Source organism: Rhipicephalus sanguineus, chromosome 6 (genome assembly GCF_013339695.2).
Source record: "Rhipicephalus sanguineus isolate Rsan-2018 chromosome 6, BIME_Rsan_1.4, whole genome shotgun sequence".
In the NCBI taxonomy this organism is placed as follows: domain Eukaryota; kingdom Metazoa; phylum Arthropoda; class Arachnida; order Ixodida; family Ixodidae; genus Rhipicephalus; species Rhipicephalus sanguineus.
This window is the reverse complement of record NC_051181.1, coordinates 86054836-86126924: the sequence shown is the minus strand read 5'-3', so window position 1 is coordinate 86126924 and position 72089 is coordinate 86054836. Positions and strand designations below refer to the sequence as shown.

General features: G+C 46.8%; 2 long non-coding RNA genes across 2 annotated transcripts; one reads left to right on the top strand and one right to left on the bottom strand.

The window, feature by feature from the left end:
• Positions 1-1858: 1858 nt before the first annotated feature.
• LOC125758997 (uncharacterized) lies at positions 1859-4918 on the bottom strand. Its single transcript, XR_007416547.1, has 2 exons — positions 4744-4918; positions 1859-2383 (listed from the first exon to the last, which is right to left on the bottom strand). It is a non-coding gene; the product is annotated as an uncharacterized LOC125758997 (long non-coding RNA).
• A 20716-nt stretch (positions 4919-25634) lies between these two features.
• LOC119397948 (uncharacterized) lies at positions 25635-59491 on the top strand. Its single transcript, XR_005184687.2, has 5 exons — positions 25635-25718; positions 49130-49317; positions 51834-51910; positions 53032-53103; positions 59310-59491. It is a non-coding gene; the product is annotated as an uncharacterized LOC119397948 (long non-coding RNA).
• Positions 59492-72089: the final 12598 nt, after the last annotated feature.

Sequence of the window (72089 nt, the reverse complement as noted above, 5' to 3'; positions counted from 1 at the left end):
TTCCGAGTGCAGCTTTCAGGCGGCGGCCGTTACTGCGTTGTAGCTAAAATCTTTACGACTATGAACTTGTTAAAGATTTTATCGCATCAATCATGGATAGCACTTACGTGTTGTTTCATATCACCTTTCAGAAATTCTATTTTGTAAAGAATACATTATGATTTTATGGTATATCAGTCAACTTCTAATTGAACGCTCAAGCTTGCGGACCCTGTATACCACTTAGGCGTCCACCTAGTGATTGGTGCCTTCTGTACCAGTCCTATGGCTCAGATCCGTGGCCACTGGATTAACAGCATACCCATATAGGAGTCTCTTATTGTAGCGTTAGCTCCACTGGCCTAGCTGAGCCAGTTTCGCGTGCCTCCCCAAGAGCTGTGCTGGGAATGCGCGAGGATCAGTGACGTTACACAGCTGGCACACCGGAGCCGGCACCTCTCGCGCACTCCGCCGCCGCCGCGCGTGACTCGCCGCCACCGGTCTGCGTTTTCCAGACGAGTGACGTCGTAGCCGTGGCAGACGTACTGGCGCCAGTGCGCGCGCAGCTATTCCCCTTCGCTGTGCAGTCGCAGTCTGACAATGCGTTGGAGCGGCTTGATAGGCTCCCCAAGAAACGCTTAGTGGCGCTGCTGCTCTTGACAGACAGCACCATCTCTGGCATAAAAATACAAGCTGGGTGCAGGCAACGCGGGTTTTGCCTTCTCTTCAACGCGCTGCCGCTCTCTTCTGTGCACGTGCAGAGCTCCCGCGGTGCACTTGCGGCGCCTCACAATGTACCGCCTGCAGTGCGGCTTCAAAAAGATCATCGAGCTGGACAGGCACTTCCGAAAAGCGAACTCGTTAAAATGAGAAAGGCTCGTCAATCACGTTTACGCTGAAGAGCAGACGATCGGCGACAACGACTCCCGACTCAAAGCGAAGTGCATTTCCCAAGTCGCGATTACTGTGTAGGACGTGTACCTCGAGGGTCTTATTCTGTCATGGTAAAGATGAATAATGGTCCAAATGCACTCCGAAATGAAGCCGTACACGCTATCGATGTTCTGCGGTGTGGACTACGAATCACACGATTGTTGTATTGATATGGCATGCTTACAGTAGTAGCCGTGTACTTTCGTGAACAAACGTTTGCGGTGTGCGAAAAAAAGAAATTATACGGCCATTGCACTGTTTCCTGAGACGGTTAGAGTCAAGTCCTCCGTGCCGCTGGAGAATCACCCAGCGATTAAGACGCGAGGCAGCTAGCTGAGATTTAACCACTCTGAAGCAAGATGAACTGCTCGCCTCGTTTTTCCGGCTCTCGCGTCATGCTTGCACTCTCTTTTTATGAGCATATCGATTGACAGGCATATAAAACCTGCTGCGCGAACGCGGCTAGAAAATCGCCTAAAGTCAAACGGTGGTTACTTCAAGGTTGGAAATGCAAAGCATGTATTAAGTGCCAGTTATATTTAGCGGCTCAAATATATTTCACCCTAATAAAGTGAAAAAACAAAGCAAACCTGCAGAACGATGTCAAAGCTTGCTGAAAATGCACAGACGTCCATTCCGGCGTGATAAAGCAGCCTTCACGACGCGTGAATTGTAGGCACCGAACTTCTGACAATGTGCCGATTCAGTTGCATTCAACCAACCGCGCAATGCTAACGGTATAACGTGAGTGTGAGCGTTCAACAACGACGGGCAGGTCTCATGAGCACGGGGAATCAAAACACAAATTTGCTTCACCTACAACCTTAACTGGACTTTCACAATGCGAGAAGAGAGCGGTAATCAATACTGTAGTCGCTGCGTGCATGAGCCGCGTTACGAACGAAACGAGTCGAAACGAACGAAAGCGATGAACTCAGACAGCCAAAATAGAAAGCGAGATAGCGCTGTCAGCTATCCACGCTTGCCGCCTTTATTTCTCGTGCAACACGTCCGGGAACCGATACAGTTTTACAGGCGGATCGCGTGCCTTGGTGTTGTATGAACTGTTGTGGCAGCCCACTACACAGCAATACTTCCGACCTCGCGTCCACTTCCGTGAGGTCGCTTCTGCCATCGTGGAAGTGCGCAGCTTCGCACAGCAAGCCTCTTGGTTCAACGTGCCGAGCTGACTGCCCCCCAGTTACCCACACCGACAGAACGCGTGCGCACGTGCGCTACCGCTACCGTGAAAGGGGCTGAGTCGGCCGCGCATGCACTCGGTAGCTCCAGAGCTTTCCGTCAGAGCCTCAGCGCGGGCGTTGTCGTCGCTCCTCAAACTTGAGCTTGGGTTCCATATAGCGCCTCTGACTGGCGTTTGCCACTGTGGTATACCCATGGAGAAGGAGATCGCAAATGCTGCTCAAAGGCGCAGAAGAGTGGAGAAGCTTAACTCCTCGGATCCCGAAGTTGCCTGGAAAAATAAATATACATATCCCTGCTGAAAGCGTTCCGTATGCCAGTACCATAATTCCATATGTTTCGTACGGAATCCATATGTTTTCCGTATATTTTGCATATATTTTCCGTACATTTCCGTAAGAATCATACGGAAACATACTGAATTATGGTACTGACTTACGGAACGTTTTCAGTAGGGATATGTGCCACATAATACGTAAACCGCGTGTGTGTCATTCGAGGAGCAGTAAGCATGATAATCAAGGTAATCCTAGACAATCAGGAAAGCTAAGAATAATCAGCTGAACCTTTGCTAACGCTACGTTATCCTGGCATAGCCGAGCTAAGCCACTGCAACATATTAAATTAGAATTAATGTTCTAAAGCGGCATCTATAGACGCTTTTCAGTGATGTGTCCGAAATGAGAGAAACCAGCTGTCAGTCGTCCCATTCTTCCATTTCACAATAAAATTGATTGCGGAAAATCTTTGAACTCCTCTCACAGATGTAGAGATGACACTGACTGCACTAAGATCATTCTGCCTTGGAAGCAGCGTCTGGTCGCCTGTGACTGGCCCTTTATTACACTAAAGAAAACATGTCCGAATGTGCTGTTTTGGTAGCATTTCACGGACCTTGACCACAAATATTTGAGCACCTTTTTTGCTAATTATTGGAAGTCTACCACAAGTGTATCATGTGCAACCGATAGCCTCAGCTTCTCTAGTACACATACCTTGCGGCACCTAGCAACACGTTAAAGCAGCTTAAGGTGCACCACCGCCGCACCTTAACGGTGGAAGGATACAATGCTGTGATTAATACTGAGAACCTTCTACAACACAAAAAAAGGTCTGGTGGACAAGGAGGATGCTGCGGAATTTTGAGAGACAGAGATGGAAAGGAAGAAGATGAAAAGCAGGGAGGTTAACCATACAGGGAGGTTTCCTACCCTACATTGGGCGCAAGGAAGTGGACTAGAAAAATAAAGAAGAAAGAGAAGGGGAGGACTGCACGTACAGAATATTACAAGCGGTCACTGAAGCACTGAATTTCTCCGACATATGCGAAGTCAGCGCTTTGGAATGCGACAATGAAATCGCGGCCTTTCTGACATCAGAACAAATATAGGGCCGTGGACAAGCCACGTTGCATACTGAAGAGCTGAAAGTATTCGATGAAAAACATCTAACAACTGCATTCAGCTCCAGCTACCTCAGTATTCAGCTTATTCAAAAGCATGCGTATATGGTCCATAAGAGACCAAAGCATCGCCACAATATTGTGATCTTCCTCGGGCAAGACGTGAAAAACCTGTGCTATGGTTGACTCGGCCAATGTCTCCTGCGTTCCTTGTATTAGCTGTGGGATTTGAGAGTGCAGTAGCATGCGCTCATCTGGGAAACATGCACTTCGTTAACTGTGGCATTGTCTTGCAGGAGGCGGTTGCCTTGTGTCGTGATGCCTCAAAGAATATCATGGTGCCTCAGCACGCATTGAAAACACCTCTAACATTGTTTCCTTAAAAAGCCTTTTTCGCTTCGATATCGAGGGCGCGTTATCACAGTGACGCGAAAACACAGCGTTACGTAGGTCTAAGTCACGTGGGGACACCTACCCTTGATATCCTAGCGGCGCTCTGCAGCCCGCTGTGAGTTGTAAGCGTTGAATATATACAAATTGGTGAGAACTGCAGTCCAGCGGCTCCGACAGCAGTTTCGGCCTTAACAAGAGCGCAGAGTTTCCAAATCTAGCGCACTTCGGTGACTCCTCCTGATTGTGTCCATTGAGATAGAGTTGGCTTGCAGATGTTGGGCGATGAGCACGTTATAATCCAACTAAAATATTGCGTTGGTGTATTCATGGGGGAGGTAGCGGCAATGTACTTCGCCAGGGTGGGTAATCCTTCTTTGGTCTCGCGCTGGAAGTCGCAAACGAATACGTCTATTTAGAACAAACCGCAAAGCCGAAGCATTAGTCTGAAGGAACATTAGAATGATTCGACTGCGGGGAAGGGTATTTGGCAGGCATTCTCAGATCTTGAATGGTTGTTTACCACTAACCCTCAAGAAAAAGGTATATGAGCTGTATCTTACCAGCGCCTACCTACGGAGCAGAAACCGTTTTTGTGGAGGGTACAACTTAAATTGAGGACGATACAGCGCGCCGTGGAAAGTAAAATGATAGGTTTAATCTTAAGGGACAAGAAGAGAGCAGAATGGGTCAGGGAATAAAGAGGTGCTAAGGACAGCTTAGTCGAAATCAAAATGAAGGAATAGGTATGGGCAGGTGTTTTAGCGCGAAGGTAAAAGAACCGTTGGTCATTAGGAGGGCCATTAAGTTAGATGGGCAGATGATATTAATGAACTTACGGGGGTAAGATGGCCGCAGCAAGCACAGGACCAGGTGATTGGCGGAACATGGCAAAGGCGTTTGCCTCGCAGTGGGCGTAGTAAGGCTGATGATGACGACGATGAAAATGTTTTGTGCGTATTTCCTGCCTCCAGTATGCAGAGAGCATTAACACTGCATGACAAGTAAGCAATATATGTCGCCTTATAAATGCCTGAACATTCTAAGTACTTCGTTAATTGTGACTTTTTGGAGCCTGCCACTCCAATCGGTGGGCTACTAATCGTCTTCGCAATGACGTTAGCGAAGCCTTCGGGCGATGGCCCCGCCTGCAGGTCACGAAGCACGTCATGCGTTGTAGTCCTGTCTTTAGCTCTTTTTTTCCTTTTCTGATCTTCACGCAAACAATCAGTCTTCACGCTCACCCCACAAGCTTGCCATACTCAAGTTGTTCATCTCTTTTACGTCAATATAGCTGTGATTCTTCGTCGTGAACCATAAAAATGTCATAAAGAGGTTGACGTGCTCTGCGGCACGCAAAAGCTCTTTACAGGCTTTTTTTACAATGCCATGTACTACGTTCATTCAAACATTCGTGGAAATAACCACAAAACAAGGTGCTTTGGATTCGAAAATGAGATGTATATCTCATCTTTGCTATACCGAGTACTGCTCAGTTAATTATATTTCATATAAGTACTCGTTTTTTGAAAGCGCTGCAATTCTGCTATAAGCTAAAGTACTAAAAACATCGCGTTATATAAAGCATTGTGACAGCAGATCATTTCAACGAGTAAATCTCGTAGAACACCTGCTAAGGCAACTGAAAGCCCCATAAAATAAATACATCCAGACCCGTGCATATGTAGCGCGAATTACAATGGCGGAAGTAAAGTAACTACTACGTTCCTCTAGTTAAGTTCTGCTGCCCACGTTAATGATAGATTCAATTTATTGTATTTTGATATTTTTCTCTATTTCTTCCGTCGTTTCAACATGACGCATTACATAGTGATATCTGAACTATATGGTACTTACAAGGTTTCTATTTCACACAGCGGAAACACCGCGTTTCTGAAATACAGCCTTCTGTAATAGAGAGATGCTTGTGTTCTTGAGGCCAGTACCAACTAGCACAGTAGAGATATAGTAATTCATTGTATTTAAATCATGTCATCTTGGAATCATGTCAGGGCGGTCTTCCTGATAGCTACCGTGTCCCGACTCTTCTTAAATCCTTTAGAAATGGGCTTTGAGAGAAGAAACAATATAATTAACACGACGCGAAACTTGGCGGTGTTGCCAGATGTCATATAAAGGGTGAAGTGGCAATGGCGGCACTCACGAAGTAGCCTACTGGAATGCATGACGCAAACTTAGAAAGACGACTGCACTTCTCTCGGGATTATTTCGCCTCATGTGTGCAGCGGAGTCATCCATGCCTCAAGAAAGCCGCGGTTCACAACTATCATACTGGGTATTCCAGCCCATTGTTGCTTGTATACAAAGAAAAATTATCTACGACGGAATCAGATATCGTCACCGATTCAAGTCCCTCATGGGATAGACCTCGTACAGCTTTTTGAGCGGGCGACAGCTGTTTACTTCGAGAAGTACGCACGCGTCATACAAACTATTGCTGGTATCGGTCATGTTATAATCCGTTGGAGAGTAGGCGCCTGAGCTGTGGCCACTGGCAGAGGTGTATAGAAGGAGAAAAGGAAAAAAAAAACGGAAGGGCAATGAGATCAGCCAGTTCTCAGACCGGCTGGCTACCCTGTGCGGGGAAATAGGGTAAGGGGAATAAAAGATGATAGAAAAGAGACGTACAAAAAAGGACAATAATACGATAAAAGACACTGCTTAAAGTCTGTCTCTGAGACTAGTTGTCCGCAAGAAACGCAGCAACGCTCTCAAAGCTTTCCGTGCCGAGGACGGTTTCGGCCAGGGTCCGAAGACCTTTTCCTCCGATAATGACCGATTGTCAAGTCTACCTAAATTATCATGGTGCCTAAGACGCGTATGTATGTTTGCGAACTACGTTCGGTGCTTATTACAAATTCTGCAAAATTAAAGATGAAGCCTATTTGCTGATGGCAGCTCGTGTGAGTTTAGAGTTGGAAGCTGCAATCTTTTCGAGTAAGCTGTTAGCTTCAATTTCTCAATGCCCCGCCATGGTGGTCTAGTGGTTATGGCATTCGACTGCTGACCTGAAGGTCGCGGGATCGAATCCCGGCCGTGGCGGCTGCATTTTCTATGGAGGCGAAAATATTTGAGGCACGTGTACTTAGATTTAGGTGCACGTTGAAGAAACCCAGGTGGTCGAAAATTCCGGAGTCGTCCATTGCGGCACTACGACATCCCTCATAATCATATCATGCTTTTGGGACGTTAAACCCAAGATATTATTATCAATTTCTCTATGCTTGTGACAAGCGTCTTGTTCTGACGTATTTAATCGCAGTGATTTTACGGGAACTCGAGAAGTTATTGAACGCGAGCTCTCGCTGTGTTACGGCATGCGTGCGAATATTGTATAGACCACCGATGAATTTTTTCAAGCCAAATACGATGTTTTCATTTGTTTTGCTGTATAACTGCAGTTCATGTAACGAAAACGAACACGCCGAATACAATGATAGGTCAGGCTAAATAAATCGATTATTATGTGTGAATATAATTGCAACGAAGAATAACCAATTCATAGTTAATATCTAGGGTCTGACGTGTCAAACGCACGATATGGTTTTGAGAGACGCCGCAGTGGAGGGATCCGGAAATTTCGACCACCTGGGTTTCTTTAACGTGCACCTAAATCTAAGTACACGTGCCTCAAATATTTTCGCCTCAAACCAAATCATATTTACGACAAACATATCGTTGCTGACGAGTAAGAGGAAGTGTACGAAAGACATCGTAGACTTTTAAAATGTTTACGTAACGTTGTTTCAAAATAATAAAAAAGGTAATTTTGGTCTTCGTCAGTCTGTTGAATGTTTGCTAAGAAAAAAGCAGGATGTATTTATTCAATATGTTATTTGCACAAATTTTGCGCTTATCAAAGACACGGACGGAGCTCGTAAAATTTGCAGAAAGGCACAGATTTCCGCCTCAATATTCACGTATCTAGGAAAGTGCTTCGGGCATAGTACTTGGTATTAAAAATCTGTCGCAATTAACTATAATTAACCGTTAAAATATCGAGCAATCGTAAATTATATTTGGTGACTTTATATTGGAATATAATATACTCCTAAAATGCATTTAAATTTTAGCTGTGGTAATACATATGACATCGAGTTATTCGTATGAGTGTGTGCGTGTGGGTGTATCTCAGGTGTGTGCATGATAGCCGCCGATATGCGCTGCTACAGAAAACTTGTGGCTCTAGAAAGCACGAGGTTAGGTAACTATGGCAACATGGAAATGCTGCGTTTCAGAAACGTCACCATCCACTTCGAGTGCAGTTAGGAAAAACAAAGCGGTTTGCATTGCAGGAGGCAAAGCAGACTAGCGAAGGAGGTAGATAAAGAAACTTAACGAAAATGGGCTACGTAAATGATTTCCGTCATTGGTGCACTTCTTTTTACTGCGTCAGCGCCGACGTGAACATGATAAATATGACTGTGTTATTCTTCGTGATGTTTATGGTGACACATAATAACATATTTATTCATTTAGGCTGACCTGTCGTTGGATTCGGCCTGTCTTCTAATTGGTAGAAGCAGAAAATTAAGTCCGCGTCAAGGGATGTTGCCATTTAGTTGTATTTCACGATTCACTTCGGCGATGTCCGTACTTGCTCGAGGAGATAAAAAGAAATGTTTCTACGAAGGAACCCCGGCTACAAGTATAAGCGAAATAAAATCGTTATTGCAGTGAGGAAAATTGAGCTCAAAGAAAATGAAAATGCTCCCATTCTGTTTCGTTGAGTGCATGTGCGGTATTTACAGCTCAGGCTGCATATACGTACAGTATATGAAATTAGGGAGTTAAGATAGCTGAGTCTCAATTATCAGGTAATAAACAAAGCAAGGCGCCTTGCACGGCATCTTTTTAAATTGTACTGATGTGCTATGCAGGATGGCCGAGCTTCTAGGGAACACGACTTTATTCCGAGCTCGTATTACGGCGGACGTGATAGGAACACAGTGCGAAGCGCGCGATAGGAGCGTTGATAAAAGAGAGTTTTATTGCTGGGTTCCCACGGGCTTGGGGGTGCGTGGCGTTGCGCACCCAAGAGTTCCCCAACGGGATTGGCTTAAAGTGGCGCATACCCAACCGCAAGCCGCACGAGGTCTCACGCGCTCGCAGCGCCATAGCGTCTAGTCGCGTATAGATTGATTTGTGTTCTTTTATAATTAAAAATGTCAAAGTAAGCATAGATAACGGCGTGAAATGAATTGCTTCCAATAAAATATTCTTAATTAATGTGGCAAACTTATAAACCCGAGGAAAAAAGTTTTTTTGCGCGTGTCGGAGTTGCGACTGCAGCCGGTGCCGTAGCCCGACAACGACATACACGTGGAGAACTTGTGGCGGGTGATCAGCGTCGTCTTTTCCCGTGTACCGTTCATTTTCATGAACTGTGCGGGTTCATTAGCGTCTTATAGTCTGTCCGGTATTCCGCTATCGCAAAGGCGTAGCATGTGCCATAGCTGCTGCCACGTCAATTGGCGCCAGCTATGGACAAAAAAAGAACTAACAAACACGCAGTCTATGTCCTCCGAGATTGCGGGAGCGACCATCCTCTCGCTAAGCCTACAGCATCGATTATTTGAGTATGGATCTCGAAAATGGTGGCGAGTCGATACCAATACTTTGCTGTGGAAGCTTAAGGACATTAATCTAAAGCAAGTAAGATCATTGGTTCGGAGCTGACGGACTACAGAGCGCCCGACGGCCACTTAATATATTCAGGGCAGATGTGTCCTGCTAGGGACAGCTGATCTCCGCTAGGAGACCAGTGGTGGCAGCGTTGTTTATGGCCGCGCGCACGCACGGCTCCGGCGACCCGGATACGCATGTTCTTGGGGCTTCGCGCATGCGCAGTACCACCGCCCCAACGTCTTGAGCACGCAAGCCGATTGAGTACCCAGCACTAAAACTCTCTAAAAATGGCTACAAGAACGAGCATGGCGTCACAAACGCATGTGCGGCATTTGCGGCGGTTTTCAAACAAACACCGCGTGCGAACTCGTCAGCGCCGCCACTCACTGAATATTTCAATAGTACAGCGATGTCAGCGTGACTGTCACGCTATATTTTTGCCAACTGATCATCGCGCCTCCCACGGCGTGTTCGTGCGCGTTTTTCCTCTTTCGGAGAGTTCTTTCATTCCAGCTGCTCCATGGAAATTTCCACTCTCGAAGGCAACAAGGGCGCACACGCAGCACTCTCGTGCAGCTCGTTTCGCTTCTCTCGAATATCACAGATAATTAAATGGACAGGTTAATCCTACTTACATTCAACATCTGAAGATTTTTCTGCAGTAACGAATCGGTAGAAACAATGTCTCCAAAACAAGTAAACAGTAACATTTTTCGCCGAAAATGCCACCAGTGGCGCTTGCTCCATGGCTGTGAGTGGTACGTCGTGAGTGCGGTGAAATTGAATGCGAGACATCGTAGCCATGTGATGATATAACCTTTAGTTTTTTGTGCGTGTGTGCATAGTCTGTGCGATTAAGTTCGTAGATTAATCGCGCCGCACGCTGGCGTTGCGGCGTGAGCACTGCTCTTCGGCAAGAGCAAACGCGGTGGGCGGACACGGTCTTCGCCGCTGGCGTCTGTCAATCAAACTGATTGAGGCGCAAACTCGGGTACGAGCTCGTTGACTCGGGCCCCAAATCAACTTGTGACTGTCATAGTGCCAGTTTGCCTGTCAAGTCTTTCATGGGGTGGACACTAAAGAACAGCTTCGTTGCATATAAAATAATTTGGTCAGCTTGCACTACTTGTGCAAGGCTGGAGCCATCGGAGGAGCGTGTGATCACATAGCTTTTTCCAGCTTTTTACATACCTCACTACTCAGTCTGCTCGGCCTTCTCTGGAGTGAATGCCACGTATGGTCGGCCTCAATTTTGATGGTATTAATTGCCTAGGTCTTAATTGACATCACACTGAATGGTTCCGTCTTGTGTGGTAACGTTTTAGTCAACACGACATTAAATAGTCAGGTGTAATTAGCAAGGCATTAGTTAGCGTGGGGCTAATTAGCATAATGCTAACCATTACGATCATAATTAGCATTACATCAGTTAGTAAGGCCCTAATTAGCTTGTTTTATGAGCGCCCCTAATTAGTGCCGTGCTAATTAGCATGACGTTAATTAGCTACGTCTTAGATTTTCGTGGCTTCATTATCATGGCCTTAGTAAGGTGCGGCTTAATTAGCTCGGTCTTAGCATGAATTAGCTTAATCAGCTTGGTAATATCTTGTCCTGGTTTAATTAGCTAGGTATACCACCCAGCCAATTAGCGAATCAGCCGTGAGCACCTGCTCGGGGAGCGAGCAGACGATTAATAAGAGGACGAAGAGTTCGCGCGCTGGGCCGAGCAACGCGCTAGAATGTGCAGGCCGACTATGATAATTACACGCGTGGCTTCGGCGATTAGCTCCGGCCACGGCGTTGTAAGGCGCTCGGCCGGAGCTAATCTCGGAGGCTGCGGTGCTGATTATTATGAAGGATACTTAGTGCAGATATTAAATGCTTTCAAAGAAATTTAAACAGCCCGTACCTCTATAAAATATTGTTAGTAAAAGTTTCTGACACTTTTCTTGCATAGATGCACTTCTGCACTCAGTGAAACGACAAACAAATGAAAGAAGGTGCCTCTGGTTTGAAGACACCACCCACCTTTGTGGACCGCCCTTGACGTGACGCCACGTTCCATCGTAACCGATGGAACGCAGCGCGCGCTGAGGGATGGAATCGGCCTTTCGTTCTGATTGCCCGCTCAAAAGGGTGTCGCGAAAGCTAGGAAAGATTCCGAGTTTCGTTAAACTCGGGCCATCCTGCATAGCACCCCTAGTAGAAATTTTTACACAGGTCTGCATGTAGGCATTCCGAGGTGTGGGCTTTGTCAGTAGGAATGCCAACGTTCTACGAAAAAATAATATTTCGTACCATACATTAGATGCCACCCAAACGCTTCGAGCTTTCCACTCAGTGCAGTCTGCGCAGGCCATACAACAGTGCTGCTGCCGCATGCGTCTCACGAAGGCAGAGCTAAACAATCAGCAAGAAAAAAATTTAGGACGCGTGAAAAGTAGAGGACCTTCAATAGTTGTGCACATGAAATGAGCTGCGCGAAAAAGAAGGTCTCTGCGCGTAAATTGGCCGTTTGAAACTCTCCTTGAATGAATCCCTACTGCAACTGCAGCAGTGTAGGTCTACAGCGCCATAATTCATCACATTGCAAATCAATGAAATAACCATTATGCGTCCGTAAGGCAATACATGGCGCTGGATACTTAGTTGATAGTTTTCGTGCTGATGATGAATAATTGTGCATGATCGATTCGTGATTGGTGAGCCTTTAAACTACCTACTCGCTGCATACTTCAGTTCGTGGAATTCACGCCTGGTGCAACTCTAGACTTCTGCCACCTAAACTGCCACTTGCTCTAGCTGGAATGCCGGCACTACATGACTCCTGTATATTTTTTTTTCTTTTTTCAAAGCAGTTTTATGCACTGGCGTGGCTCTGTGAGAAAACGCCTGACCGCCACGCGGAAGACCTGGGTTCAAGTGCCCGCTAGAATCGAAGATTTGTATTGCTTATTCATTTGCATCTATCTCGATTCTTCGCTCACAACCGACGACGCGGACGCCAATACCGACACCGGAATTCCTGCGACAGGGGCTATTTTCCATTAAATCGCGTAGGTACACTTGACTGTGGCGCAAAATACATTTTATGAAATAGGGGGGCGTAAACACGAGAAGAAAGTGAGTCGTTTTGGAATACCATTACATCGTTGACTTAATTTGCCGAAGAAAAAAAAAAGTAAGGAAGCCTCGCACTAGTGGTGAGAAGCCTAAAGAGCGGAGCTGGACGTCCTTCCTTCCTTCTTTTTTTTCTTCTCTTTCTTTTCTTTTCTCTCTTTCTCTCTGTTTTTGTGTATTTTTGTTTCCGTTTCTTTCTATTCCTGTTTTCCCGCTCTTTGAAACTGTCTTTTTTTCCTTTTCTCTCTCTCTTTCTGTCTCTTTCGTTCTCGCCTACTCTTTCTCTCTCCCTGCTCCTCTCTCCCCTTTTTCTTTCTTCCTCTCTATTTCTCCCTTTCTTTCTCTTTCTCTTTTGCTCTCCGTTTCTTTATTTCTTTCTTTGTGTCCCTTTCTACCTCTTTTTCTCTTCGTCTATTTCTTTCTATGTCTATTTTTTCATGCCTTTATTCCCTGTATTTTTCTCGGTTCCTTCCTATTTCAATCTCTTTCTTTTTGATTCTCTCTCTACATCTTCTCTCGCCCATCCGAGTTATCGCATCTCACGCCGGACAAATCGACGCACGTGTTCTGTGAATGAAGTAGAATATGAAGAGGACAAAGAGTGTGTCCGCCAGTCGAGGTATTGCGCACATGATGATGATTGTTTTTGTACGCGGCCGTCGGTGCTCCTCCTCGCCAAGAATTTCATTTCGTTTTTTTATTTATATTTCTCCTCCTCTCCACTTCTGATCTCCACTCGTCTTCCTTTTTCTTCCTCCTTCATCCTTTCCTATTCTATGTAGGCAGTGACACACTAAGTCAGGGTTCCATTCCGTTCCTGTTCCGGAACGAAAAAAAAAAATGTTCCATAACGGTTCGCAACAGTTTTTTTTTTGTATGCAAAAAAATTGAAGTTAAGGTAATCATAAAGAACATTGGATATGTGATGTAGTTACTTGCCCTCCTTTTAGGAAAGTGGGACAAAGGTAAAACACGTTCTTCAAAACCAGTATTAATTTCAAAGTCGTTGTACTTATTTTCTCGAAAGACAAATACGAATTTTTTTAATGGGCTGAATGCTTTGTGTCAAGGGATTGAGCACTTTTTCAGAAGCAGCACGTCATTGAGTGCCCTCTCTGATGTGCAAGACCGCTGTGCTGATAAGAAGGTCGCTAGGCCTGCGCGGAACACGCAGCACAGTCATAGCGAAAGCTGGAGGAGCGGACTTCGTAGAGCCCGCTGGAGAGTCTCCCGGGGCAACTAATACAAGTACAGATGCAAGGTACCTACTACGAAATAAATCATCCCAATTTTTTCTGAAGTGGAGAAGTTCCCACTATGCAGTTTTTCGTCATTCTTCGGAGTCTCATGGTACACGCTAGACATCTGTAAGGCGTTATGTGCACTTTGTGCTGTGACTGATGATGATGAAGAATTATGGCTGAACACTTTGCAGTGGGTGGGAAAGCAGTGTTGCGGAATGGGCGCCTCCATTCCATTTCAATTCCATTGCGGGGAATTAGAACTTGCCGCAATTCCATTCTTTTCAATTCCTCGGAATGAAAATAACTTAGCCCATTCGCACTCTGGGAATGGTCGGGCAGTTCAATTCCATTCCTGTAACTGCTCAACGTAGGAAAGGCATCTTGATAGTTTTTTCGAGTTAAGAATGAACGCCGCATAAAGCTGGTGTCATCAGATGCATTAATAACTGCAAAAGTACGCAAAACGAGTTACCAAGGTCGAGGGATAGTAGCTTGGTGACATGTTTCGTGCAGTGTAACCACCCTAATAATTCCCATAGGGACAGTTCTCCCGCTACCTATAGTATTTGCATGGTCAGCATGTTTGAACGACTAGTGGTGTTTTATATTGTATATGCTTAAATGTCTTAATGCTCAAATGACGACATAGCGTATTTTTATGCTGACAAGAGTAGTATTTTAGAAGACTAAGCAGTTTTGCCACGCGTCTGGAGTCGTCGTGAATATGAAGAAAACTAAGATTTCGTTAATTGAGAATACGACCCTCTAGATCTGCTGGTATTTGTTGTAACAGTGCACCGGTCGGTCCCCTTCTGCATTTGCATTGAATAGAGAACACTGGGCCGCACTGCCCGTCAGCATTCACGCTTGTCAAGCGCGCGTCGCACGCATGGATGGGGTGAGGAGAACTTTCTGTGTTCGCCTGTGCGCAGGTATGCAATGTCCTCCTTGTCCCAAAGGGTATTTACGTGTGTCAGGTACTAAACTGCTCGTGAGATAGAGATCAGGCTGTGATTACAGTTTTTGCCGCTTTCGTGTGGGGGTATCAATGGAACCAACGCGCAGGGGTAATTTGTTTCTCCCTTCGGTATCTGCTGGGATAATGCACTTGTTTGTACGCTTTGCGCCTCGATTTTTAGTAGGCGCGTTGTTTATAAATGTACTGTCCTTGTAATCAGCCAAGCCATTTTAAAAATACTGTGTCACGTGGTTTATTCACGTACAGACGTGAAGGAACGTCGAGGAACGTCGAGGGTCCAAAATCCAAGCAAGCGCAAGCTCGGGTCGCGTGGCTACCACTGACGATGTGGCTTGCTTTCTTGGCTGCTTCGTCGTCGTCTCGTACTCTTCACTACATTGGCCCCTGGTGAATAGCGGAGCCATCCTGGCGACCTAAGGCGTTGTCAGTATAGCGGGGTCGTAATAGGGCTTCAGGCGGCTGACATGAACGATTTCCCGACCACGACGACGTAAATCGTGGGATGCCGTCAGAGGCTCAACCTCATAATTGACAGGAGACGTGCGAGAAAGAATGCGGTAGGGCCCCTGATATCGGGCACGTAATTTCGAGGAAAGGCCAGGAGTGCTCGATGGGATCCAGAGCCAAACGAGGTCACCAGTCGTGAAAGTAGAGAGAGGTCGGTCGGTGTCGTGCCGTAGCTTTTGGTGGCCTTGGTCATCGGTGGTCAGCGAACGGGCTAATTGTCTGCAATCTTCGGCGTATCTGGCAACGTCAGAAATCGCAGTATATTCAGACGAGTCCGGCGTATAGGGAAGCATAGTGTCCAGCGTGCAGGACGGGTCGCGTCCGTATAAAAGAAAGAAAGGTGAGAAACCGGTGGTCGCGTGCGTTGCGGTGTTGTACGCGTACGTGACGAACGGCAGGACGGTGTCCCAGTTGGTCTGGTCTGATGCCGTGTACATTGTCAACATATCACCGAGCGTGCGATTAAATCGTTCCGTGAGGCCATTCGTCTGCGGATGATATGCGGTGGTCATTCGATGAACGATGTTGCACTGGACGAGCAAGGCCTGAATAGCGTCAGACAGGAAAACACGCCCTCTGTCGCTCAAAAGTTCACGGGGAGCACCGTGGCGAAGGACAAAGTTGCGTAAGATAAAAAACGCAACCTCTCTTGCGGTAGCCGTTGGAAGTGCTGCAGTCTCTGCGTAACGGGTGAGGTGGTCCACGCCAACGATGATCCACCGATTCCCAGAGGAAGTCGGGGGAAGCGGGCCATATAAGTCGATGCCGACGCGGTCGAATGGACGTCCCGGACAAGGTAGAGGCTGAAGTGGACCGGTTGGGCGTTGAGGTGGAGCTTTACGCTGCTGACAAGCAGTACAAGCACGTACGTACTTGCGCACGAATGTGTACATGCCGCGCCAGTAGTATCGCTGACGCAAGCGGTTGTAAGTCTTCAGAGCGCCAGCGTGAGCGCTTTGCAGGTCGTTGTGAAAAGCAGTGCAGACTTCTGTGCGCATGTGGCGCGGGATCACTAGCAACCACCTCCGACCGTCAGGTGCGTAATTACGCCGATAGAGGAGGCCGTCGCGGAGTGCGAAATGCGTGGCTTGACGACGGAGAGTTCTTGACGCTGGATGAACCAATGAACCAGTCAGAAAGTCGACGAGTTCGGAGATCCACGCATCCTTGCGTTGCTCCGATGGCATGTCTGCGAAGTCAAGGGGCGTCAAGACAGCTGACGTGTCTGACGGGGAAGCTGTGTCAGACGGTAACGGTGAGCGGGATAGCGCATCAGCGTCCGAGTGCTTGCGGCCGGATCTGTACACAACACGAATGTCGTATTCCTGCAGCCGAAGCGCCCAACGACCGAGGCGGCCTGAAGGATCTTTCAGAGATGAGAGCCAACAGAGCGCGTGATGGTCCGCGACTACTTCGATGGGGCGGCCATAAAGGTATGGACGGAACTTGGTCAAAGCCCAGATTATGGCGAGGCACTCTTTTTCAGTGACCGAGTAGTTGCACTCCGCTTTCTTCAGGGTTCGACTCGCGTAAGCAACAACGTACTCGTCGTATCCTGGTTTTCGTTGAGCCAGTACAGCACCAAGACCGACACCGCTGGCGTCAGTATGGACCTCCGTAGGCACATTAGGGTCAAAGTGACGGCGTATCGGAGGTGACGTTAATAAGCGCCGTAGCGTCATGAAAGCTTCATCGCACTCTGGTGACCAAGCCGACAGGCCGTTAGAGGCTGTCAGTAGGTTGGTAAGAGGTGCGATGATAGAAGCGAAGTCGCGCACAAATCGACGAAAATATGAGCACAGCCCAATAAAGCTTCGGAGCGTCTTGATGGAATTGGGCTTGGGGTAGTCGGCCACGGCACGAAGTTTAGCGGGATCCGGAAGAACGCCTTCCTTGCAGACGACGTGACCTAGTATGGTGAGTTGGCGCGCAGCAAAATGGCACTTCTTGATGTTAAGTTGAAGGCCAGCAGAGGCGAGGCACGTGAGAATAGCGCGAAGACGAACTAGATGAGTCGGAAAATCGCGGGAAAATACAACAATGTCGTCAAGGTAGCACAGGCAGGTATTCCACTTGTGGCCACGAAGGATGTTATCCATCATTCGTTCGAAGGTAGCTGGGGCGTTGCAGAGTCCGAAGGGCATCACCTTGAACTCATAAAGCCCATCGGGAGTAACGAACGCAGTCTTCGGGTGGTCAGGGTCAGCGAGTGGAACTTGCCAATAGCCCGATCGTAAATCCAAGGACGAGAAATATTCTGCTCCTTGCAAGCAATCGAGGGCATCGTCGATGCGTGGCAACGGGTATACATCCTTCCGAGTTATCTTATTCAGGCGGCGGTAGTCGACGCAGAATCTGATAGAGCCATCCTTTTTGCGCACAAGCACGACAGGGGACGACCAGGGGCTCTCAGATGGCTGAATGACTCCGCGCGTGAGCATATCATCGACTTGTTCATTGATAACACGGCGCTCTTCCGCCGAAACGCGATATGGTCGTTGGCGTAAAGGGGCATGACCACCGGTGTCGATGTGGTGCGTGACGCTCGTTGTGCGACCCAGAGATGGCTGACCGCAGTCGAAGGATGAGCGGAACTCTTCTAGAAGGGCCAATAGTTCGCGTCGATGGTCCAATGATAGATCCGGGGACAAAGAAGGGTGAAAAATGTCTGACTTCGGAGGTGCCGCAACAGGGGCTGTCATGGCATTCAGCTGGTGGTGAAGTGGGGCTTCAGCGAACTCCAGAAAGCGAAGCAGGTCAACGGCATGTATGCTTCCCAAGCATTCCCCGCGAAGTAGACGAACGGGCGAGGTGCGCAAGTTGGCAACCGGCATGATGGTAGCGCCGGATTCGACGGTGAGTACGGCAAACGGCAGTCGTAGGGCGTGGCGGCGGAGAAACAGCTCTGACGGGGCGAACAGGACAGCGCCGTCAGGGGCGGCCGGACAAGTCAAGGCGACAAGGGTGGACGTGTTTGGGGCTACGTCAGCGTCGGCAGCAATGACAAGTTTACATGCGTCAGATATGGTAGGCCCCGAAACAGAAGATTGCAGCGGCGTAAGGGCGACTTCTGCTCGGGCGCAATCTATGATGGCGCGATGACGTGAAAGGAAGTCCCAGCCGAGGATAACGTCGTGAGAGCAGGACGGCAGCACGAAAAACTCAATGACGTAAAGTTCGCCTTGAATATTAACGCGCGCGGTGCACACGGCTGAAGGTGCTATGAACTGCGAGTTCGCAGTGCGGAACATGAGTCCTGAGAGCGACGTGGTCACTTTTTTTAACTGGCGGCAGAGGCTCTCGCAGATTACGGAAACGGCGGCCCCGGTATCAATTAGCGCTTGGGCCGTGGTCCCTTCAACATTGACGTCGATAACGTTTTGCGGCGAAAAAGACGGAGGCCTTGGGCAGTTCGCTTCGCATGCAGTTCTTGCCTCCGGAACTGCAGCGATCAGTTTCCCTCTTGCGCAGCAGGTCGGCGACGCATAGGTGACAGGGAGCGTCGTCGAGGGGACGGTGACCGGTGGGTCGCGTTGGGTCGTTGATCACGGGCATACTCCGGTGGCGACCGGGACGACGACGCGACCGGCCTGCCGTCGGCGTCGAAGTGAGGAGGGGCGTAGTTTGGGGGCGACCTGGACGACGACGCAACTGGCATGCCCACGGCGTCGAATGTTGGAGGAACCAGGCGACAATGGCGAGCGACGTGGCCGGCGAGGCCACAGGAGAAACAGATGGGCCGATTGTCCGGGGTTCGCCACGCGTCGGAGCGGCGGAAGGACGGAGCCGAGGGGTTTGGGATGGGCGGCGACGAAGCATACGCGGATGTTGGCAAGACACGGGGCGGCGTAAGTGGCCGAGGTGGAGCGTAAGGCATAGATTGGTGATACGCGGTGGTCGCCAAGGCATGGGACGGCATCAGTGGTCGAGGTGGAGCAGAGGGCATAGGCTGTTGAGGGGGCCGAGCAGCAACGGCGGCGTAGGTAAGCGGCGCAGTGACGGGCGGTTGTTGGAACATGGGTGGGAGAGCCTCAGAAACTTGCGTCCGAATGGCTTGTTGAATGCCCGGAGCCAGAGGATGCGCCGGCTCGTGAGTGAGCGGCAGTAAGGACAGCTGGCGTGCGACTTCTTCACGGATGAAGTCTTTGATCGTGGGCTGGAGAGTCGGCTGAGTGGCCGGAGGGACAGCTAGCTGCAAGCTGGAGAGCGTGTCGGGGGTCGGGAGGGCCTGACGGGCGATCGCGCGCTGCCTGCGCAATTCGTCGAAACTCTGACAGAGGGAAACTAGCGCAGCGATTGTGGTGGGATTCCGCGCGAGCAGCAGCTGGAAGGCGCCGTCCTCGATGCCCTTCAAGATGTGGTTGATTTTGGCCTCCTCAGGCATAGCGGGGTCGACGCGGGTGCACAAATGGAGGACATCCTCGATGTAACCCGTGTAGGTCTCACCCGGTTGTTGTGCACGCTGACGCAAGCGCTGCTCGGCGAGAAGCTTGCGAGCCGCAGGCCGTCCAAAGACGTCCTTGATAGCAGTCTTGAAAGCTGACCAAGATGGAAGCTCGGCCTCGTGGTTGTGATACCACAGTTGGGCTATGTCGGCAAGGTAGAATTGCACATACCCAAGCTTCATTGGATCGTCCCATCTGTTGCTGGCGCCGACTTTGTCATACCTCGACAGCCACTCGTCCACGTCCGATTCACCGGAGCCCGAGAAGATGGGGGGGTCCCGCTGAGGATACACGGCGCCACAAGTGACGTGGACAGCCGAAGGGCCAGGCTGGGAAGGAGTCTCGGTGGCCATGTTGGTATCACGAAGGGGTGGAAGCTTACGGGAGCGAAGATCCAGGGTCGTAGGGGAAACCCACGTACCTCCACCAAATGTCACGTGGTTTATTCACGTACAGACGTGAAGGAACGATGAGGAACGTCGAGGAACGTCGAGGGTCCAAAATCCAAGCAAGCGCAAGCTCGGGTCGCGTGGCTACCACTGACGATGTGGCTTGCTTTCTTGGCTGCTTCGTCGTCGTCTCGTACTCTTCACTACAACTGCTTTATTATTATATAGAGGCTCGGACCTACTAATGTTTGAAGTTTGAAAAACAGCATGTAGACGAAAATGTGCTCTATTTTCGGAAAAAGACTTAATTCCATTCCCATTTCATTCCGTGCAAAACGCGCTTAATTCCATTCTCATTCCTCCAAGCGTTGTTCCCATTCCATTCCGGGGTCGCGAAAATGCGGAATGATTCTGGAGTCATTCCAATTCTGGTGGGGCAACTCCGAAACACTGGCGGGAAGCAATAAACAACACACTCTTTGTACTATTAGCATTGCGTGATGACTGGTTGTTATTTTACTCTTCTGCCATGATATATTACATATATTAACCCCTTCAGACACGCATTATGATGCACTGTCTGCAAATGCGTCAAAAACGCATGGCATGATTCGAAGGCACCAGTATTACATATCAAGAAAGAAAACGAAGAAATGTGTTGTTTTTTGTGAGTTTCAGTAATTAATCGTTATTAGCGTGTTACTAATTATCTAATTATTCTGCCATCAGTCAGCTTCAGTACTTGCATAAAAAGAATCAACTATTAGGCCCGAAAACCATGTACACCTTCTTTTTTGGTTGTAGTTGTTTCGAGCGGAGAAAAAAAAAAGGCGGCAGATCCCACGTACCGTGGGAGTCGATGTTATGCGAAGCATGCGGCGGGTAGGTGACTGTGGCGTAACTTTTTACTGAGCGACACGTTACAATATGACGCTAAAGATTTGTATAAATTTTATACGCACACATATATATGTTGAAGAGCCGCATATGCGTTATATAACTAGTTGTTTACGGTTGGGTAACGCTGCCAATGGCAACGTGGGTATTACAAACACCAGAAGGGGTAAGCTGATATGTAGTGCTTATACGTGTCCCGAGAACGCACGCACGTTTCACGAACCCATGTGCATGTGTGCAAGAAGTTCTTGACAGTTCATGAACAAGGGCATTATCACCGTGATCAGTGAGCACCAGCAGCTGGTCATGACTTGTTATAGGATCCGGTAGTGATCGTTGTGACGAGGGGCGCATGTGTAGTGAGGTATGTGGTATACTAGAGCTGTTGGAATTCGTGGATGCCTCGGTCCTTTCGTCGACAGATTGTCTGTCGACAGAGCCGGCGACATGTCGGAAACTGAAGCCACTCTTCGCGTTGGTGAGGTATAGGCCGTCGAGGCTGGTAGGCCTGGATAGTGCTAGACCAACATCAGTGGATGGTGTTTGTCGTATTCGTAGGCTACCTGGGCGTATGTGGCCTACGTAGCCTGGTGTACGAAGCGGCTGTCAATCAATCTGGCATCATCCTCGGTCAGCATGAGGCCATCGCCCAGCCTAGTAAGAAATGAAGAGGACACTGCGTCGTTCTGGTGGACGAAGTGCACTTTACGTTGCGGTGATGTGGATATCATATGTAACTTTCGTTAATGTATTCCTTCGGGATCGAGCAATGCTTCAATACAGCTTTCTGAATCATAGGAATACAAACGTGTTTATTAGAGTGCTATAAAAGCGGAGCCAACACTGGAACTACAGACGTTAATCGGATATGACGCCTGTATTGTAGGAGTACACATCGTAGGAGTATCGTGTAGTGCTTATTGCTTTCTTGTAAAATTAGATAGCCAGCACCACAACCACAATTGACGTTGCACCGCTATTACGCCTGCGTAGGCTGTTTTTCCAAACCAGTTTATAGACCTGGCGTAGCTCAGTGGTAGAATACCTGATTGCCACACAGAATGCTTGGGTTCGATTCCTTCTGGGATCCTATTTTTCATTCTTTCCATTCGTCGAGTCGACGCTGCCGATGCTGGTTTTGCTTAACGCTCTAGTATATTTAAGTTACTAATGTCTGTTCTCGCCGTTCCTAGGTAGATACAAACTGTCAATCACCTGTGGCGCATACCTGTACACCTCGGCCCGCGGTAAACGGGTATGTGCCACACGTGTCTAGTGGAAAGGGTTTGACGACGTACGCTACAGTATTTTAGAGTTATTCATGTCATGACCCGGCAATTATATTCGTCAAATCTTCTTACCCTCCCATGCAAATTTTGGTCTACACCATGTTAAGGAGGCGATCATGAGAGCACCCAGACGTAGGCGGCTAGATAGATAGATAGATAGATAGATAGATAGATACGTAGATAGAAACGCTCAAAGTGCCAGAGGTTCGCTAAGAAATGCTTCGCATTTAATATACTCTTGACGTTGGTCCTGGAACGCGGCACGTCGAACGATCGTCTAAAATGGTAGTGTCTCCAGCAAAGTGATCCTCTGCAGCAATACGCAGGGCAGTGTAGTTAAATGACCGCTATTTGTCCAATCAGGAAGCGTGCACGAATGTGCACACTGAGTTTCAGGCCATTTGAAGAAACACGCGGCATGGGACGCGCCTCCGAAGTTCGCGTCCTCAAACGAGGACGCCGTGCCGCAAAGGGTTAACACGATTCCTTGCCCGACATGACGCCTGTATACAGTAAATTTGGGAAGGAGTTACAAGCACCAGCGTGGCACTGTGGTGGAAGGCCCGACTGCCACACAGAGGGCGCGGGTTGAAATTCCATCGGATCCTATAAATTTGTTTATCATTTAATTTTTCTTATATAATGCGATATATTATATCACGCGATATTTTTCGTATATCACGGACACCGGCGGCGTTGGACAACTAGGGCACCAAAATCAGCTGTTGTGGTCTCATTACAGCTTTCGCTGTAACAAACTTCAGCGCCGCCAAAGTCCTCTTTACGCTGGCCTGCGTGACAGGCGCGCAAAAGTCCACTTGCGTTAATATAAACATCTCTGGTTGCCACTGTTTTCGTTTTTCGCACAATTTCAACATATCTTTGCCTTAGAATTCCTGCCTAAGGTACTCGCTAATACTGTACCCAGAGATACGCTCACATTGCATCAGCTCAATTGCTCCGGATTGCGAAGTTTTCTCGTGAACCGAAAAACGATTGAAAAAATTTCAGTTTCATTCCGGAACGAAATATTAGATAAAGTTTTGGTTACGTTTCCGCTCCCGTCGAAAATATCGTTTTTTTCGTTTTTGGGTTTCAGTTTTCGTTCCGTTCCGACGGCCCGCACTAAGTTGTTCTTGCGACATTCGCGTTTTTCTGCAGGCTCATAAAATAAATTTATGTAGGATAATAGACGCATTAGCTCTTTTTAGCGACCATAACTGCAGGCTCTGTCTTAGTCAAAACACAGCAGAGTCAAGCACATCAACACAGGGCGTTTTTGAGGTGGACATAAATGTCACTGCGAAAGGGATAGAACATTATCCGTCAAACCTTTCAAGGTGTTTTGTAAATACGTAAATATTAGTGCAACCGCTTTTACTTTTTCAAGCAGGACACTACATTCATTACCTTGAGATCTGCGCATTTTGGCATGAAACAAAACATTCATGACACTTAAGTCTGTACTAAAAAAAACGCCAGGCCTGCGCTGAAACCGCAGCACAGTCACAGCGAAAGCTGGAACAGCGGCGTTTCTAGAGCCCATTGTAAGCCCTCTTGGGGCTACAATACAAGTACACTAGAAAGGTACCCACTACGCCATAAATCACAATTTTTGTGAAGTTGGGAAGCACCTACTAAGCCATTATTTTTCATTCTGCGGAGAAGCGAGGCACCAGCTACACGTCTGTAAGGCATTATGTGCACTTTGTTGACACGATGACTGATGACGATGAAGAATTATGGCTCAGCCCTTTGTAATGGGTTGGAAGCTTTAAATGGCCCACCAGTTATGTAATTTGTATTGGGTGACGCCCGGTCGCTATTTCCCTCTCCCGTCATGCTGTATAACATACGTTGCCATGGGAGAGAGACGGGGGGGAGGGACGAAAAACTTTACTGAGACCCCGAGGAAATGGATCATGCGCTTATGGGCTATCTTGGCAACCAATACAAGTGCACTTGCGAGGAACCCACTACGCTATAAATCATTGTAATTTTACTGAGACCCCAAGGAAATGGATCACGCGCTCATGGGCTATCCTGGCAACCAATACAAGTGCACTTGCGAGGAACCCACTACGCTATAAATCATTGTAATTTTACTGAGACCCCGAGGAAATGGATCACGCGCTTATGGGCTATCTTGGCAACCAATACAAGTGCACTTGCGAGGAACCCACTACGCTATAAATTATTGTAATTTTTTAGAAGTAGGGCAGCAGGCACTGTGTCATTTTTCGTCATTCTACGGAGGGCCGTGGTACCTGCTAAACGCATGTAAAGCGTTATGCGCACTTTGTTGATGCTGTGCCTAATGACGACGAAGAATTATGGCAGAGTAATGGAATGGAAGCATTCAACAACCTACTCGTTGCGCAATTCGCATTGTGTGATGCCTGGTTACAGAATTCGCGCTGTGCGACGCTTGGTGCTTATTTTACTCTTCTACCACGCTATATTGCATATGCTAATGTGGTTTCTTCCCGACATGAAGCCTGTATAGGACCTTTTTGCAAAGCAGTTTCAAGCACCGGCATGGCTGAGAGGTTGAATACTGGGCTCCCACGCAGAGGGCCCAGGTTGGAACCTCGTTCCATCCTGGAATTTTCTTCTTATTTCGAGCGATACTGGTTACGGACACCGGCGGCGGCGGTGGCGGCGGACAACTACGGCGCGAAAAACGGCCGGTGAAATGATCTCATAACAGCTTTCGCTGCAAAACTTCTATCAGAACATGTTGTTTTAATGGGTGCAGCGACAGACGAAAGTATCTGCCTTACTGCCATAAATGATTGTCGTTTGAAGAGCGCCTACCTTATTGACGCTCCAAGCGGTCGTTTGCTGATGATGCTGACTGTTAAACTTATATACGATCACAAGCTTTATAATTAAATGAGGCATACAAACACTCCCTTCATTTATGTATCAGGTGAAATTTAATACTCGGGAACGTCAGTGTGCTTCCGTGTACGCTGATTTTGTTAGTGAAATTAGGAGCACGTTTTCTCCGATCTTCAATGAGTGAACTCTGTTTCGAGTGTCATTAATGTATATGCGACACTGTTGGTGACCCTGCCTGGAAACAGCCGTGCTGAAGAAAAGGTAAGTGAAATAGTTCTTCGAGCGAATCGTTGTATATATAGACTGCGCCTTCTCAGTAACAAACGGAGTAGTGTTCACCCGGAAAAAAAAAAACACCATGAAAAACGTCGTGATTGTCTTTATGCTTTGGGCCTCTGCAGTGAATGGGGCTGAAAACCCTACTAGACCAACTCTACAACAGCTCAGAGAAGTAATACTCTTTTTTTATATGTGATATCTGCCGAGGTGACATATGGGCAAAGATATTCTGCCATCTACCAAGGAGTCTAACGCCTGATTCTTGGCACCAGCAGATACGTTTCACTGAAGGGGAAATGCATGCATATTGATAAAAATGTGCTTGTATGTTAACGCCGACGTCTTTACGAAGGCCTCCACTGTACCTGTATGGCATCTATCATTACCAGACTGGAGCTTTCGTCCGTTAAACTTTCATGCCTCAACTTCCGACGACCCGATGAATTAATATGGCGACCATCGCAGTTCAGGAACACGTTATCCTAACAGCGGCCCAGGTATAACTGAGTCCTCTGTTTGCAAGCTTCCGAAATTATGCGTTGCATATCTGCCTTAAATTGTGTGAACGAATTCTCACAAGTAAATCATAATAACCATAGTATATTACCTTTATTGGTTGGGTAAAGGAAACCTGAAATGGTTCTAGAATTCGGCAAAGCTTCGTGGTTAACAATGACCGACATTATTATATATACTAGAAAGGCTTTTTTTCGCGGTTGTTTCTACAGGAACTTCGGAATACACGACAGAACAGTTGGTCTCGCTACGGCCACGCGAGCGTGCAGAAAGTGCCAGCGTGAAATGACCCAACCGTAGCTATGTCATCTCTGGTTCCGTTGGTGTTGCCGTGCTGCACTCAGGCAGAAGGTTCCCACCACTCCCTTGCGTGTCGCTGCCAACTTTCTTTTTGCTTTTCTCCGCACGGCAGGTGCCGCGTTGTAGTCGTTTGAGGAGATGAGACGTTTGATGGAGGAACGCACCAGAAAGTTCGGGGAAGCGTGGGGCTGCGTCGTTGGATGTAGATGAAAGGGGGTGAAAAAATATGACCATTTTTACCCCTCAAGAGTGGTGCTAGATCTGCTGAGAATGTGCGCGGGGTGCGTCCCAGGCCACGGCAGGCCACGGAAAGCCGTTTGAAGAGAGAGAAAGCACTTTAAAAAATTATGGCCGACTCCATTAGTGTAATAATCGATGTCAAGGGATGCCAAGCGTAGGGGTGGTACTTCTAAAGTTCAACTGTAGTAATTAGGATATAAAGTGTAAAGTAAAGTAGATTTTAAAGAAGTAGCCACCGAATGTTAGCGATTCCTCACCTTCACATTACGCATGCTATGCTGAACTAACTTTGATAAAGCAGCAGGCGTCCCCTCATCCACTTTGATAGAAATTTCCGTCTGTGATTCCCTAGAAGCATCAGAAAGCGACAATCGTGACTGTGCCGCCGCAAATACTTTAAATCACGGAGTCGCACGTCATTGAATTACTGATACTATCAAAGCTCTATGCATAGTACCATAAAAAAGTCAGTTTTGTCGCGAAGACGAAGCAATTAATTGAAATGTTACACGAAGAACGACAAGCAGCTCGATACTTGCAGCGCACCGCTGAGGCACAAAGAAGGACGCCCGAAAAAAACGCACAGGTATACATAGGGCAAGCGCGAACTGACAACTATAGTGTACTAGAATAATACTGACAACTGTCCCGGTTGTTACGTCTTTGTGCTTGAGCAAAGCGCCGCAAGTGTCGACAATGGAGAATCAGACGCTCGCAGATATTTCTTTTTCTTTTAAACTGGGGCGCGTGGACTGACTCCGCTGCGTCTCTTGCCACACAACGGCGCCTGACGGAAGGTGTTTCCGGTGTGCTTTCTTTTTCTGTCCATATCAGGAGCGGGTAAAGAAAGGGGCCACTTTTTCGTGCGCGTCTCAAGGGCAGTTTTCAAATTGAAACAAGTTGTAGGAGCGTTGCGTTGTGCTGGTGAGCGAGGGGTCGCTGGTTCGAATCCCCGGTCTGGTGCTTCGGTATTTTTTCTCCTGCTTTATTTTCTTTGTGCCTCTTTATGTATATCCATACATATACATATCCGGGACATGATGGCGACGGCGAAAACCCGGCGAGAGTGTCCATAAAATTGCTGTCGTCAAAATATGTTGATATGCGAACGTCACTACCGCCCCAAACATTCACGTACCTAAGAGAGTGTAACTGAATGAATAAAAGAAACACTGCACTCGCTGAGGATAATAAAGATAGTACCCCTGTCACACTGGATGTTTTCATGTCATTCGAATGGAATGACATTCGCCTCTAATGACATTATGCGGCTGCTACACAGTGATATTTAATGTCATTAGAATCAAATGCATTAAGAAAGCGAATGAGTTCGAAAAACTGTTTTGCCGTCGCAGCCGAACCGAATGTATACTCTCTACCCCAGAGACCACTTAAAATGTGGCATTCAGCACTCCCAATTTGACACGCATTCATACAAACTCTCTATTAATGTTGCTTGCTTTGAGGCATTTTAACGAGAACAGGTGTACGCAAGGCTGCTGCAAAATCTTTTTACTCTCCCACTCAGTGGCGTCTGGCCACCGGCGCTGTCGGTTGTAGTGAAAACAAACAGACGCCTGTGTGCACGTGTATCTGCAGCGATGGCATCAGCTCCACGAGCGCACTAGATCCAGGCGGAGGCGTTTGCTCTCATAAGGCTATGGGAAGACAATTTTGCGGAGTTCCTTTGCAAACTGCTTTCCCGCATGGACGCATGTGAGACTGCGTTTTGAAAGCGAATAAACGTGGAACGCTCTGGGTTTCTGAGTGTGTGCTGTCGCACCGCAAACTGCCACGGGTGCCTCTGTCACTTCGCGTTGGGGAAAGCTACAATAGACATGACACATCTTGTTTTTTCGTCACGCCGCGCATGCCTTAGGCGAACGCACTCCGTCTTGTTTCACATTCATACCCAACAGGCTGCGTCTCGATTCTTCTTCTATCTGAAGATCAATGAGTCTCTTCGACTCTCTTATGCGCTTTTCTCGCAACGCGAAGTACAAAGCAAATAAATGCTTTATTTGCTGCAGCTATAGTGTACTAGAATTCTTCTAGTACACTATAGCTGCAACTTAGCGTCGTTGTTCAGCGGCACTGCGATGTCAGCCATGTTGCTTGTGTTCATGTTGCTACTGGCTAAGCGTCGTTTTGGCTTATTGTGGCCAGATATCATGCGATACAAAATTTTAACCGTTTATTTTTTTGCGAAGTGACTTCCCACATGTCTTTTAAAATAAATAACTTCGCTTTTCTACAACTCTACATGACCTTCCTCAACTTTTCCGGCCATTTTTTGTCTGAATTGTTGACATAGGTATCATGAACGAATGACATTACTTTTTCCTGTGTAGCGCCATCACGGATCGAATGGCATTCGTTGCACCGAATGACAATCGAACCTAATGACATTAACACCTCCAGTGTGACAGGGGTATAGGAAAGTAACCAGTGTTTATTTTTCTAGCACGCACTGCCCCGTCTCTTTTCGCATACGGATAACAGTAATGCTGAAAGCCGGGATTGAACAAGGAAGATTTCCGAGCCGCTCACCAGCTAGTGTAAAAAGCAATGTCAACACTCGTTCGCTTTATGCTACAGCCGGAAGATGTACCTTTCAGAGCATGATGCGATGGGGTCACTACCATGCTTGGAGTGTCCTGCCAGTTACGTAGGTGAAAGCATGAGTTCAGGGGAGGATCGATGCTTGACGAGATGGAAAATTTGCGAACACGGGGTGCCACTAAAGCCAATATTTTGAAAAGTCCGCTTGTCGTAACGTTGATTCCAGCGACACGCTGTTTTCACGAAATTTTTATAGGTGTATGGAAGAGCCTTCATGACACAATCCGCCAACACAAACATTACGTGCGTTTTATTGAGGTGCTACGAAACACTTTTTTCAAGCAGTAGCTGCGAAGAGCGTCACCATGTGATCGATTTTGATGACGATCTTGTGTTAGAATCCGACTAAACCAAAAGGATGCTAAAACTCAAAATTCGTGACGTCTAGAAGACCAGCGGAAAGGTTAACCACTCGTTGGCAATAAGGCCCGCTTTATGCGCACACAGCCCTCACGATGCGATGGAATCAGTATTATTTCACCCATAAGCTGCCGTAAAATAAGGCATACTGCTTCCGGATCTAATTTCTTACTCGGGATACCCTCCATACAATGACGACCCAGGGCATGGATGAGAACTTCTGCTGGTACGGGGGGTCACACTGTTGAAATGCGTGCAGTTTTTTTTTTGTTAACGTATTTTTTCAATTGCGCGCCACACAAAAGAGAGCAGCTGCTGCCGCTTAGAGACAAGAAAAAGTTTCATTGCTCTCGCCGCCTTCGGAGCGGCGGAGAGAAAGGGCGTACGACTGACGCGTGGCATACGGGAACCCTGGTACATCATATCGTGCACTACGCAGCGTATTTTCCCATTCTCCACCGCCAGTGTCATGCATCAGCACGTCATTGAGTGCTTTAGTTATCGTCATGTGCCAAGTAACAAGCATAAGTGGCCTTCGCGGGGGTAGCTGTAAACGCTACAAAAGCTCAGTCATCTTGTAAGCGATCGCGATTTATAAAAGTAATGTCGCTGAGAAGGCTGATATCTTGCAAGCGATCTTTATCGCGGAGAAAAAAGACGACGCGGCTTGTTTGTGGATATGGCAGAGTTTACTCATAATGATCGCAAATACAAAAGAAGTGTTATAGACTGTCTAAGGAAAATATTAACTTTCCATGCGAAATATTTGGAACTAACAGGTGGCTTTACTGCAAATGAAATTTTTTTTCGCTAAGGCACGGCAGCTACGCTACAAGTTTTAAGCCGCCGACAAAAAAATTCGGAGCTGCTTGCAGTTTCCCGTCTCACCACTACTAGGCCTATAATTATATGTGGATGTGTTGCGATAAAACCCACTTACAAGGCTTCTGTTGATTCAATCCATAGTGGCGACCCCATTTCGCTACGCTGCCACGCGTAGCACTTCCTCGATTGGATGCGCGATGTCGCAAAAGAGAAAACGTGGCCGCCATAAATAAATTACCATAATTAAAGTTGGAGCCATAGTTTCATGTGATATTTGGCCACAGCTGCTTTGTTTTAGATGCGAAGTATCTTAAGGCGGAGCTCATCCGGTGGTGGTGGTGTGCGGCGTGACCACCCTAACTGCGCATGCGCATACCCTCTCCAGACAGCTCCTCTCCACTCGCCCTCTCCCCTTCCCCCTCCACTTTCCCTCTCCCCTTCCCATCTCCACTTTCCCTCTCTCCTCCCCCTTTCCACTTTCCCTCTCCAGTTCCCCTCTCCCCTTCTCCTCTCCACTTTCCCTCTTCCCTCCCCTTCCCATACCCCTCTCCCCTCCCCCTTTCCACTCTTTCTCTGAAACGCGGGCTAGACATGCCGAAATTCTCTCCTGCGCAACGCCGCGATGAGCTCGAGCACATGCGCGTCCCCTCCCCTTCTCTCTCCTCTTCTACGCTGCCCCCCTCTCGCCCGCCTGTCGACCGCGTTCCCCGCTCGCCCTGTGAGAATTAACGGCCAGGCTAGATGGAAGATACGACGCGCGTAGCGTCCCTCTTCGCGTTCCACGACGCGAGGTCGGTAGCATGCCCAACGAACGCCAACGGAACGCGATCGTGCAAGTGCTCCGGCTTCGCATCGCCTCATGGTCCCCTTTAGCGGGAGATGGTGTAATTTTTTGTGAAGAGCAGCGGTTTTTGTTGTTGCGGGTTAATCAGATCAAGTATCTATAGCGTCATAGAACTGACGTCGCACCACTCTGTGCAATGCAAAAGGTTTCGATTACACGCCGCGCTGGAAGAAAAAAGTTCGGCAGATCCCACGTACCGTGGGAGTCGATGTTATGCGAAGCATGCGGCGGGAAGGTGACTGGCATAATTTTTTTTACTAAGCGAAACGCAACAAAGTGACGCTAAAGATTTGTATAAATTTTATACGCACATATATATGTCGAAGAGCCGCATATGTGTTATATAACCAGTTGTTTACAGTCGGGTAAGGCTGCCAACGGCAACGTGGGTATTACCAACACCAGAAGCGGTAAGCTGATATGTAGCGCTTATACTTGTTCCTTATGATGGAGAACGCACGCACGTTTCACGAACCCGTGTTCATGCGTGGAAGATGTTCTTGACAGTTCTTGAACAAGGTCATCATCACTGTCATCAGTGAGCACCAGCAGTTGCTCATGCCTTCTTATTGCATCCGGGCGTGATCGCGGTGACAATGGGTCCATGTGTAGTGATGTATGAGGTATAGTACAGCTGTTTGAAATCGTGGATGCCTTGGTCATTTCGTCGACAAATTGTCTGTCGATAGAGTCGGCAACTTGTCAGAACCTGACGTCACCCTTCACATTGGTGAGGTATAGGGTGTCGAGGCTGGTAGGCCTGCACAGTGCTACGTAGTCCAACATCAGTGGATGGCGCTTGTCGTATTCGTAGACTACCTGGGAGTGTGTGGCCTACGTAGCCTAGTCTACAAAGAGGCTCTCAGTCAATATGGCATCATCCTCGGTTAGCACGAGGCCATCGCGCAGCCTCGTAAGAAATTAAGAGGACACTGCATAAGCTGTTTTTCCAAACCAGTTATAGACCTGGCGTGGCTCTGTGGTAGAATACCTGATTTCCACGCAGAATGCTTAAGTTCGATTCCTGCTGGGATCCTGATTCTTATTCTTTCCATTCGTCTGGTCAATGCTGCCCCCCCAATGTCGGTTTTTCTAAACGCTCTCGCACTTCAGTTACCAATGTCTGTTCTCGCCGTTCCTGGGTAGATATTGTCACGTGGTCGTGACGTCGACGAAGACAGCAGTCAGCACGTCGGAGATTAAACTGTTTATTTGGCCCAACTTGTGGCCGGGGAACTGAAAGTCAAACTACAGAAATACACTGGGAGTGGCGGACAGAGCGTCGACCGTCGGTCAACTGACAAGCGGTGAAGCGCGTCGGCATTTATACACAGGCCGTCGAATATTCCACCGTTATCGCTGGTAGTCGCGCAAGTTCTAGAATAAGTTCGAGTGTTCACGTCTTGCGCGCAATCTTAACAAAACGATCTACAATAATCGGGAAGCTTTTCGACCAATGAGGCGCGGTTTGCGCTGAGCATTGCTCACAGTCTTTGTGGGCGAAAAGCGAATACAGCAAAAGTGTTAATAAGGAATGCACGTGGCAATGCCCCGCTCTGAAAAAGCATCGTTCCGATGCTTAGAACAGAACACGGGGGGGGGGCAATGCATGCAACAATAAATAACAGCAACAAAGCAAGAAAGTACAATAAACAAGCACAAGCAGGATAGTACAACAATAATAAGCACAAGCAAGAAAGTACAATAAAGTAAAGGTACAGTCCTCAGATACACTAACGCGCGTAATGTGGCTTGAGGCGCACGACATGGACGACTTCAGGTCGCGCGCGGCGCCGCTGAGAGTTCGTAATGCCGTCAGGGACAACCTGCGCCGAGGCGTCGAAGCACCCTGTACGGTCCGAAGTATCGTGGAAGAAGCTTCTCACTAAGTCCCCGTCACCGTATTGGCGTCCATACCCATACACGGTCACCGGTTTGGTATTCCATGTGGCGTCGTCGAAGGTTGTAGCAGCGGCTGTGATTCGTCTGCTGGTTCTTGATCCGTAGGCGGGCGAGCTGTCGTGCTTCTTCGGCGCGCTGTAGGTAGGTGGTCACGTCGATGTTTTCCTCGTCGGTCACGTTTGGTAACATGGCGTCGAGCGTCGTTGCCGGGCTCCGCCCGTAGACCAACTTGTATGGCGTCATCTGCGTCGTTTCCTGTACGGCCGTGTTGTACGCCAACGTCACGTACGGAAGGATGGCTTCCCACGTCTTGTGTTCGACGTCGACGTACATGGCCAGCATGTCGGCGATGGTCTTATTTAGACGCTCGGTGAGGCCGTTGGTCTGTGGGTGGCACGCGGTGGTCCGGCGGTGGCTTGTGTGGCTGTATTCCAAGATCGCCTGAGTGAGGTAAGCCCTGAACGCCGTACCTCTGTCGGTGATAAGAACCGTTGGGGCGCCGTGTCGAAGGACGATGCTCTCAGCGAAGAACTTGGCGACTTCAGCGGCACTGCCTTTGGGCAGGGCTTTTGTTTCGGCGTAGCGGGTGAGGTAGTCGGTAGCCACGACGATCCATTTACTTCCGCAAGTCGACGTTGCGAACGGCCCCAGGAGATCCATCCCGATCTGCTGGAATGGTCACCGAGGAGGCTCGATCGGCTGAAGGAAGACTGCTGGTCTTGTGGGAGGTGTCTTCCGTCGCTGACAGTCTCGGCACGTCCTTACCTAGCGAGTGACGTCGGCGGCAAGGCGCGGCCAGTTGTACTTTTCCTGTACTCGCGCGAGGGTGCGGGTAAGTTCGAGGTTTCCAGCCGTCGGGTCGTCGTGCAGGGCATGTAGAATTTCTGGTCGCAGTCCCGAATGCACAACGATAAGGTAGCTGGCTCGGGCCGGAGAGAAGTTCTTCTTTACGAGGACGTTGTTGTTCAAGGAAAATGATGCCAATCCTCGCCTGAATACTTTTGGGACAATGATGGTCCTGCCTTCCAGGTATTCCACTAGACTCTTCAGTTCCGGGTCGGCTCGCTGTCGTTCGGCGAAGTCGTCGGCACTTATGGCTCCCAAGAAGCTGTCATCATCCGGGTCGTCGGGCGGTGGCGGGTCGACGTGCGAACGAGACAAGCAGTCGGCGTAGGAGTGTTTCCTTCCGGACTTGTACACGACGGTAATGTCAAATTCTTGAAGTCTTAGGCTCCACCGTGCGAGGTGACCTGAAGGGTCCTTCAAGTTCGGCGAAGTCGTCGGCACTTATGGCTCCCAAGAAGCTGTCATCATCTCGTCTAAGGCATTTTCCGCATTCTTGCCGCAGATCACTTCTGCGCAGCCTGCACAGCGCACCCGATCATCCTGGACAGTTGGACACGTGTCGGCCGAATTTCGCCGACTCCGTGCAGCACAAGGGGGCGTTGACAGCAGCCGCGTCAGTGTTTCTGCGCTAGTGCGACTGCCATAAAAGCACCGTCTCAAGCATCGAGGCCTTCATTTGGCAGCAGTAGCGAACTACGTTCACATCGTCTAAGGCATTTTCCGCATTCTTGCCGCAGATCACTTCTGCGCAGCCTGCACAGCGCACCCGATCATCCTGGACAGTTGGACACGTGTCGGCCGAATTTCGCCGACTCCGTGCAGCACAAGGGGGCGTTGACAGCAGCCGCGTCAGTGTTTCTGCGCTAGTGCGACTGCCATAAAAGCACCGTCTCAAGCATCGAGGCCTTCATTTGGCAGCAGTAGCGAACTACGTTCACATCGTCTAAGGCATTTTCCGCATTCTTGCCGCAGATCACTTCTGCGCAGCCTGCACAGCGCACCCGATCATCCTGGACAGTTGGACACGTGTCGGCCGAATTTCGCCGACTCCGTGCAGCACAAGGGGGCGTTGACAGCAGCCGCGTCAGTGTTTCTGCGCTAGTGCGACTGCCATAAAAGCACCGTCTCAAGCATCGAGGCCTTCATTTGGCAGCAGTAGCGAACTACGTTCACATCGTCTAAGGCATTTTCTGCATTCTTGCCGCAGATCACTTCTGCGCAGCCTGCACAGCGCACCCGATCCTCCTGGACAGTTGGACACGTGTCGGCCGAATTTCGCCGACTCCGTGCAGCACAAGGGGGCGTTGACAGCAGCCGCGTCAGTGTTTCTGCGCTAGTGCGACTGCCATAAAAGCACCGTCTCAAGCATCGAGGCCTTCATTTGGCAGCACTGGCGAACTACGTTCACATCGTCTAAGGCATTTTCTGCATTCTTGACGCTGGTTGATGCAAAGACCTTTACTGTTCCATTTATATTTTCAAAGATATATTGTCACTGCTGCCAAGCTGCGCCATTTCTGTTATATTTTGCCGTGTGTTGTGTGCTATTTTTGTTACCCGTATTTTTTTGTCATGTCGAAAGAGACTGTAAAGATTAAGGAAGATGTCAAGAACGATCTCTTGAAACTAAGAGATGCGTTTAAACAGGAAATGAAGATATCGCGGGAATCGTTCGAGGGGGAACTCAGAAATGAAATGCGTGAATTTCGAACTGAATAACGCAGCGGTGCTCAGAGCCTTGAGTTTGCGCACACAACTATAGAGGATTTGAAAAACCAGCTGGCTGCTGCAGCAGCAACACATGCTGAATTAACCACGAGAAACGAGGAACTGCAGGCGAAATGCCAGACTTTTGAGACCCATATAGGGGACCTAGAGAGACGGCTGGTTCACCTAGAGCAGTTCTCCAGAAACTCGAACATCGAAATTCAGGGTGTCCGAAAAGAAGAAAATGAGGATGTTCTGAGTGTCCTCTCAAAAATCGGTGAGGCTATTAATGAGCCTGTTCAGGAATCTGACATAGAAACATGTCATCGGGTGCCTACCCGAAATCCGGACCGCAGTAACATTATAGTTCAGTTTAAGTCTCGGGCAAAGCGAGATCTTGTACTAAAGAAAGGAAAAAAGATGCGCATCCGCAACAATGACATCGGAGTTTCCGACTCTGCGCAGATCTACATAAATGAGCATCTCTGTCCTGCTCTGAAGCGCCTTCTAGGCATGGCAGTAAAGCGCAGGCATGAAAAGCACTGGAAGTCTGTTTGGTCTTTCAGTGGTAAAATTTTCGCGCGGAAGTCTGATGATTCCGCTGCCATACAGATATCTCGCGAAGCTGATCTTAAAAAAATAAACTAGTAGAAGTATCACGTCTTTTACAGTTACAAAAGAAAAAAACGCCAGGCCTGCGCTGAAATCGCAGCACAGTCACAGCGAAAGCTGGAAGAGCGGCGTTTCTAGAGCCCGTTGTAAGCTCTCTTGGGGCTACAATAGAAGTACACTAGAATGGTACCCACTACGCCATAAATCACAATTTTTGTGAAGTTGGGAAGCACCTACTGAGACATTATTTGTCATTCTGCGGAGAAGCGAGGCACCAGCTACACGTCTGTAAGGCATTATGTGTACTTTGTTGACGTGACGACGGATGACGATGAAGAATTATGGCTCAGCCCTTTGTAATGGGTTGGAAGCTTTAAACGGACCACCAGTTATGCAGTTTGCATTGGGTGAGGCCCGGTCGCTATTTCCCTCTCCCGTCATCCCGTCATGCTGTATAACACACGTTGACGTGGGAGAGAGACGGGGGGGGGGGGGGGCGAAGACCTTTACTGAGACCCCGAGGAAATGGATCATGCGCTTATGGGCTTCCTTGGCAACCAATACAAGTGCACTTGCGAGGAACCCACTACGCTATAAATCATTGTAATTTTACTGAGACCCCGAGGAAATGGATTATGCGCTTATGGGCTTCCTTGGTAACCAATACAAGTGCACTTGCGAGGAACCCACTTCGCTATAAATCATTGTAGTTTTTGAGAAGTAGGGCAGCAGGCACTGTGCCATTTTTCGTCATTCTACGGAGAGCCGTGGTACCTGCTAAACACATGTGAGGCATGATGCGCACTTTGTTGATGCCGTGCCTGATGACGACGAAGACTTATGGCAGAACTCTTTGTAATGGGTTGGAAGCATTCAACAACCTACTCGTTGCGCAATTCGCATTGTGCGACGCCTGCTTAGAGAATTCGCGTTGTGCGACGCTTGGTGCTTATTTTACTCTTCTACCACGCTATATTGCATATGCTAATGGGTGTGTCCAGATAAGATCGAACACGAGGTCCCGGTCACCATTCCCGATTGTGATGAAATTTACTGCAGGTCTAGGCATTACACCCAGAACAATGGTTTCGCAGTTAGTTTTGCGAAAAAAAATTTTGTTCGCCTGAAAAAAAATATACAAATTTTGGCCGCAAAAAAACGCTTTTCCGCCAATTTCGCGATTTCTGAATTTTGAGCGCATCTAGGGAAAAAACGGTGCACTTCTTCGTCACAATATTTATTCCCCTTAAAGAACAAGTGAAACAAAATCTTATGATGCTATTATTGTCCTTGCTTGTCGAAGCACTTTTGAAGAAAAAAATCACAAACTTGGCAAATCGCACAAAATACCTGTATTTCAGGAATTTATTGCTGCAAGCACGTTAAAGTGAGGATAATAAAAATTGGTACATATTAACTTTGATACTTTCGCTCTCTTTTAAAATAATTTGCGTGGTTTTACCGCGCTCTGTTTTACTCGATAATTGGGCTGAAACGTAAGTGATTTACCAAAAACGCCGAACTTTGAAAATGATTTTCTCAAAAAGGCCATTTTTAATTTTTTTTTAAATCTCTCTGATTGAAGTCAAGGGCGTCATCTACCATTGTGCAGAAAAAAACGTTGCATTATTTTGGTTGCTAACAAGTTATAGTGCGTCACATGTGACCATGCCAGCCTAGCGGCCGCGTCGTTCGTTATGTGCTGAAACTCGGATATAAGTTGCTCAAAATACTTGTACGTGACATAATCACAAATCAGCAGCTCCACACCAACAAATGCGCAGTCCGGTGTCATGGTTCAGCAAGCTTTGTCTTGCGATCAGCCGCTTGACAAACCCGCAGCAGCGGCCGCTCGATACTGCGGGCACTCACGTTACATGAGTGCCGCTTCGACGGCGGATGAGCTCCGCCTGCGCGCGAAAACTACGCTAAGAGGACGAATGAGATAAGGAATGCATCACTGTGAAAGTTAAAGGCCGTTAAGTGCCAACAAATGTCATAGTATGCAACGAAAACACTGCCGGCGATTTCCCAGTGAGCGCCTTCAATACAGAACGGATGTATTTTTTTCCCCTGCTGTTATGCCCGAAGCCGCATAATATCGTGATAAGCGCTCGACTTGCGTTGAATATTCTATCTGCGGACGCACAACAATACAGTATTGTAAAAGCGGTTCTTTAATGAAGCAAAGGACTTGGACACACTTCACAGCCGGCTGACACAAGTGTTCTGGCACGAGATGAACAACTGCAGTTTGAGTTGCTCGACCATCGGAAGCACGTATGACAGCTTTCTTTAGATGTCAATGGCTTTATTTTGTGTCATATGTTGCTCATAGAATGAACCTAATTATCTTTAGCCCATCAGAAGAGAGAAAGCAACACATGAGCGCACTACTGGAGGCGCTCACTAGGAAATCGCCGGCAGTGTTTTCGTTGCATACTATGACATTTGTTGGCACTTAACGGCCTTTATCTTTCACAGTGATGCATTCCTTCTCTCATTCGTCCTCTTAGCGTAGTTTTCGCGCGCAGGCGGAGCTCATCCGCCGTCGAAGCGGCACTCATGTAACGTGAGTGCCCGCAGTATCGAGCGGCCGCTGCTGCGGGTTTGTCAAGCGGCTGATCGCAAGACAAAGCTTGCTGAACCATGACACCGGACTGCGCATTTGTTGGTGTGGAGCTGCTGATTTGTGATTATATCACGCACAAGTATTTTGAGCAACTTATATCCGAGTTTCAGCACATAACGAACGACGCGGCCGCTAGGCTGGCATGGTCACATGTGACGCACTATAACTTGTTAGCAACCAAAATAATGCAACGTTTTTTTCTGCACAATGGTAGATGACGCCCTTGACTTCAATCAGAGAGATTTAAAAAAAATTAAAAATGGCCTTTTTGAGAAAATCATTTTCAAAGTTCGGCGTTTTTGGTAAATCACTTACGTTTCAGCCCAATTATCGAGTAAAACGGAGCGCGGTAAAACCACGCAAATTATTTTAAAAGAGAGCGAGGGTATCAAAGTTAATATGTACCAATTTTTATTATCCTCACTTTAACGTGCTTGCAGCAATAAATTCCTGAAATACAGGTATTTTGTGCGATTTGCCAAGTTTGTGATTTTTTTCTTCAAAAGTGCTTCGACAAGCAAGGAAAATAATAGCCTCATAAGATTGTGTTTCACTTGTTCTTTAAGGGGAATAAATATTGTGACGAAGAAGTGCACCGTTTTTTCCCTAGGTGCGCTCAAAATTCAGAAATCACGAAATTGGCGGAAAAGCGTTTTTTGCGGCCAAAATTTGTATATTTTTTTTTCAGGCAAACAAAATTTTTTTTCGCGAAACTAACTGCGAAACCATTGTTCTGGGTGTAATGCCTAGACCTGCAGTTAATTTCATCACAATCGGGAATGGTGACCGGGACCTCGTGTTCGATCTTATCTGGACACACCCTAATGTGGTTCCTTCCCGAAATGAAGCCTGTATAGGACCTTTTTGCAAAGCAGCGTCAAGCACCGGCATGGCTCAGAGGTTGAATACTGGGCTCCCACGCAGAGGGCCTAGGTTCGAACCTCGTTCCATCCTGGAATTTTTTCTTAATTTTTTTTTCTTATTTCGAGCGATACTGGTTACGGACACCGGCGGCGGCGGCGGCGGACAACTACGGCGCGAAAAACGGCCGGTGAAATGATCTCATAACAGCTTTCGCTGTAAAAAAGGTAGAAATGAACTACCATAACCTTGCTCTACCACAAAATATCTCGCTATATTGTCGATTGCAGAAGACCACTTTACATCTGAATGCACGTTCCGCAGTTGGGAAAAAAGATTACATCACATGCTTTATCAATCAGTTCTCGTTTAAGCTTGACATAATCATGATGACTGAGACATGGTACTACGATGGCTGTGATATGCTTCGTCTGGACGGTTACTCGCGCTTTTTTATTAATCGTCTGAATCGTCGAGGAGGGGGCGTTTACATCTTTGTTGATGCTTATCGGACCCATGAACTTGTTTCCGATTTTTCTGTGATTACGGATGACTTTGAATTTTTAACACCTAAAACTGACTCAGAAATTGTTGCTGCTATTTACCGTCCCCCAAATGGCAACATCGTGAATTTTCTTAATTTTTTTAGTCTTTCTTAGAATATATCAACTCAAACAAATATCGGCTTGTGTGCAGTGGTGATTTTAACATAAACCTTTTGGAGGACACGTAAAGCACGTGCGAGTTCATCTTGTGCATTCACTCATCTGGATTTATAAATCTAATATCAACGCAAACTCATATCACAGTAACCAGTTCATCACTGTTACACATGATGATTACGAATGCTGACACACTTGTTTCTAACGCCGGTACTATTTAATCAGACATAAGTGACCACTGTCCAGTGTTCAGTTCCTCAAAAACAGAAAAGAGGAAAAACAGAAAATACAGTTCCTCAAAAACAGAAAAGAGGCGTCATTATCAAACTGTCCAAGTACAAAATATCATTGATGAGTCACTGCAGGCTTTCAAGCGTGCCGTTAGCATGCATGACTTGTCTTTCGTTTATATGATTAGAGATGTTCATGAAGCGTACCTAAAATTTATAGAATCTTTTACAAATATCTACCTCACTCATTTTCCTTTTAAAACGTTTAAACCGTCAAAGAAAATAAGAAAACCTTGGGTCACATTTGCTATTAGGCGTTTGATAAACCGAAAAAATAAGCGTTTCCATGCATTCTTGAAATCGCGAGAGGAAGAATTACTACAGCAGTATAAAGCTTTCAGAAATAAACTAAACAGCGCTCTTCGAAAGGCGAAGATAGGGTATTATGAAAAGTTGTTTTCTGGTATCTGTACAAGGTACCCTGATGCAGCTTGGAAAGCAATAAACAATGTTTTAGGACGCCACAAGGCAGACTTCATACCACGTGAAATTACGTTAAACAATCGTGTACTAACTGGTGCAATACTTGCTGATTCTTTCAATAAATGTCTCACTTCTGGTATACCGCCAATTAAGAATACCCTGGAAATGAATAGCTCAATTATTAGAAATGCTGAAAGCATATTTGTCAACCCGGCAGACGAACCAGAAGTATTCAGAACATTTATTATGAGTCTTGAGAATAGCAGTGCATTAGATATTGACAATCTTCAGATCGGTCCCATAAAATTTGTTTTAGAGCATTTAGCCCCTGTACTTGTGTACATATTTAATTTAGCAGTAGAGTCCGGGGAATTTCCCCGTGAAATGAAGCGCTCTCGTGTGTCTGTCCTGTTTAAAGGTGGCGACAAAAACTTGCTGGGAAACTATCGCCCAATATCGATTATTCCGGTGTTTGCTAAGGGTTTCAAAAAAATGCTACATTCCAGATTATCCAACTTTTTCACTAGAAGTGACATAATAAGCGACGCTCAGTTTGGTTTCCGCAAAGGAAGGTTACGGAGTTAGCTTTGTTAAGGCTAAAAGAAATTATTTTAGAGAACATCGAAAACAGGCTATTTACATTAGGTTTGTTCATTGATTTCGCCAAGGCTTTCGATTCCATTGACCATAGCGCGCTACTTCATAAGTTAGAAATCTATGGTGTTCGAGGCACTCCACTGGCGTTAATAAAATCATATTTAGCAGAACGATCACAATGTGTGTGTTTAGGTAACCATCACTCATCTTCATTTGCCTGTCAGTAGAGGTGTCCCGCAAGAAAGTGTATTAAGGCCCCTTCTTTTCAATGTTTTTATAAATGATATTATTAATATCAACAAGTCGGTAAAATTTATAACATATGCTGATGATGCCACGGTCTTGTTTTCCGGCGCAGATACAGATAGGTTAATAGAAAGCTGTAATCGTTTCTTTTGCAATATTACATCATGGTCACTATCAAATAAACTTAAAATTAACCCTAAGAAAACGAAGGTAATAATATTTGGAGCTAGAAATAAAATTCTGAACATTAAACAAGATATTATTTGTGCAGACCAAAAAATAGATATTGTAGAAGAACATAAAATTCTCGGTGTAACATTTTCATCTCTTCTAAGTTGGGACTCTCCGTAAGTCATTTATGCAAGAAACTTTCTTTTACAGCGGGAGCTCTGTCGCGTTGTCGAGAAATTCTTCCTACACAAATAAAAGTCAGCATATATCAAGCACTGTTTCAATCACATATAAATTACTGCAGTCTGGTTTGGCTTACTACAACTCAACGTAACATCAACAGAATATTGCTTTTGCAGAAGAAAGCTGTCCGTCACATTGCCAACACTGGTTATTTATCACCGACATCGACATATTTTCCCAAGTACAGTATAATCAAAATCCAATATATGTACGAGTTCCGCACCCTGCGATCATTTTACATATGTTCTTCTTCATTTAAGCAATTTATCGAGTTAATTGCTGCACTGCAACGCAACAGTTATGCTACAATATTCGTAATGTTGGAGGATGGCTCATACCGCGCTTTCGCACTGACTATAAACTTCAGTCATTGAAATATAACCTCCCATGTATTCTTAATAAGCATAAACATTTACATAAACCTGCGCTAAATACATTGCATGAAATATTTCTGAATTACTAATGTATTCATACATTTCAATTATTTCTTAATGTTGTACTACATTTCACTGTATATTGTTGTATATGATTAGTTACCATGCTTTTCGAATATTATATTGTGTTGATATTATTGTTTCGTGTAGTTTACTGCCAGAATTACAGGTGTACTATTGCTGTTTTTTTCCTTGTACTTGTAGTATTACAATTTCTTTTCTGTAAATAAATTTGAGTATTCTGTTAGTGTTGTTTGTTGTTAGAAATGTGTTCATGCAAAAATCATTCCCTGTTACGCTTACACGGGTATTGTTATATGCTTTGTTTTTGTAAATATTTTTTGTACCATGTGTTATATATCTTGTACATTTGGTGCGAATATTTTCACCTGTCATTTGTTGCCATGTAATTGGTCTTCTGGGCCCTAGTCAAGCTGTTTCATTACAGCTTTTAGCCCAGGAGACCATCCAGAATGTAATGTTTTCGTTTTATTCTGGAAAATAAAGAGAATGAATGAATGAATGAAAGTTAGCTGGCCAACACAAGGCGTGATGGTCCCTCAGAACTGTGAAGGGCCTGCCGTAGAGGTAGGGGCGAAACTTTGACGTAGCCCAAATGATGGCGAGGCACTCCTTTTCTGTTGTGAAATAGTTGGCCTCTGCCTTAGACAGCGACCGGCTAGCATAACTGATAACCCTTTCCAGTCCGTCCGTCCTCTACACAAGGACGGCGCCGAGTCCTACGCTGCTTGCATCGGTGTGAATCTCCGTATCGGCGTATTCGTCGAAATGCGCAAGTATCGGAGGCGTCTGCAGGCGTCGTTTCAGTTCATGAAATGCTTCGACTTGCGCTGTTTGCCAGCTGAATTCGACGTCGGTCTCCGTGAGTTGCGTTAGTGGCTCGGCGACCCGTGAAAAGTCTTTGACAAAGCTTCTGTAATAGGCGCACAAGCCGAGAAATCGGCGCACGGCCTTCTTTTCGGTGGGTGGCGGGAAAGCGGCGATGGCAGCTGTTTTCTGTGGATCTGGGAGCACTCCAGTCATGCTGGTCACGTGACCCATAAACAAGAGCTCCTCGTACGCGAAGCGGCACTTTCTGGCTTCAGGGTGAGCCCGGAGTTCTTGATTGCTTGAAGTACGTATTGAAGTCGCTGGAGGTATTCGTTGAAGTTCGAGGAAAACACAACGACGTCGTCCAAGTAAACAAGGCAAGTCTGCCACTTCAAGCCAGCTAATACAGTACCCATGACTCGTTGTAAAGTCGCAGGTGCCGAGCAAAGACCGAAGGGCATGACCTTGAGCTCGAACAGGCCGTCCGGTGTTATGAAGCAGTCTTTTCTCGGTCTCTCTCGTCGACTTCGATTTGCCAGTATCCGGTCTTAAGGTCCATCGAACAAAAGTACTTCGCGTTGTGGAGTCGATCGAGGGCGTCGTCTCTACGTGGGAGAGGTACACGTCCTTTTACGTGATTTTGTTGAGGCGACGATAATCGACGCAGAAATGTAGGGTTCCAGCCTTCTTGTTCACTAACACCACGGGTGACGCCCACGGACACTTCGAAGGCTGAATGATGACGTCGCGTAGCATTTCGTCGACTTGTTTCCTTATGGCCTCACGTTCTCACGTCGAAACTCTGTACGGGCTCTGACGAAGTGGCCTGGTACTTTCTTCTGTTATGATGCGATGTCTTGCGACCTGTGTCTGCCGAAGTCTGGACGACGATGAAAAGCAGTCCTTGTATTTCAGGAGCAGGGATTTGAGCTGGTCTTGCTTGACCTATGGAAGGCTCGGGTTGACGTTAAAATCTGGTTCGGGACGTCGATTCGTCGAGCAGGTTCGGCAGCATCGATGAGGGCGAAAGCATTCCTGGCGGCCACACATTCGTCGATGTAGGCGAACGTCGTACCAATGTTCAGGTGCATATATTCCGCTTGTCCTCGTCGTTTGTATGTGTACCGTGTAAAATTTTTGCGCTGAGCAGTTTAGTAATGGAATACCAACTAGTTCAATCCCACACTTTACTTCGTGGCGGAAGTTTGTCAGTACTACCTTTGCTTTACCGTCACGCAGCTCGGCTATACCTCTTGCGACACAAATGTGACGTTTCAGGAGTAAATGCTGATCGCCCTCGGTGACGCCTTCAAGGTTCGCAGGTTTTTCGATGCCGACGGAAACAATGACGCTGGAGCGCGGCACAACGGTCACCTGCTCGTCTATCACATTCAATGCATGGTTCCCTGCCGTCGCGTGGGGCAGGAGCGCTTTGTCTGATGTTGGTGTTATCGACTCAGACCTTAGACCGATGACGGCGCCGTGGTCACTTAGGAAGTCCATTCCAAGTATCACATCACTGGAGCAGTTTTGTAGTATTACAAAGCTCGCAGGATAAGTCCGGTTATTGATGGTGACTCTCGCCGTGCAGACACCAATCGGCGTTATTAGGTGGCCTCCAGCTGTCCGGATTTCGGGTCCACTCCAAGCGGTCTTTACTTTCTTCCGCTTGGTGGCGAATGGTTCACTGACGACGGAATAGTCGGCCCCAGTGTCCACGACAGCGGTAACGTTGTGGCCGTCGATGAGAGCGTCGAGGTCGCTAGTTCGCCGTCTTGCGTTGCGGTTGGGTCGCGGCATCGGGTCACGGCTGCGTCAGTTTGTTCCGCTGCTTCCATGTTGCGTCGTCGGGTCTTCGGTCCGCGAGGTTTCGTCGGCAGGGCTTCGTCTGCTTCGCGTCGTGTTCTGCAGCTTTCGTCCCGTTGTCGTCGTCGGCGGCTGCGGAGGATCTTCGGCATTTCGTCGTACAGCAACCGCACCTCCATCGGTCGCTGCCCTTCAACCGCACCTCCATCGGTCGCTGCCCTTAGTTTCCCGGATACGGGCTTGGCGACCTCCCGGTTTGGGCCAGTGTATTGCCGGCGGTGTGGTGACATGTAGCGGCCGGACGACGGCGAGCGGGAAGGTCGTCGTTCTTGCCACTGTGTTCCGTTCAGGTAGTCGTCGATGTCGCTAGGCCGTTCGCCTGGCTGTGGGCGCGGCGCGTTGACGGCGAATCGTCGTAGGAATTATACCAGCCGAAAACAGACGAACACAGGAAACGGTGAAGGAGACAGGAAAACCGTTTCCTGTGTTCGTCTGTTTTCGGCTGGTATAATTCCTTGATGCAATGCACCAACTAGCCCAACAACGAGTTCTACCAGCCCCATCTGTCGATACTGACAGTGGCGGTACGTGTGGCCGGCCTCCCCGCAGTGGTAGCAGAGTGGGCGGTTGTCAGGGGCGCACCAAACATCGGTCTTCCTTGGCGCGTACCACGGGGCATAGCGCTGGGCGACAGAAGTGCGGTAGGGCGTCGGTGGCGGCGGCGGCGTCTGGCGGCCAACTGTTGCAGCGGCGCTGCGTCTTGGCGTGGGCGAGGAGGGGGGGCCTTGCGTCGGGCGACAGCAGCGTAGCTCATGGCTTGCGGCTGAGGCAGTGACGGTTCAAGGTTGCCCAGCGACTGCTGGATTTCTGATCGAACGACCTCTGCGATCGAGTCCACTTGAGGCTGTGGTGAGGGTAACAGCTTCCGCAGTTCCTCCCGAACGATCGCTCGGATCGTTTTGCGCTGTCTTTAGTGAAACGGCGATTCTACTGGCGCGTTCGCATTTCCAGCGTCTTCTCAATCGTCGTCGCTTCTGAGACGAATTCTTGGACTGTCGAAGGTGGGTTTCGAATCAGACCAGCGAAGAGCTCTTGCTTTACCCCTCGCTTGATGAAGCGGACTTTCTTGTCCTCGGGCATGGCAGGGTCAGCGTGGCGAAATAGACGTGTCATTTCCTCTGCAAAGATGGCCACGCTTTCATTTGGAAGTTGGACCCGTGTCTCCAGCAAGGCTGCGCCCCTTCCTTTCTCACGACGCTTGCGAACGTCGCCAGGAAAGCGCTGCGAAAGGCGTCCCACGTTTCTAGAGTGGACTCCCGATTCTCGAACCAGGTCCTTGCTGCGCTTTCAAGGTAAAAGTAGACGTGGCGGAGCTTGTCCTCGGAGTCCCAGTTATTGAATGCGGAGACCCTTTCAAACGTCTCCAGCCAGGTCTCGGGGTCTTCACATGGTGAACCACGGAATGCCGGCAGCTCCCTGGGCGGCTGCATCACTATCGCTGCAGGCGACACTGCGGCCGTCATTGTGCTTGTTGTCTTCGTCGCCGTGGCTCTAGGCTTGTCCGGTAGGGGTCCGTATTGGGGGGTAGTCCTTTCAGTCTGCGGCTGGCTCGACTGTCGCTGACGGTGTCAGTGTCTTCTTCGCGACGTGGGCTGGGTTCAGGGCTTGACGGGGCCGTCCGGTACATGAACGAGCATACCTCCACCAGATGTCACGTGGTTGTGACGTCGACGAAGAGAGCAGTCAGTACGTCGGAGCTGAAACTGTTTATTTGGCCGAACTTGTGGCCGTGAAGCAGAAAGTCAAATTACATCAATACACTGATAGCGGCGAACAGAGCGTCGACCGTCGATCAACTGACAAGCGGTGAAGCGCGTCGGCATTATACACAGGTAGTCGAATATTCCAGCGTTATCGCTGGTTGTCGCGCAAGCGCTAGAATAAGCTCCCGTGTTCACGTCTGCGCGCAAATCGTAACAAATGATCTACAATAATCGGGAAGCTTCTCGAACAATGAGGCGCGTTTTGCGCTAAGCATTGCTGACAGTCTTTGTGGGCGAAAAGCGAATACAGCAAAAGGTTAATAAGGAATGCACGTGGCAATAAAACTGTCAATCACCTGTGGTGCATACCCGTACACCGCGGCCGTGGTAAAAGGTATGTGCGACACGTGTCTGGTGGAAAGGGTTTGGCGACGTACGCGACGGAATTTTCTCGTTTTTGATGTCATGACCCACAGTCAAATTCGTCAAATCCTCTTACCCTCTATGCCAATCTTGGTCTACACCAAGTTAAGGAGGCGATCATGGGAGCACCCAGACGTAGGCGGTAGATAGATAGATAGATATAGTATAGATAGATAGATAGATAGATAGATAGATAGATGATAGATAGATAGATAGATAGATAGATAGATAGATAGATAGATAGATAGATAGATAGATAGATAGATAGATAGATAGATAGATAGATAGATAGATAGATAGATAGATAGATAGATAGATAGATAGATAGATAGATAGATAGATAGATAGATAGATAGATAGATAGATAGATAGATAGATAGATAGATAGATAGATAGATAGATAGATAGATAGATAGATAGATAGATAGATAGATAGATAGATAGATACGCTCAAAGTGCCAAAGGTTTGCTAAGAAATGCTTCGCATTTAATAAGCGCCATACGTTCGCTTAACCCATGATATGGCAGTGCGTTGGACCTGTAATTATTATGGGCTAAGCGTCTAGCGACATACGGCTATATCCGAGAGCTTGAACACTAGTGACCCAAAAAGCCTCACAAGAAGTGTAACGAAAGTCCGAGAAATAAAAAAAAAGATACAAATGCAGTAGTGGTTCTAGTTAATGTTTTTACAGGATATATATTGCCGCAACTAGTCTGCAGCGCGAAAAAAAAAACTTAGAGCACGCGGAACAAGCAAGAAGAATGCCACGAAAGTATGCGCTAGTTATCAACGCAGCGCTGCGCTCGCGTGACAATATACGTACAGATACTGCCAATACATTATTTTCATTAAGCGCACCTCTGCTTGCTTATGGTTCTTAAAGAAGAGAAGAAATTCGGGACGTTAGACTGGGCGGACTGGTTGATTATACATGGTTGAATATAGCATCGAAACGGAAACTTCAGCCTATTGTCGACCGCACAAGGATATGCGTTGAATGCAACCGACTAGATTGGGAAAAACAAGTCCTTTAATAATGTTGTCGGTTTACAAAGTGAGAAGCAAGCACAAAAGATTCCCGCATATTCCATGCACTACAAAAATCAACGTTATGCGATGCAGCGACTGGGGAGCTGCTGGTTGAATCTTCCCAAAAGCTTCTTAAAACCACCGACTACGACACAGGCTGCTCAGTTGCGAATTAACTAAGATATAAGAGTCTCGGCGCCATATGTTATGTACCTAATGTAGATAGATAGGGATTTGTGTTTTGTAGCACGCCCTACTCGTAGAGTGGTTTAACTTTGGGCAGAAGGTGTAACTGTTTGGCCACTAAATGAAGGTAACACTGATTTTTCCAACTACTCAAACTAAATTAGCTGTAATATGTGCATAATTATTTCCTCTGTTGAATGTATTCCAGTTTCTGAATACCACAGGGGATATATATCTATATTCGTCAAGTGATCCTAATTCCTTCAATGTTCACCAAGGTTATGTTGATGGCGAAGATGTTGAAGAAATGAATGAAACATGCACTCATTATCATCCTATAATGAATGGAACTGACAAATACATCTTCAATATGTCATATATATTCAACTCTACGTGGTAAGTGTCTATTCCTTATGGAAGGATGGGTGCTGCATGAGCACGCAGAATTGTGTCCGCCATTATTCTAACTGCGCAAGAGTGAAGCGGCTGCATGTTCAACGGTAGACTAACCGCTGTGTTTCGGGCCACGGAGCAAATTCTCCGTGGTTCTGGCTATGCAAAGCGCGTACATGCCGCGTTAACCCTTTTTATCTTGAAGATTTCTTGCTATCTGCTCTCTCGAAACTCAGGCTCGCAATTGACAGAACCAAGCACCTATTTTGGGGAGGTTTGAAGGTGTTTTTATAGATTTAGGACGCTGGTTTAAAAAATCCATCCATCTCCACGAAGTGAATCATGACGAGTAGTCGAAGGTCAGGGTATCGTATGCATGAGTAACCGTACGTTACCCGAGCGTTGGCCCGTATAATGTAAATTGAGTGACACAGAGTGACATAAATTGACATACAGAGTCGACGACAAAGCTATGCCCTAAGTTCCATAATGTCTAAGTTCAAGGCGCCGACTAGTATAAAGGTTTAGTGCTTGTAGGTGTTCCATATTGTTCCGTCACAATCACAATTGATGTTCGCCTATTGTAAACCTTTTATTCACATACATACATATACGTTTCGACTATAGCAATGGTTTTCTATATACCGTGACAGCGGACAGTGAGAGTCGACGACAAATCTAGGTCCTAAGGTCCATAATATGTACGTTGAAATCACTGACTAGTGTGAAGGATTTGCGATTGCAGACGCTTTATATTGTTCTGTCAGAATTATGATTAATATTAGTCTTGCTTTCTCGGGTTTTCCTGCTTCCTCCAGATTCACACGAAATGCAACAAATATGACGTGGCATGACTGCTTTCGCGGCATAATTGCAGTGTTGTTAACATTTCGCGCACAAACGATATGCTTACCTTGCGCCGGTTCGTGACAGTGATAAGCCGACGCAGCGGTTCTAGATTCGGCCGTCGCAAGCAACAGGTTCTTCATGGCACAGCAACCAGCGTCGTCACTGCCCTGTTCCCTTTTAGGCTGCAGCACACGTGGCCGGATTTTATGGTCGTTTGCAGGCACAACTTTAGAAAGCACTGCAATTAAGTGCACAAGCGAGCATGTCACGTGGTGTTTTCTTTTGTATTTGGCGGGGCCTCTGCAGGAAGCAGAAAAATTCTAATGCTTAAGATGTAGCAAGTTAGAAACTAGCTGCTCGAACGTTTTGCTAGCCGATCTGCAAGTTTCCAAGTAGAATTTCTTGCTCGGCTTCGTTGCTTTAGATGTTGGCTAATTACCGTTCGCTAAATAATTAATTAAGCCGAACATTAAGCCGGACAAAATTGTGAGGCTTACTCCTTGCACCAGTCAGCAACATGCATTAGATCGCGTGGCCATAAATGGCACCGGCATGGTTGTAAACTATGGCTAGAGTTAGCTTGTGCAACCTGTGTACTTACACACACACGTATAAAAGGAACAACATGGCGGCGCCTACGCCGACGGCGAAGCGGACTACTATAGCGTAAGCCCGCTGAGAGTGTCCATATAATTACTATCGCAATAAACACCTTTATAAATCGTATGAATCGATTTTTGCGTGAGTTCACGAGACCAGTAATACTTTAGAAAAACACCATCCTTTGCAGAAATGTTACAATATTCATTCCAATCATTATTCGAACCTATGGACATTGGCGTGATAATTTAGATTTAGATGACACGCTCACTTGCTTTCCTTTATTTCACGGGGACCGCTCTGTTCACCTTCTTGCGACATGCTTTATTACTCGGCGCAGGCCGCGCTTCAACTTGCATTCTGCTTCGCAAGTGACGCCGACTGCTTTAGGAAGATTGTATGCCCGACGCGAGCATCAGCGACAACACTTGGTTGCACTGTGACGCATTAATAGGAGCCAACGCAATTTCGCCGCGGATCAGATTACCGGCGGCCAACGCCTGTGATTGCCGCTATCAGTGTACATCGTGTATTGCGCGTACTTTGACTCTTCGTTTTCAGGGCACAAGTCAGTCTAATAAAGAGTTTCAGTTAATAATAGCCCGACTGCCGCCTGTTTCATCGTCACGACCTCGGTACAATGCTCTAAAGAAAGAAGAGTGGCCATCAGAACCACACTTTCGTACATGCATGGTTTTCAATACCAGTGAATCAATATTAGCTCATATTTTACATAATGAACGAGTGCGGCGTAGTAAATGAGTTCATTTACAAGAACCTCTCCTAGACGCCTTCATTTAGAAGGCGTTCTTCTATATAACCAATTCCTTTTTGCCTATGAGTTTATTACTTCCGTCAGTATACACATCTGTAATACCTGTGTGTATGACGCATAACAAATGTTGACATGATAGTGTGTAACGGAATATTTGTTTCATTGCTGTTTAGCCATTTGCACAGCGTTATTTTTATCTATGTTTTGCAATTTCTTCTATTTGCTGTCACTCTGAAACTAGGAAACTGCAAGCAAGAATTAGACCGCATTCAATGCATTTATGCTACTTTTACAGGCACACAGAAATGATTAACGTAACCCTCGGAAACACTTCAGTTGGTAATCCCTGTATGAAGGAGAGTTGGAATTCAAGTAAGGCATTCCGTGTTCGGATATTCCACTTTTCTAAGTGCTATAAGTAATCCATTGATGCACCAAGCATATTTTACCAAAAGTTATTTGAACAGAGGAATATTCAGTCCCACTCACCAAAAATATTATCAAAGCAAACATCGACGAAACCAACATAAACTATCAAACAGTATCATGTCTCCTAAAACAGAGCGAACACATTGTATTCATAATAGCAGCACAGTAAGAACTTTACGTAATATGTTCTACATATAAAAAATTAACCTGTAAAGCATGGTCAGCGCACGATCGGCGAAAGAAGAGCATTCAGATGGGCTAGTTAGTTGCTCTTTAGAGTTTCTCCTCGCGCTGTGCACTTAGAGATGGTGTGAACAGGGGCAATATCCACTGTTATGTCGTCTCTGTGACCATTGTCATCTGGAAATACAAAGTCGATAGTTGTAACGCGGTGCTCGAACAGAAACACGCACAAAAAGAATACACATATGTACACAAGACGAGCGCGCACCAACTGTTTATTTGGCGAAAAATAACACATGTATACACAGGGAGGCAACAAAATACACGTGTCATGTGCAATGCACAAAACAAGAGAAGAACCGTCTCCGTCACGCCATCAAGTCAATTCATGTCATCTATCTGGATTCCTTTGCAGAAATGACACTTCGTCATCAGTCAAACGTATCAACGGCGCAAAAACACACAAATCAGCACCGATGTTGCGCATCGTGAAGGCCTCGATAATCTCCATTTTTCTTGTATCTCTATATCGCGACTGTGGTGCATTTGAGTTCTGGTTGACAATGACACCTGCTACAATGTGCAGCAATGTGTAGAAATGTGCAGCAACAAATGTGTTTGCTGTTATAATTACGCTCGCGTAAACGCGTGTTACTACATCTACCAGTTTGCCCAATGTGCCGATTTCCGTATGGTAGGGGAACACAATAAAACACGACTTTTTCATAAAATAAGAGGCTTGTTTACATGACTGACAGAACACAATTTATTTTTGTGTTGTAACCGCACAAAAAAAGAAAACAACGAGCTTCTCTTAAAACTGGACTTAAGTCATCAAATTGTCGACTTCTTTAACATCTCACTTTTTCTGCATCTCTTAGGTCAAGTCGAACTGCGCCTACGTGTCTGTGACCCGCATGTTGGTTGTTGCATGTTTACATACCTGGATGGAAGTGAGTTGACCTATTTTGTTTCATTTATAAACTTCTAGAAAGTATTAATTCTTCCTGTAATGCGAAGCCATATTAGCAAACTAAAATGGCGATTACACAAAACAAAGACCGCAGCTTGCATGCCCGGTACGTTGCATTGAGTGTGCGCTTGAAAGAAGTATTAAAGCATAATTCCACGGACGCGGATGCAAATCTGAACCCCTATCACTCGATCAACGTGAACGCTCGCTGTTCCCACGTCTGCGCGACGAACAACGTTGGCCGTGGTCGGCAAACCTATGGCTCCTGAAATGCATCGTATTAATTACGATAATCCCTCGCGTTTGAAGTGCGATTAATTAAGTGAACTGATATTAAGAACCCATATTTTTGGGGGGAAGAACTGAGCGGAAAGCTATAGGAAAAGCTTCAACAAAACACGGTGCGCAAGCTCGCGTTGGCACTCGCTTCGAGGCGTGTGCGAACGTTGAGGCAACGCGATATCCGACTGGAGCTGTCAATGCAGTGCAAATAATGCCATCTGGTAGCCATTTGGTCTCACCGATCGTTTGCACTTCCTGCTAATTACATTTGAGATAAGGCGCTTCAGCCACTGTGATGTTTGGGGTGACAAGACCCTGCACAGCCGTAAAAGCCATTATACACGAGGAGACAGGAGCTCAGTTACCCTTGCAGGGCTTACCATGCAGAGCTTACCAAGACTTACCACCATGTTACCATGGTGTTACCATGGTGGTAAGTCTTGCTGCCTTAATTGGGGAAATGTGGCCCACGAGTGAAGGGCGAACATTAGACATTGTAACTGAAGAACTGTTGCTGATGTTTTAGCAATGCACTTGAAATAAACTCTCAAGCGCGCGTGTCACATAAGCCACGCAGGCTCAATCGAAGTTTTAGTAAATAGGCACTGTCGTTTGATTCATTGTTAAGGAACCGCAGCTTTTGCACTGAGGAGCGGAACTAACTGAAACGCCGATGGGCCCTTTCATGCCAACCGTCCCAAACATTGCGCTCGACCTTCTAGATACTGTTTTTTTCTTCACTTGTGGGCAATCATTTTAGTGCACTTGTTCCATCCTACAGTATCTTTCCCAAGAAATTTATTTTTCCTTAGTTTAATGTGATTTTAATGTTCTCATAGTGGGAGAAACCTAGGTTGCCTGAAAAATTATTTTGTAAAGCGCTTTAAATACCGGCTGGTTGCTAAACAAAAAAATGGTGCTTTTGTACTCACCTAATCGTTGTGCGCTACTTTGTCTCACGATGGGCTTCGTGGTGAATCAATACGGTAATTATGCGCTAACTTTTGACAATGTCATAAAATACTACATAGTCTACCTTGACAACACAACTACATTGAATGACTAGATATTTATCAGTAAGCGTGTTGAAAATGTACTCAGGTCGATGGCTAAGTAGTTTGGAAGAGGAAGGTGTGAAAACATTGAAAAAATATATGAAATGCCTCACGTTGAGGTGCATGCAGATTGGTGAATCGCTAAAGCAAAAATGCATGTTCATATTCATTCAGAAGGGCACACAGAGGAGATTTATTTGCGAAGCTTTAATGAAAGTAAGGGTTGTTTAAGCGAGAAAATTTTACGTTGAGCATCTGCCATGTCCCTGGGCGCCATCCCGTAAGTCGTAAGGTTGGTTGCAGTCGAGGCAAAGAATTTTCCAGGTGGCTGGAGGGTGCTGCCATACACCCTGCGCCCACCGTGGAGAAAGTGGGCCTCGGTCTTTGATCGCTGAGCGAATTCCGAGCACCACGACGGGAAGTTCGTCAATCCATGAGGTTCGGGCGCCGCGAGCGTTAAGTGCAGCCGCCAACTGTCTGTGTAATCGTTCGACCAATCCGTTCGCGGAAGGGTTGTGTGAAGTTGTGCGAACATGACGTAAACCGACGATATGTGGGAAACGGAAGCTCAAACTTCAACACGGAATGCACGCTGTACACTGATATCGGCGAACAGAGCGTCGGCGGTCGATATCTGAACTGCGGCAAGGCGCGTCGGCATTTATACGTGCGGCATCGAACATTCGAACCTTATCGCTGATGGCCGCGATAGTTCGAGAGTAATCTCAGCTGTTCGTGCTTGTGCGCTCAAGCCTAGCAGATGATCACAAAATGATCTCGAATGACCCCAGACACTCTGGCGCGGTTGGCGCAAGGCAGCAGCTACACGTGGGCCGGTAACATAAATGGGCCGGTAACATAAAACATAAAAAGAAAGGAGCGCGCGCGGCAATATAGCGCTTTTTTTGCATTGACGGAAATGCACCAATGGTGTCGATCTGAACGTGGTAAAGACTACACTGTGGTGAACGAAATGACTGAAGGGGAGATTTGGTATATCGCGTCACTTCTGCATGTTCACGATGCCAGCACTCGCGAGTCCAACGTGGGAGGTATCTGTTAATACCGGGCCACACAAAGGAGAGATAACTGGGTGACTTGCTTCGTACTGCTAAGCGAAGATCTGACGACGATATGAAGTGGGTGGGCGCGGCCAGATGACGCATCGCACGCAACTGTACCCGAGGAGCATCGCAGCGGCATATCAGGCAGCGAAAAAGCACTGAAGCTTGTACGTCAGGTGCGAAGTTTACTGTCAGAAAATTGTGCCTCTGCGATTACCTCGAAGTCGACGACACCAGGTGTTACGACACTCGCACGCAAAAGGACGTCGGCAGCAGTGTTGACGGGGCCTTCCATGCACCTTAGATAGACAGTAAATTCCGAAGTTAGGCTTATATGCCGAATTTTATCAGCGTAGCTGTTGCATCTGGCCGTAATTTGAGCTGTGTCACAAGAAAAGCATCATGAACCGCTACGTGCTCTCTTCTCCCTCTTCTCGTTGTCGTCGTCGTCTTCATCTCCTACTTCTCCCCCGAAACAAAAGCGCCGATTCTTCCGTTGCGGAATGCAAATATCCTGATGGGTGAGACGACGAGTACGGAGATAGATCAAGAAAGAGAGATATTCTAGGGAAACAAAATTTCTTCGTGAGCCGAGGTTCAAACCCGATCGAAAGGTCGGAGTGCTGTTCGAGGTAGGCAACAATAAACTGTAAGCCACGGTCACCTCAATATTGGATCTTTTCATTGCTTGGGCGGTGTTCCTCAACCCTAGAGGCATGGGAATGTCCTCAAAAAGGCCAAAAGTTGTAGTGATGGCGGTCTTTGGTATGTCTGAAGGCTCCACAGTAATGCGGTGGTAGGATTTCACCAAATGATTCTTGGACATGATCGATATTACAGCTAGTGTCGAGGCGATATGATGGATATGGGGAAGCGGATATTTTTCGGGGACAGTGCAGCCGTTCGCTGTACGATAATTGCCCCAGGGATGCAGTCGCCTGGGTCATGCTTCGGTACCACGTGCAGGACGCATAACCAGTTTCTAGACGATAGGCGAATGATGCTTAGCTGCAGAGTATGCTCTAACTCCCTGCGTGCCGCGGCAAGGAGGTCACCAGCAAGGCGTCATGGCTTGCTGAATACTAGAGGTCCAGTTGTCATAACGTGGCGCGTGACGGTGTGTCGAAGCGGTAGTTCTGAAATGTTCGTTTGTCTCAGTTCTGGACAATAGCACAAAATTGAATCAAATGAACCTGCTTCTAAGTGCGGAGCTGTTTGCAAAGTGGCCGACATTAGTGCGAAGATGCCTTGCACGGACAAGCTGGTCGTAGAGTCCACAGGACGGCGCGAGCGGACGTCCACGTTCACGCCGGTGGTCATAAGAAAGTCCGCTTTAAATATGGCAAAGCGCTCATCAGCGACGATGAATATCCATCGAGATGTGCGGCGCAGTCCCAAGTCAATGGTGCGGCAGCTCTGTGGAAACGTGGTGATTGTGGAATAGTTCGGAGCTTGCGATGATGCAGTCATGTCAGTACATTGCCGATCGAAATGTGAGGTTCGGATAACGCTCGCTTCAGCATCAGTGTCGACCAGGAAACGACATCCTGGGTTCCTGTCTCAAATGTAGAACAGACGACTGCGTGTCTCTGGCGTTACGCGATTAACTAGCCGCCCTTAGCGACTAGCGCTTGTGTTTTCCTGCCAGCGACAGGATGCCCGACATTTGTAAGCACTGGCGCCAAAACGGGCGTGGTACCAACAGCAGCCGTCAAGGCTGTTCCTTTAATGAGAGCAGGAGCGCGAACGTGAGCTCCCGTGGTAAAGGCCAGGTGCCGAAATCCGTATCGCAGTGATAGAGGCAGCAAGCCGGTCTATTTTGTCTTCGATGCGAGACTGCCGCGCTTTGGTGTCGGCTGTCATGACAGTCGCTGACGCAACAGCGGTGCCGGCGCCGGAGTAATTTGCAGTACGATCAGCGAGCTCCGTTGGCTTCTCTAATGGCATCTCGCCAGCAGCAGCTAGCACCGGAACAAGGTTCGGCAGCACGCGTTGCAAAATGAACTCGCGAAGCAGCGGGACTTTCGGGGTCCGCTGCTTTCGGTGCAGCATCTAAGACGGTCTTCTGTGTCCAAGCTCTTCCACATTCAGGTGTTGCTGGAGGCGGCTGAGCTCCAAAAGCATTTTTCGCGGCAGAAAACTGTTCCTATGTTTCGGACAGGTGTGGCACGCTCAAGACGTCGTCGCATTCGCCTGCGACATCTGAGAGTAGCGTCGAGACGACATGGGAGTACATCACGCGTTGTGAAGGGATGCGGCGCAGGTCGAATAAAGCTTCCACTTGCGTAAACCACACGGCTTACCACCCGCGTGGGCGCCACCATATTTCGATTATCACAAGGAAGTAAGCGGCGCAATGGAGCGGATTTATTGGCCGGCGGCGAGAGACACGGTGGACGTTTATTATAACCATATTTTTCTCACTGGAAATAAAACAAATTATGGTAGCTTCGCATTAAACGTTGCCAAGCCTGAAAAAAGAGCACAGCTGGGTGGCTTACCTTCTACTCTCTTTTTTCTTCCTTTCTTCTCTTGATTTGTCTTTCTGTGTTTCTTGGATTTGTTTTTGTATCTATTTCTTTCTATTTCTTTCTTTGTATTTCCGGCATTGTCTCTCTATTTCTATGTTTAGTTCTCTGTTTTCCCTTTGTTTCTGTTTTGTTCGCTCTCTTTGTTTCCCATTATTTTTATCTATTTTTGTCTGTTTCTTTCTATATCTTTGTCTCTCTTTCTATGTCTTTCACTGTCTCTCCACCCTTTTATGTGTTTATTCCCTTTATTTCTCTGTATTTGCTCTCTTTCTTTTTCTTTCTATCTCTTTCTTTCTCTCTATATATAGTGCTTCACGTGCTCCGATTCGTCGAGCAGAGCTATCCTTTAACGCTTCTACCTGTTGTGCTCGGTAGTGGGGCTTGTCCAATTCCTGTGGCGCATGCCGACCTGTGGAATATTTTGTAACACCATGCCAACTACGGTGAGCTACAACAGTTCGCTAATAAAACTACTCCGAATGAACTTTGACGACTAAATCTCCCTTGTGTACCTTTCTAAATAAGCACAAGCGTGGCTTTTTATCTGGAGCTCATCAGCAATGTGAATTTGCCTGAACATGCGGCATTTCACACATCTTTCAATATTCGCGCCCATTTCTGTTCGAAACTACTATGCCATCATGCTTAATGCTTTTTACACAGTTATTGCTGCCTCTCCAAATGCAGGGTAGCAAACCGGACGGGCGTCGGGTTAACATCCCTGCGTTTCCTTGATTCTCTCCCTCTCCAACTGCCGACTATTGAGCCCAGTAACACTTCCTGTAGACTCCTCCGAAACGGACGCACAATGCCAACTCTCCGGTTGCAATTTGTACATCGCAATATGTGCTGCAACGCAAATTATAAACATATGTAATAATCATTTAATAGTATGAAAGGGAAACTCGACAACCACTCTTTTGAAGCACGAACCCAAGAGGAAGCGCATACGGATTGTTCTGTATTAAACTTTTTAGTTGACCAAAAATTCGTCGTGGTCCGGGGATTGAACCCAGCACCAACGCATCTCCAAGGCGGTCGCTCTTTTAACTGAGCTAACCAGAATGCTAGCAGCTGGCAGCACGAGGGCGAAATAATCAACTAGAAGCACATAAAACTAAAATTAGGAATGTTTTGGTTCAGGACAGGGAATATTCTGAGTTTAAAGGTATATTGATTATGACTGTTACAATTAAAAGGCCGAGAACCGTGTGTTGCATGTTGAAAACATGACATGTTTCAACTTTTTAACAGAGAATCTGAAATGTGAAACCCACGTAAGAGGAGAAAATGTGACATCGTATCATACGCTTCAAAGTGATACCTGCAGGAACCGCACTAAAAGGCACTGTCCATCTGGAGTTTACACAGTCTATAATGACAACTGCACAACCTTGTCGAAGGAATGAGATTATTCATTGAAAATAAATATCAGAAAATTTCTAAAAGAAGTAACCTTGCCTGATTCCTTCGTGCTAGGTCATCATTTCCCGTAACAACAATTCGATCAATTCGTGACTACGATGCGAAAGAATGGTTGCTCAATAGTATTATTTCTAGTTGCATCAATCATGCGAATTTTGCACCCTATGATCTCTTCATTTTCTAACAACATACATCACTTTCAACAAGAATTACGCGCTCAAATATTTTTTAGTATTCAGGCATATCCCCGCTATGTGCCATTTTCTGTATCTATTAAAAACATAGTTCTGCTGAACAAAAATTGATAGCTCTCGAAATTTTTTTACTGGGCAAGATGGGACATAGCTTGCCTGACAAAATAAAGCGCAGAATACACTCACATAAGCCGAGTGTATCAAACGCAACGTATATGTCACATCCAAACAAGGCAGACGTTCAGAAGACGATGGAGGCTTGAAAATGTGAACAATCATCAAATATTCATGTCACTGGAGGCAACGATTCGACAGGTGGTCTATTCTTCAAGGCAACAACTTTCCTGAATAAGACAATACCACTTCTTGAAACGCTGACTCCACCCACACCCTTTGTTGAAGGATTTTTCTTGTACGTCACATTTATTTCAAATATGTCACTTGAGCTGAGCGCCATATGTTCAGTGTCTCTCTGCTATGTGAATGTTTGTTCTGCGCTATATTTTTTTCCAGAAACATATTTGTTTAATTTGCGTGATTCTATACCATTTCTGAAAACTGTAATGTGTTTTTTTATTTGCTCCAATGATACTGCAGGTAGACTGAAACATCTCCTTGTATCCATTGAAATATTCATTTTAGGAGAACTAACTAGCCTTATTTTGAAAGAAATATGTTTCAGCGAGGCTTCAGTTTTATACTTATCACCCAATTCTTTTAAACGTTTCTTGTTGCTTAACAAATTAACTAGTATCCCCTCCCATTGTTATTTCCAATTCCGAACCCTTGTAATAAATAAATAGAATCAAATGAAACTAAAAGGAAATGTGTTCCCAAATACTCTGATACTGTCTTTTATAAATTAAAACTAACAGACAAGAAAACGAAGGAAACTATAGGTAGTAATTATTATATAAATGTGAAGAAAGTGAAGTGGACGAAAAGATAACTTGCTGCCGACAGGGACTGAAGTTATGTTTTGGCCACTTTACTTTCTTCAGTTTACACCATACTTAACTTACTACAAATTACCTCCCCCATAATTTCCCTTGGCTTTCTGCGGTTAGTTTCTAATAATGTGGAGTCTGCCAAGAAAACGAGCCCTTAAAACTTTCCCTTTCTTTCTTTTGTTCTTATATAGCGCGTTTCATAACACCTCGTTAGTGTACCAGGTCATGATGTAAGGAGGTTCGAAAGTAGGCTGAACTTTCCTTTGTCTGAATGCGGACGTGTATGAAAGAAATTTCGTAAGCTACTAGATCGGGCACAGCCAATTTAATCGAGTATATTTCCTTTTTTCATTGATACGACTTGGCATTTGACATAGTAATGGAGATCTCCACAAGACCAGAAGCACGCTTTGCTGTGTTGGCACTCGCTTATACTGTAAATATTTTTTCAAGTACAAATCTAAGGACTGCCCTAATATGTACGGATGGACTAGTTGGTGACTATTATATTTGATTAAACAGAGCAGAAAAGCACACTATCACGCCCACATAAAATGACGCAAACACTAGTGCTGTTTTACTGGCATTGTCTGACGTTGTCATCAGTACTGGCATCGTCATCCTGAAGCTTCAGTTGCATGTATATGAACATTTTTACTACGGTGCAAGGAACATTAATCAAATATGTTTGCCCTGACAAATACCGTAACTTCACTTATTTTTTAGCACTTCATTTTAAGATTGAGACTCTCGACCGTGATGCTTTTTTTGACAAAGCACACATATTTGCGTAAAAATAATGCGTGAAAGCGTTGAAAAAATTTATACCTGTTCGGAGGGGCTGAAAAAGCTGGGTAGTATAAGCGCACCATTGTGAGCTTCGCATGATGTGCAAAGGAACGGAAAGATGGGATAAGAAAAACATTTATTGAAAACAGCATCCAGTTTAAAGTACTTTCATTGAAGATTACACGAGACGTATACATGAAAGATAAAACAAGCTTGACATGATTAGATGCAGGCGAAGTCACCCGACTACGAGATGGTTAATTGATATAACTTAAGCCACAGCGGCACATTTTCCTTCTCTAAAATGAGCGTCTAATAATTAGGTCTCACTGGCATGCTTGCACTATTTCTGATGTGATGTAGTTATTGAGGCGAAAGCATGAGGTGCCTCATAGGACGCGAGAAGTGACCGTCACCATGAACACGACTGTAACAAGAAGTCGCGTAATCAGAGATGACTACTTAGGGCTCTTTAACCTGCACCTGAATCTTAGTACATGGACCTCAAGCATTTTCGCCTCCATCAAAAACGCGGCCGCTACGGCCGAAACTCGATCCCGGAACCTTCAGGTCAGCAGTCGAGCACCATAACCACTAAGCCACCGTGGCGGGTTAAGACAGTATGCAACCGAACACTACACAGTGACTGTGACATTGAAAAGTTCTGCATTCTCTTTCAGCTTCCTGAGATGCGTCAGTAGGAGAACATCGGCAGACTTGCGGCTTTCGCAAATATACCTCTACGTCTCACCACATGAAAAATGAACTACTTACCTTGAGTCGTATTGAAAATTGACCTGCTTGGCATTTTTCAATGTAAAGTATGCGAAGCATAGATATGGCAGAACATTGCCGAGGTAAAATGAAGCATTATGACACCCGATGAATAAAATATCGCAGCCAATCATCTATTACTAAAATTGGCGAGTAGCGCTTTGCTGAGGATTATCGAAACAAAATACACAAAGTTAGCACTTTGAACGTAAATCTAAGGCTAAATGATTTTTTTAATGCGAGAGATTTGCCATCACTCCTAGAGCTCCAGTGGTCAGCATAGTTCCGCAAAATGTGGAGCACAAGGCCATTCCTCAAAGAACTGTGTTATCTGTCCTCAATTTGGGACAATGCACTTGTATGCGGGGTGACCTTGCAGACAACGTCGACCATACTCCGTGCTCATCCACTTGCCGAAGGACAAGAAATATGCGCATATCTCCTCGTGTAGTCGACGTAAAGCGAAGCGTCTAGTGATGTTGCGAAGAAAGCAACAAATGTAGGCAAGCTCAATAATAATTACAAATATCATATTTCGAATGTATACCAATGATGGAAGCTTAAGAACACGATACATATCCTTGGATACCTCATGACATCCTTGTGACGATACGCTCAGACAGGCCTCCTCTATTTTTCAGTGCCTGGGCGAACGCTCTCCTCGGGCCGTCGAGCGCGCGCTCCGCGTCCGCTCGCCGCTGCCGCGTCAAGAGGATATACAGAGACTGGCAGATATATGCGGAAGGGAGTGTGAGGCTCTGGGACTAGGATTTAGTGCAACCAAAATGTGGATTGATGGTATTCAATGATCACGAAGACCATACGGTCTTAATACAGGGCCAAAAAATACCGAGGGTAAGCGAGTACAAGTACCTCGGAGTATGGGTAAATGAGGGGGATAGATATATGGAGCTAGAAGAGAAAGCATCGGTAGCAAAGGGAAAGAGGAATGCTGCAATTATGAATCACAGAGCTTTATGGGGATACAGTAGGTACGAGGTGCTTCGAGGGCTGTGGAAGGGTGTGATGGTTCCGGGGCTTACATTTGGGAACTCAGTGGTGTGCATGAAGTCAGAGGTACAATCAGGAATGGATGTAAATCAAAGGACGGTGGGCCGCCTCGCGTTGGGCGCTCACGGGAAGACGACAAATGAGGCTGTAAAGGGTGATATGGGATGGACAGGCTTTGAAGTGCGGGAAGCGCAGAGCAAAATGAGATTCGAAGAGAGGCTGAGGAAAATGAAGAGTAGATGGGCAGAGAAGGTTTTCAGGTATTTGTATAGAAAAAGCGTTGACACGCAGTGGAGAAAAAGAACTAGGAGGCTCACCAGTAAATATACGGCTGGCAGTGCGGGCGATATGGCAACAAGGAGCATTAAGCGGAAGGTCAGAGAGGCGGAGAGGACTTATTGGATGACAGCGATGGAAAAGAACCGGCTCTGAGTAACTACCGAAAAGGAAAAAGAACGAAATAAGGAAGGAAAGGTTTTATGATAATTCAAGGGGAAGCGCTTTACTGTTTGAAGCAAGGTCGGGCTGCCTTAGAACGCGTAGTTATAAAGCGAGATCAGTAACGAAGAAGAACAATTTACATGCTGCGGGGGAACTAAGGAAACGATGGAACATGTACTGATTGAATGTGGCGATATTCACCCAGGTGTACGTGTGGGCACGAGTCTACATGAAGCCTTGGGTTTTAGGGACAACAATGGAAAGCTGAACACGTCCGCGATAGAAATAAGCAAGAGACGGTTAGAGTATTGGTGGCAGAAAAGTAGAGATAACGTACAAAAATAAATAATTGGGGGAAAAAAAGGTCATTCTGCCTTAAGAGGCAGATAGATGGACCGTGAATTTATACTTTTAGTATAATAACATAGATTTAATCAATGTAGATAAGGCATTAGGACAACATGAAACAAGGAAGTTTTTTTTTCTTTCTTTTTTTCTCCTTCGAGCCTGGTGGCAGACATGTCACCGCCCCGTTATAAAGGGGACGCTCATAGCATCCATCCATCCATCCACGGGAAGCTGGCGCCGAACGGCCGCGCGTATCACGAAACCCACGAATTCGTGTTTGCATCCGAGCTTAATTGCATTTGTACTTCTTGCAGGCGTTCATAGGTGCAGGGGGATGGAAAGAAACACGAACATAGCGGCGCGCTGTTTTCATCACGCTCTAACCGTGGTGGCAATAAAAAGATGTCACAAAATTTTATGATATGATACGTCATATGATGACGTCATCATGTAATTATTTCTTGCATCACTCGTGCTGATGCCGCCGACGGTCAATTTTCGCGTTCGATGAGGCATCTAAGGCTTTCGCCTTAATACACTGTTCGGCTGGCGTTCCATAAAATTCCAGCTGCCGCTAGTGTTCGGTAGAGGTGGCTTGCAGTAATTAGACGGGATAATTGGTCTGCTAATACATCTTCAAGCTACACTAGAATATGCAGCCGTCGTTTGCGACGCGAAGATTTCATAGAATATAAGAAGCCGCGGCTTAAGAAGGATGCAGTGGCGTCACTCTTTGGAGACTACCCTTCACGTTTGCAGCCCAAGGTAGCAATAACTGAACCAAGCATGGCAAGTATCCCTAAACGTGACCGTGTTGCGTCCCAACTTTCAACGAATGCATGTAGCACTAGTAGCAACGCTGCCTCGCGACCGTGTGCATGCAGCGCTGACATTAGGTCCCGAAGCTGAAGAATCAGAGCCCATGGACACCACACGCGCTACCGGCGAAACAACCGACATTCATTATGTACCGTGTCACAATAAATGAGTGCACAAAGCTGGGCAGGTTCTCCATGAGACAAAAGCGTCCAGGTCGACAGCCATTCGGCCTCTATACTTTGCTCACTAGCCAAAAGGCCAAATATAAGATAAACGAAAGAGAGCTGAGGAGCCAGATACTGAGGTTACAACAATTCGTCGACAAAAACAAACACGAGCTCAAGCAACTGAGAAGAAGCCTCAGTTTTCACGCCAACCACATTGGCTCAAGTTGAGAGTCGGCACTACAACTTTAGACTTGAACAACAGCGTCTGTTCACACACATCGGCCAGCGTTGCAGGAAGCGCGCGGTGTATGCAGCTGAATTTTGTTTGTTTTTCGTACCACCACGATTTAACTGGTTTAATCTCTGAAATGGTGGAATCACTTGGCATAGTTCTTCATTTTCTGGCACAAACTGTTGCTTTCTCTCGGTGGCAAGAAATGTAATTATCAAAGGCTTTCGGAATAGAACGGGTGATCGCGTATATCCCTGGAAGCAGTCTAATGACATTTCGTGCTATTTAGCGCATGAACTCCAGCTTCGAGTATGCTGTGCAACACCAGCAGGCGGTAGCACGCATCGGGGAACTTTAAGCGCCCAAGCTTTCAGTGTTACCTCCTGGCAAATGCTGCTTTCAAAGATCCGCTTTCAGACAGTTAAAATCTGACTATCACTCAAGCGAACATAACGGTGACAAAACAATCTTCCGGGCATCACTGGCATGCGCTCTCTGATATGCGCCTAGCAGACGACGCGCCAGCATCTCGATCAAATAGCCGCGAAAGACACATGCCTTTGAAATGGGCTGGGTGCTCAGAACGACAAGCGCTTCATGATTCCCGTTTACAAGTTTTCATTATACTTTAACCAGCGCGAATACAGCCGGAAACTGAACCATACAGCAGTTGCGAATGCAGCCCCGGCATTCGTTTCCGCGAGCGAAGACGCGACAGCGGGTCTACTACGGTGGCGGCGCCCGGCGGCTAAGAGCCGCACTAACGCCGACGGTCGGTTCCCATTACGCTCCGCTCCTTCGCCCAGGCACAGAAAAATAGAGAAGGCGCTGGCTCAGATTAGTAATATTGACATAAAAGCGTACTTCTATGTTTTTATTCGTGCTGCTCTTCTGTTACACAACTGTCAAGAGACACAACCCGTAAAACTCACGAGACTTCTTTTGCGTTACACGTCATTACTATTGTCGATGTGTTTAACTATCGAACTGAGTTTAACTAGAATCATTTAAATTTCATGTTCGGGGGTGGTGGCATAACTCCTTCGAAACCAACGCGCATGGCGCATCTTTAAATGGTAAGCGTAAGTCGACCAAACGACAAATCTGATCGTCCGTCTGTACTCAGTCCCTCTTACGTAAGACAGGTATCACTGCAGAAAAAAATATATATAGAAATTTTTGGGGAGTTAACTTTTGAACCCAGGCTTTCAAGCTCCGAAGTCAAGTGTCTCAATTACTGGGCTACGCACCCACGCTTGCAGAAGGTGAATATATCTGAACCACATGAATGCGGTGTAACCGTAATGCATTATAAATGTTAATTGTGATTGCTTTCACTGAAGGTAGCATTGCATTTCGTATTAAATGATTAAAAGCCCTTTCTAGGAGTGAATGCCAAGCTGATATCGAGGTTTCTACACATCAGGAAAACTTCGAATTCGCAAAAAAGTTTATGGAACTCAGGAGTTTCGGCGATCGCGTAATACGCTTTTCATGGAGCAGTTGCAGATGGTTACACACGCGAGAAAGAAGGCAAAAAACGCCATGACGGTGCCATGCGAAAAACAACGTTGTCTTGAAGACTGCACTGCAACATACAATAAAACCCCGCGCTTACGCATCAGTTCAACAATGCCCAAAGGATATATTTAATGAATATTTTTCTTGGAGTTTTTTTGTGTTTTGCCGTTTTACCCAGTATCGCCAGGTCACGGTACGGCCGGTGCCGCTTAATAGTGGTTCAAATACAGATAAAGCGCTCATTTCTGGAACTCATTATGAGGCGTGGCATAGCGTCGTTGGGGGTGAGGCAAAATGAGAGTAAACGAAGACAACGAAAAGGTTACCGCAGATGATATAGCAACTATATTTCCTCCTTATGGCCAGTGCCGCCACTCTCGTGAATGTGGGAGGCGATTCTTACCGGTCATGGAGGAAGGAAATCTAAGGAGAGCAGGGCTGGGCAGAGATACTCGGAAAAGTATTCCGGAATACAGATATCGAAATACATGGACTGGAAGTCTAAAATACAGATACTGAGATACATTTGCCTTTAGCGTAACGGGATATTTCGGAGATACTTTCGCGATAGGACGAAAAAAGTATTCCGGAATACAGATACAGCAATACAGATACTGGAATATTTTTTTTTATTTCAAGGATGCTCATACTCCGCAAAGACATCTATAAGTGCACCATAATGTTGTTAGTAAAGTTGCAACGCATTGATACTTTCAGTTTATTTATTTATTTATTTATTTATTTATTTATTTATTTATTTATTACAGTACCCTCAGCGCCAATAAGACATTGCAGAGGGAGGGGGTTTACAAAGTACATAATTAGTAATAATGACATAGTTACACGTATCAATTGCAATAAAAAAGTACGCTATTTCACAGCAAGAGTAACAAGCATTGGACACCGAAATCGACATACTTGGTGACAACAAAATGAGCTAAGCTAGAAATAGCACAGTCTAAGCAAATCACTCGAATCACTAATGAACTCCAGTGAATTGAAAGAAGTATGCATACATTTTGCACATAAGATCTGCTTTGCTGAGAAGGTTGCTGTGTAGACTTCTCAAATAGGCTGTCTTCTAGACAGCGTCGGTTCGACCTCAGCACAAGACTCGCGAAAGAATAAATGTCTCTCTACCGCTGCAGACGAGCACAATTTCGTGTTATAGTGAATAAATGCCGCCTTCATAGCCGGATAGCCCTGCAGCGTGGCGATATCTCTCCTCGGGTCATCTGGATACCGAAACACTTCCGCCCTCACGTGGGTTGTTCTGTCTGTTCAGAAGCTGAAGTCGGTCTCTATCCTCGGATCCTCAACCGTCTGGTTCGGTCAGCGCCAGGTCAGACGGCTGAGGATTCCGCTGCCCATATAGGCTGGCCATAATTACCTAAGCGCAATGGAACCCAATACGTCAAAACTGCACAATTCATACATTGGCTTCCTAAAATCACGTTGTTTGGGAGTGAGAGAGTTTAAGCCCTCCCAAGTCGCTCCTGCCAGCTTTCTAAAAAGACGTGGAAACAGGTACAGCGGCTCAGAGCGCCCCATCAGAAACTACAGCAAGCACTCATCGCCTGGGCCGAAAGGGTCACTCTTCAATAAAGCTATCACCACCACCAACGCTACCAGCACCCATTTCAGCAAGCCGCCACAGGCGAAGTCGGCGCCGACGGTGGGGGAGCCTGGTACCACAAAAGACGGTTTCACGCTTGTGATCAATTAGGAACGCACCCCGACACGCTGGAGAGGTGGCTGAAAGCGCGACAAAGATAGCCATCTTTTAGTCACTTCCGCCGCGACCACGGGAACTGCTTTTCGAAGTGCCGCCGCTTTGAGAACTGAACGCACACGAAGTATTGCAAACCCTCGGTTGCAAGGCGGTATCTGCGCGGGAGGGTCACGAAGTAATGGCTTGCCACCCGAAAAAAATTAGGCGTGCTGCACTGGCCTTGAAAGACAGCGACTTTCGTCGGCAGAGGCCGACAACACTGCCTCCGCGATTCTGCCGTCTGTGGCGTCGCGCACTTTACCACATGGGCCATTCTGCGCATGAGGGGAAACCATCGCCGCCCTTTCTGTCGGCGACCGGCAGCGCGCCTTTGCTTGTCTTGGCACAAAAAAAAAGAAAAAAAAGACGTCATTGCCCCCTTGTAAACACGCCTCAACTCATTCCCGACAAAAAAAAATGTAACGGGATACCCGTGTCCTGCGTTGTATCACGATACAAACGATACATTGTAAATGTATTTCACTACTGAGATACAAATACATTTTTCAAATGTATCTCGATACAGAAATACAGATACTCAAATGTATCTCTGAAATACTATCGCGATATTCTTGTATCGCGATACTGCCCAGCCCTGAAGGAGAGGCCCTCGCTATCCCAGCTGGAAAGCAAAAGTGTGACGGAAGTCACGTGCATTCGCAAGGGCTACTGGGATTCCTTGGTCGCGCCATCGTCTCGTGACGTCTGCATCATCATCGAATTGACCGCGTTGTTATAGAGCCGGCTGCAGTTGGGTATCCGCATTTTTATGCAATCGTTGCATTTCGCTGATGATCTAATGTGCTTAATAAAGTTGTTTTCAATTCTAATCAATGATGCAATATGTTGGAGGCCTACAGATAGCGTTGGTCTTCACCGTTGTTTGTTTAGTTCATTTTGCTTGCCGTCGAAATCGGTTGTTTTCGAAGCCCAAGACAGCTTCTCCGAAAATGGTTGGCGCTTCAGCTTCGCCGTTCTGCCTCAGCACAGTGCTACCCTCTCAGGCAAAACTGTGTTGAACGGGTGTGTGGTTCATCCGTTTGGGTATCAATTGCGCTCCCACAACTATTAATCCATTTAATGACCAATGGAACCGGGTCTAAGAGTTATTCCCCATGCAGCTAACTGTTAGTCCCCACAGTTGATCTCAATGGACTAACATTTATTCCTCATATTTACACCTTACCGGCCAACCGGGAAACTGTTAGTCCCAACAGATCACCCATTGAACTAACATTTGGTCCTCACATTTACACCTTACCGGGCAACCGTAAGTCCCCGCAGCTACACCTCGCCAATCGAACGGTCGGTCCACTCAGATACACTTCGGATGCACTTTTATTACCCAGTTCAAATAAACCGTTAATCCCTACGGATGATTTTCGGTAGTTACTCTCCGTAGGGCCTAATAGCTTTTTTTCACCTGTTTATTTTTTCCGCAATGAGCACAAAATGGCGTGGAAAAGAACACGGGAAAAAATATTTACTCATGCGTGTACCACTGATCTTGCAGTGAATGCGACAACGAAAGACAAAAGTGAGCCAAGGCACTGTTTTATTTTTCTCTATACATATGAAGTTTCTGCCTTCTTTCATTTAATTCACTGTAAAGTGTCCAATACAGGTCTAGCCACATTGTCATATCTCTGCTCCAACGGAAGCGACAGATGACTGGCATTGCACGCGCCAGCGAACACAGACGTACGTTGTGTTCACGGATGCACGTTGTGGACAACGACAGCATCCTGCAAAGCACAAAAAGATTGCAAATAGTCAGTCACACGTGACAGAGAGGATGAAGACGCACGCACATGGCAAAAACGTGCAAGGTTAAATAAAAACACATCTAAATTATGACATGCAAATAATGACACCGTGAATTCACAGATCATCGAAGACGCATTTCGAGCAACATAACGTAACAGCTGAAGTGCGGTAGCCGCAGTCATCACGCCGAGGTGCCGCCAACCACCGTGCGGCCAACGAGTTGGCGAGTTTTCTGCCGGCATCATCGTACAGGTCGAGCAAGCCCGTCAGGGGCTGCTGCCGCCAGCGAACTTCGAGCAGAAGCGCGAGCGAACACGGGGCTGCCGCCACGAACGGCGCCTAGCTGCTTGCGAGCGCTGCGAAGAAGCCGACGGTAATGGTGACAAATTTCCACAAAGCTCCTCGAGCGAGCGGCAGTACAGCGAGCGAACGCGGGGCCGCCGCCACGAACGGCGTCGAGCTGCTTGCCAGCGGCCGACCACTCTAAGAAAAAAAAGAGTTCTGACTTGCCACGTATAGGACTCTCTTTAAATAGTCACGGTGACTCTCTTGGTGGGTCAGGGTCGGCTCGCTCTAGGAGAGTCCCCTGACCGTCTAGGAAGAGTGGAAAGACTCTCATCCGGAGGATCACGTTACCACTTATAGGGAGTCAGACGACTCTTGCCGGTAACGCTCTTAGGGGGGTCAAGGGACCCACACCAAAGCATCAAGCGACTCCACAAGTATTTTAAGCTACTCATTTGATCCTTGCTCTACTTTTGCGTGACTACTGTTGAAAATAGTGGAGTATTCATTTTAAGCAAGTCCAATAATACTTGCCGTTCTGGCCAGTGACTGCAAAAAAAGAATAGTTCAGTTTTAGCATTATTTTAATAAAACTCGTCAAAACAACACATATTTTCCAGCAAAGTTATATAGAAAGCGCGAAAGATGGTCTGCAATTTCCAATTAAGAAGTTTGGGTATTCCTCATTTACATGCTTCTATGTGTATAGACAACTAAAATGTGCGACTGTGATGTGCGCAGTGCCATGGTGCTAAATGAACAGCAGAAATCGCCATCATGTTTCCATATTTATTCCTTGTGATTACGAATAAATCATAAAGTGGTGACGGCGTGAGGCATCAGACTTGTGGCTTGCTAGGTTGTCGCTGCAGTCCAGCGTGAGCACCATGAAAAACGTTATCTGAAGAGCAGAACGTGATATTATGATGAGAAAATGAAATTGCAGTAAAGTTTGCAAAACCTACACAATAAGTGGTTCACAGAGACATAATAAAGGCTAACAACAAAACAACAAAGCACATCCTCCGGCAGCCAGGGGTATGCCGTGAGCGGTTATTGTCCGCATGTTTTACAAACGTAACCCATCCTTAAATACTCAGATAAACAGATGCGAGTACTAGGGCCCGAACGACACCCAGCGCGTGCGTACGCCGTCTACGTCGAGATCAGACATGTGATATGCTAGAATTAGCGCACATAACTCCCACAATCACGTACACTCACTCGATTCTGTTATAGCGCCCAACGTCATCGCTGTATGCAAACCAAGAAAACAGCAAACAGAAACGAGGGAAAAGAGTGCACGCCGGCGGCCGCAACAACGCGCGCCATCGAAAGTCTAGAGCTTTTTCACTTTACCGACGAGGCGTGTCCAACTTGAATGACTACCGCGTACGTTCTGGAAGCCACCGTACTATATCTGCACCTCAAACTACCGTCTTTAAAGCAACAAAAACCATTACATATAGTGCGTCTGAGCGTTCTGTACACAGGCTTTTTTTTTTCACGTTCCCACGCGTGGAAGCACGCTGCACACTCA